Source organism: Bos taurus, chromosome 8 (genome assembly GCF_002263795.3).
Source record: "Bos taurus isolate L1 Dominette 01449 registration number 42190680 breed Hereford chromosome 8, ARS-UCD2.0, whole genome shotgun sequence".
In the NCBI taxonomy this organism is placed as follows: Eukaryota; Metazoa; Chordata; class Mammalia; order Artiodactyla; family Bovidae; genus Bos; species Bos taurus.
In genome coordinates, this window is record NC_037335.1 from 70,289,967 (window position 1) to 70,360,372 (window position 70,406).

Here is a 70,406-nt window from a genome sequence, read left to right on the forward strand (position 1 = left end):
GGAAACCTGAGAACAGGGAGGACCAACTGTATTCATTGAACTTCATCATTTTATATAAGAGACTTCAGCATCTGAGGGTTTTGCTCTTCCAGGGGGGGCTCCCAAAACTAATCTCTGGTGGATCCAAAGGAATGACTGTAATCAGAAATCAGGAAAATGGTCTCTCCAGGGCTATGGTGGGCGGGATGCAAGGGGAGGGGGAGGGGGAGGTGGCCTGTGTATGAAATCCTACCAAGGGCTAGGAGCTGGGGCCTGGGACAGGGTTCAAAGTGGGCCGCTGACAACTCCTTGGTTGCTGGCGAGGGGACCCAGCCTCAGGGAATGGCTTTGTTTTCCAGGATTCTGGCGTTGGCAGGCTGGGTAAAGATGAAGCTAACGTGGTAGCCAGATCCTTGGTCTGGGAACCAACATCTTGAGGCTGTCTTGAGTAGCTGGAAGGTGTGAACTGAGGGCCAGGGTTGGGTGGGAAGATCTGGCATTGACCACAGTTAAGGCAGAGGCTGAAGGCCGGGACTTGGTAGTGACCTACCTCTCAGGCTGAGAATCTTCAACTGCCCTGATGAGGAGAAGCTGGGATCTGGTGCCTATTTCTCCAAAAAGGGAAAGGGCATTGGTTCTATAGCTGCAGGTCCTGTAGCACCTTGACTTTGAGTAGAGATCAGTTCTATTTTCCTGCTCTGTGCTGCATTGGGGCTGTCCCTGCTGCCGGGACGTGTGAAACGTGAAGCCAACAGGCTGGTGCTCTGAAATGGGTGCTCTGAAAGGGACTAGGGTGTCAGATACTCTGCTTCCCACCCCCCACATGGCACCCATACAGAGATCCCATGCTGTGCTCTTTTGTGATGCAGTGACCTCTGACACAGCACCCTCGATCATCCTTAATCTCTAATCCAGCTCTAAGTGAAAGTTGCTCAGTCGTGTCTGACTCTTTGCGACCCCATGGACTATACAGTCCATGAAATTCTCCAGGCAAGAATACTGGAGTGGGTAGCCTTTCCCCTCTCCAGGAGATCTTCCCAACCCAGGGATTGAACCCAGGTCTCCCGCATTGCAGGTGGATTCTTTACCAGATGAGCCACAAAGGTAATCCAGCTCTAGGTAGATTCAGAGGAGGAGTAGATTAACGCACTTACTGAACATGGACCAGGCCAGAAAGCAGGAACGTCTTGGTGGGCACCTTCTCATTATAAGCAGTCATGGATGGGAAGCATGCATCAGGCAATAAAAAATTAATTTTTTCTTTGCCTTTATTTTTTGGCAATTATATGTTGCAGAAACTATTATTAAAGCATATTTGCATTTTCAGAGGATAAGTTGGAGATGTGATGGAGTGGGATTAAGTGGGAGACACGTCAGTCTGGGCTTTTAAAAAATTGTCCAGAGGTAATCCACAAGATGGATAAAACCAGATTGAGTTGACTACTGTAATTACTCGCAGTCAAGATCCTCATAATTAAGGATGAAGATCCTTGAATACGGCAAACTTCCTTTGAGGACCACTCATATTACAGATGTCATCCCTTGTAATCTGTTATTCTCCAGAATTTTGAGAGGAGGGCCCAAAGTTGCCATAGATAATGTCACCACGGCTAGTGTCTTGGTGGCATTTCTTTAAGAGGGCAGAAGGTACAGGTGAACGCCAGGTGGCAATAGATTGAATATGGGATAGAAGAGGAGCCTGCTGGACAAAAGGGAGAGGGGAGAAGGCCTACATGGTAAACAGGTGCAGGTGATACAGGGACCCACTCTGAAACTCATTAAGGGCCACGGAAATTGGAGACATAGTCTGTAGCTGCAGGGGCGGTGATGGAGGGAGGAAGGCCCCCAAACACCAGAAAAAACGTCCCTTTTGGCAGAGCTGTCTTCCTCTTCCCCTGGGCAAACGGTGGAGGCCCGGGGCTAAGGGACAAGGCACAAATGTCGAAATCCCCTTCCCTAACTCGCATCCCGTCCAGGGCTGACTAGGATGTTGTGGGAGTTCTTTCTCAGCCTCCCGGAGAAAGGGGCGGGGGGTAACTCTGAGTGAGTTTAGTGAAGTTTGGAGCTTCGCCAGGTAGAGGGACGCAACCCCGGCCCCCGTAGGCGAGCCTAGAGCCTACTCCGCGTCCCTCCGGGTGACCGCGAGGTAAGCAAAAGTGGAGAGGAAGCAAGCGACGTCGGGAGGCGGGGCCTCCGGGACGCCCAATCCCCTTCTTTCCCCGCCCCTTCCCCGCCCCCTCAACTGATTTCGACCAACGGAACGCCGCGAAGGGCGGTACCTGTCACGGCTGGCGTTCTGGGTGAGATTTTGCCCCCACCTTTTTCCCCTCCCTCCCTTCTTTTTTTTTTAATCCCCTTTCTCTTTTTTTGTGAATGAAAAAAGGAGGTCGCAAGCGGTCCCTGGGACTGCAGCGCTAGGCGTCTTGGTGGCCGCGCCTTCGGAGCGGGCCCAGGCGCGTAGCAGCGGCGGCCTCGCCCCTCTCGCCCACTTCTGCTTGCCGCCTCCGGCCTCGGCAGCCAGAGAGGGCCGTTGGCGGCGGCGCGGCCCAGCCGCGGAGGTCTGAGCGGCCTCCCGCTGCCCGGCTCCGGCGCGCCTCCGTGACACTGGGCGCCGGGAGATGCTGATCCGGAAGAGGCAGTGGCCGCAGTGCCGCGCGCGCGGCCGCTCCCGGCCCGCCGTCCGGCCTGGGCTGCTCTGTCAGAGTTTCTGATGTAGCGCGACCCGAGCCCGGAGCCTCAGCGGCAGCAGCAGCAGCAGCAGCAGCAGCAGCGCGGCGGCACCGGTATCTTCCTAACTTGCACCCGCGGAGTGACCCCAGCCATTTCACTAAAATGAGCGTGCTTAGCAGGAAGAGATGTGTTCCTTACACTAGAAATCACCCCGTCACATGTAGCGGTGTAAGTAAATGATTAATTTCTATTATGGCCGGGTTGCGAGCAGCCTCTGGAAACGCGCCGCTTCCCCGTTCTGCGTCCTCCCAGGGGCCCTGTCTGCGCCCGTCCTGATTTCCCTCGGGCGTCCTCTCGTCCCTGGACTAGAGCTTCGGCTGCTGGGGTCTTAGCGGGCGGGGGACTAACCTTTTCTGGGTGTATCTAGGGAAAGGAAAATAACTTGATTGCCGTGGCATGCTGTGGCCTTCACCTTCCCCCATTTAAATAAAAAAAATTATTTTGTATGTGTGTGCAGAACAGCATGTCAAGAGAAAAGGTCCAGAGTAGTGGAAATGTTTCCGTTAAAAATATTTAATGGAATGTGGGGTTTTTGTTTGGTTTTGCCATTCTGGATATGTTACTTTCAACCCGTTCCATTGCAGTCTGTGCATCTGAGTTCTGGCAAACTAAGGGAAGAAATCCTTAGGGTTGTTTGTTGATGTTTGAAGAGGCTTATTCTGTATTTAGGCTTGCATTTTTGTTTAACATGACTATTCGGCATCTGTTTGGGCCTTGATGCCCATCGGATCTGTGGGGGGATTCATCTCTCCGCTCCCCCCCACCACCCCAGTATTACAGTGTCAGTGACCCGGTGGGAGCTTCCTTTAATTGGAAGGCCACCCTCGCTGGTCTTCTCTTCCTCATCCTGTCCATCCTCCTTGATCTTTACCTTCATTTTCAAGATATTCTTCCCTTTTGTATTTTGTAAGATGCAGGATGTGGGATATAGGTTGCTAGGAGACAAAGCAGGCTCCCAGGGAGATTCTGTTGTTTCCTTGACAACCAGACTAGGGCAGCTACAGATGAACAAGCCTCCTATCGGCTGTGGGAGGGAAATGGGGGGCTTTTCTGGGCTTTGCAAAGAGTGTGTGTAGGGGTGTGGAGGTGGGACTAGGAGCCTGTAAGGGTTGTAGCTAATTTGAGCACACGCCTTTTGTTCTGACCTGGCCTGAGTACAAAGAGCTGGGATGTTGGTGGGCAGGAGGCTGTCTTTGGAGAAGGGAACAGGGATTGTGGGATGGGGTGTGAAGGGAGCATCTCTGTGACTCTGGAATCATTGAGGAAGAGGAGGGGCCTCAGGGTCATGATAGCCAGTGCAAGGTGGCAAGGAAACCATAGTGTATGGAAGTTAATCAGGAGGCTCAGAAGGAATGGGGATGAGGCAATTGTGTGGAAAAGTCTAGAGTCATTGAAGGTGAGAGTGCCAGAAGGAAAGGGGAAGTTGAGAGGCTTATTGAGGGGGTTGTGCCATTGTATACCAGCACCGTTACTGTAAAGTAGCAATATTCTAGAGCAAAAATTACATTACTGTTGACAATGGCATCATATCTCCAGGACAGGATCCTTCTAAAGACAGGCCTGAATAGACTAAGTGTTCTGCTCGCTTAATTGGGCCAGTGTGTATCTTAAAAGAGAGGTATAATTACACATAGAGATATGTAATCTGGCATTATATAATACCACATTACATAAGGCACATACCTCCTTTTGGCTCAGGCTGTCTTGGCACAGATTCATCAAAATTCAAGACTGGCTTCTGATGCCCTCATACCCATTTTCCAGAAGGGTAGACCATGGCACAGAGAAGTGAAGTGATTTGCCCTTTCCCAGATCAGACAATGAATGAAGTTTGCCAGGTAGGCAGTTGGGATGGGGGTGGAGTGGGTGAGAATGATCAAAATTGGGAGGAAGTCAAAAGACAAGTAAGAGAAGGCTGCAGGGGTGGTGGGAAAATGGATGGGGAGGGGCTGCTCAGCCAGAGGAACACCCAACAGGTCTGCTGTCTAAACTCCCAGCACAGTGTCGCTCTTCTGCTTGCTGGTTGGCTGTCCCCTGCTTAACCCTAGAGGAGCATAGGGTGTGCATCGAGTGTTTGAACTGTAGACTCACCAATCTTGGACCAGCACTGAACCACTCTGCTGGTGTTCTGACATCCTCCTCACCATCCAGCTGCTCCTGGGTGTGAGAGCTGATAGGTCGCCTTGATTTCTCATCCCCTCTTCTGTCTACACACCTCCGTGCTGCTAGAACCTCAATTTAAGAAAGAAGCTCTGTTGGCTAGTAGGTTTCTCTCTTTCTCCTACATCTGTGTATATTTGTATTGGGGAATCTATCTGTTTTGTTCTTCAACTAATTAAACAGAAATCACAACCCAGATGCCTCCCAGCGCCAGCACATCCTTCCCGCTGTCTGCCTTGAGACGAGGAACTATCAAAGTGGGGTTCCCACTCTTCATCAGGAGAATGAAGTTGGGGAGAGGCAAGATGGTGGGCAGAATAATGGTTGCTTGCTGGAGAGGCTGAGAAGGGGTGGAGGAAGGAGAAGGAATGAGGCAGACAATTGCGCTGGAGACTAGGGAGGGACCTGCCCAGAGACCCCTGGTTGTTTAGATCCTGTAAAATTCCAAGAAAGAGGAGGCGTGTGTCTCATTGGAAAGTCCTTGCCGTACTTTTTGCTAAGGTGGCTGAGATGCATCCACTTGAGCAAAATCCCAGTTACCATCGTTGGATATTTCAGGTCTGCATTCCCGCATGCTGGCATCTAGTTACAGTCCTGCAGGAGCCGAGCTCCTCTGTTGCTGCTGGTGGCTTGGCTCTTGGGCTGGATGGCTCAGCAGTGAGAGCTCCTGGGAAGCCTCCAGGACTCCTCTGGGCTCAGCCTTCCTTGGCCTAGGAAGGAGTCCTTCAAATTGCTCCAACCCCCAGCTGACTTCAGGTACTCAGGAAATGTGAGCAGGGGCAGGTCAGTGACCCTGGTGAAACCAAGCTTGCTAATAATGCCTGCACTACCCCTACCTTCTCTCTTCAAGCCTTCCAGGGGAGAGTGGATGCCAACTGTGAGGCTGTCAGCAAAAACCCCTAAAAGCCCAGGGCCCCCTCCTGGAGATAGCTTTTTAAACACTGACATGACATTTTGACTACAGAAGGACCTTCTGTTTGTTCATTTGAGCCATCCCTCTCTGTGGGTGGATGAGCCGCTTCCTCTCTACCTAACACAGGAGGAAAGTAAGGCAAACATTTGTTCAGAAATTCAGGCCCGAGTTTCTGACTCTCTGCTTTCCCATTACCTGTCCAGCCAATTTAATGAGCATCCTTCCAGGAGTGCTGGTGTCCAGGGGCTTCCAGCCTGAGACTCCTCCTCCCCAGGAAGGAGAAATGTGGAAGGGAATGTATCTCATTTTCCCTGAAACTGGATGCAGGATACTTGGAAGGCAGGCCTGGGTAGGGGATGGGAAGGCTTACTGGCCCATTAGCCATGGGGTGTATTGTCCCAGATTTCCCAGGTGGCTCAGTGGTAAAGAATCCACTCGTCAGTGCAGGAGACATGGGGTGGATCCCTGGCTCGGGAAGATCCCCTGCAACCCACTCCAGTATTCTTGCCTGGAGATGGACTACAGTCCATGGGGTTGCAAAGAATCGGACACGACTGAGTGACTGAGTGTGTGCACACACACGTATTGTCCCAGGCCACTGCTTACCCCCACTACCACCATCTCAATACTGAGTGAGCCCCTTAGGTAATGGGACAATCTCACAAGAGGAGAGGAGAGGCCTGTGGACTGCTCAGGTGCAAGCACCCAGAAGCCGTCTCAGCTTGGAGAATCTGGGACAAAAAACTTCAGCATCTCTGTAATGGGGCTGGGGTTGAAGGGTAGCCACAGGCAGGCTGCAGTTTGGAAATTGACAGCGAGAGGAGAGAGGCAAAGGTCGCAGCCAGGAGGGCCGCTGCCCGGTCCGACAAGTCCATTAAATGTTAATTTAATTTTTTCATTTAAATTTTTAAGTTTTAATTTAATTTCATCTTAATTTTCTCAGCAGCCCTGCCCTCAGGCATGCTGGGAAGAAGGGGTGGGGACCTGGCCCTGACTCCCCTCCTCTCATCTTTGTTTTTCTGCTGTCACAGCCCTGCGGGCTGGAGGACGAGAGCAGATGATAAGTGAGCTTCCTAGGCAGACACCTCTCTTCCCAGGAGAGTGGGGACCAGCCCCCGAGCAGACTCCGCCTTGGGATCTCTCTCTGGCATTCCCCAACCAGAAGCCCTGCTGCTGGAGGATGGAGACAACAGGAGGAAGACCAGAGATTCACCCAGTGGAGCTGTGCCTCTCAGCCTGAAGGGACTCCTGTCTCCTCGGGCCCCTGTGGAGCCTGGGCCCGGGAAGCTACCCACTCCCTTGTCCTCCTCTCTGCTCAAATGCTCAGAGAGGGGGCAGGCCCCGGCAGAGAAGAGCTGCTGGCTCTGGCCCTCAGGGGCTGGTGTGCGAAGTTGTCTTGACTGCTTCTCTTCTCTCCCTCAGGTCCCAATTAATGGATTCTGACATGGATTATGAAAGGCCAAATGTAGAGACCATCAAGTGCGTGGTGGTGGGGGACAACGCTGTGGGCAAGACCAGGCTTATCTGTGCCCGGGCCTGCAATGCCACCCTCACCCAGTACCAGCTGCTTGCCACCCACGTGCCCACGGTTTGGGCCATTGACCAGTATCGGGTATGCCAAGAGGTAAGGTTGCAAGTCTATGGCCTCACTCATCTGGGCTTCTTCCCCAGGGATTTCTCCAGAGGGGCCCTATGCTAAGCTCACGGAAGCCCTTTAAAGGTTGAGTAGAGGCAGCTGAAGAGCACAGATTCCTGGGAGAGGCCTGAGGGGAGCCCACCCCAGGGGAGGGGTCCCCAAACCTTTGTGTTTGTCTGAACAGAAGCCTGGGGCATCTTGTGTAACATAGCCCCCAGTAATGGGAAGCCCTGGAGCTGGGAAAGGGGTGGTGCTTTGGAGAGATGAGAGCTGCCGGGAGAAAAGAAACTGCTGGCTAATGATACCAGAAGACCCAAGGCTGGGAAACATCTGACTGGCAGGTACAGCTGGGAACAAGGATGGGCTCCTTGGGAGATCGCATCACTCCCGTGACTGTCTGCCCTCTGGAGTCTCTTCTGTCCTGGCCAGCTCTTGTTAGGGGACTCAGGTGTTCTAGGACACAGAGAGGGAGACACTAGTTGTCCCCCAGCCCCCATGCTGTGGGACCCAGGAGTGAGCTGACCCCACCCCAAGTCAGCATGCAGGGCCCCCAGGAACCATTGCCTTCGCTTCCCTCCCCTCTCCCTGTCCCACCCCCTTCCCCCACCCCTTCCAGGTGCTGGAACGTTCCCGAGACGTGGTGGACGATGTGAGCGTGTCTCTCCGCCTCTGGGACACCTTCGGAGACCACCACAAAGACCGGCGCTTTGCTTATGGGAGGTAGGGAAGGCCCCCGCTGCCTGCAGGGAGCCAAGTGGATGGGGTTTTTCCCCGAGGTATGAGGACACTCTGTGAAACTGAGTGGAAGGAGTTTCACTCTGTGAAACTGGGAGGAAGGAGTAGAGAAAACAGCCCTGGGAGACCTTTCACGGGAAGGCAGCCTGGCTGGGCAGGGAGCCGGCTTTGCAGTCGGGCGGCCTGGTTTCAGTTCTCTCCTGTTAACCAGTAACGCTGGGACTTTGAGCAATTAGGAAGGCTGTTCTGAGATGAGTTTTCTCAGATGAGATGGTAAAAGTGGTCATGTCTAAATCTCAAGAGAGCTGTGAGGTCAACCCAAGAATCTTTGAAAGCTCTCAAGTGCTAACTTGGGGGTACAGAAATAGGAAGTGCTATGATTAAATGTTTTGGGGGAGATCACGTGAGCCGATCCATATGACAGTTGTGGGACTGCAGTGTAGGGGTGCCGTTGGGTATGTGTTCTCCCTTGTTCCAGCAGCAGGGAACCTATCACTAGCTTTTTCTGCCTATAACCTCACTCTCTCCCACCCCAGATCTGATGTGGTGGTTCTGTGCTTCTCCATTGCCAACCCCAACTCCCTCCACCATGTCAAGACCATGTGGTACCCAGAAATCAAGCACTTCTGCCCCCGAGCACCTGTCATCTTGGTGGGCTGCCAGCTGGACCTGCGTTATGCTGACCTGGACGCTGTCAATAGGGCCAGGAGACCCTTGGCTAGGTAGGGAGTCCTGGTGCCTAGGGAGGGAAAGGTGGCAGATGGGGAAGGGGAAGAGGGGGTGGGGGGAAGTTGTGTGTCTCTCAACTCCCTGCTCAGCCCTGAGAGAATGCACAGAGCCTCACTTCTCTCCCTCCATTTGAAGCAGACTCACATAGGGGGCCAGTAAGAATGGTCATTCTTTCATCCATCCATCCATCCATCCATTACACACTGAGTGGGCAATACTGGGCTAAGCATCATGAGGAGAGAAGGAGAAGGAGAGGTAATCTTTGTATGAAAGGAGCTTATAGTCTTGCTGGGAGACGAACTGGATAGGTGAATATGTTAAAAACCAGCATGCTAATTGCCAGAGAGGTAGTCAGCCCTCCCACTACTCTGAGCCAGGGAGATCACCAGGCCTACCATAGATAATGGAGGGCTTCCTGGAAGAAGAAGGGATTACAAGTGAGCTTTGAAAGAATGGTAGGATCTGGCCAAACAGAGGAGAAAGGGAGTGGAAATGAGCAGGGCAGGAATGGGGCTTAGACCCAGATCCTCAGCAGGGACGCCCCCAGTCAGGTGACAAACACACAGGATTGGGGAATGCATCTCCCTGCCCCCCACCCTCCACCACCGACATGAATTTGGCTTCCCTTCTTGAACGTGCCAGGCCCATCAAGCCCAATGAGATCCTTCCCCCGGAGAAGGGCCGAGAGGTGGCCAAGGAGCTGGGTATCCCCTACTACGAGACGAGTGTGGTGGCGCAGTTCGGTATCAAGGATGTGTTCGACAACGCCATCCGGGCAGCGCTTATCTCCCGCCGGCACCTGCAGTTCTGGAAGTCCCACCTCCGCAATGTGCAGCGGCCCCTGCTGCAGGCGCCTTTCCTGCCCCCCAAGCCGCCGCCCCCGCTCATTGTGGTGCCCGACCCCCCTCCAGCAGCGAGGAGTGCCCTGCCCACCTCCTGGAGGACCCGCTGTGTGCAGACGTCATCCTTGTGCTTCAGGAGCGGTGCGCATCTTCGCCCACAAGATCTACCTCTCCACAATCCTCCTCCAAGTTCTACGACCTGTTCCTCATGGACTCTGAGTGAGGGGAGCTGGGGGGACCCTCGGGGTCAGGGGTCCCGCTCAGAGGACCACCGGGGTCACCTGATCAACACCAACCATCACCACACCACCACACCATGGCCGGGACTTCCTGCTCCGGGCAGCCAGTTTTTGACGTGTGTGAGAGTGTGGAGGAGGGCGGGGGCTCTGGGCCTGGGCACTTCAGCCAGTCAGAGATACAGGCACAGAAACGGAAACTTAGAAAACAACGTGGGGTCTTCGCTGGTGGGACAGTGGGTAAGAGTCCGCCTGCCAATGCAGGGACATGAGTCTGATCCCTGGTCTGGGAAGATCCTAAGTGCCTCTAAGCAACTAAACCCGTGTGCCATAACTGCTTAGCCTACACTCTAGAGCCCAGGAGCCGCAACTACTGAAGCCCACGCCCCTAGAGCCTGTGCCCTGCAACAGAGAAGCCACCTAACCGCAGTGAGAAGCTCACGCACTGCAACGCAGAGTAGCCCCCACTTGCTATAATGACAGCAAACCCCCCACCCGTCCAGCAACAGAGATCTAGTGCAGCCAATAATAATAAAGTAAATGAAAGCAAACAATCTGGCATATTAAACGATAGGAACACAAGCTTACAGAAGGATAAGGAGCGACACCTAATCCAGCCTAGAGCAGGAAGGAAGGAAGAGGAAAGAAAGAGATTGGGAACGTCTCCCATAACACAGCAGTGCCTGAACAGAATATTAACAAGCCTGGCTTTGCCCTCTGTAAACCTCACGGTTCAGTTCAGTTCAGTTCGGTTCAGTCGCTCGGTTGTGTCTGACTCTTTGTGACCCCATGAACTTCAGCACGCTAGGCCTCCCTGTCCATCACCAACTCCCGGAGTCCACCCAAACCCATGTTCATTGAGTCGGTGATGCCATCCAACCATCTCATCCTCTGTTGTCCCCTTCTCCTCCTGCCCTCAATCTTTCCAAGCATCAGGGTCTTTTCAGATGAGTCAGTTCTTCGCATGAGGTGGCCAAAGTATTGGAGTTTCAGCTTCAACATCAGTCCTTCCAATGAACACCCAGGATTGATCTCCTTTAGGATGGACTGGTTGGATCCCCTTACAGTCCATGGGACTTTCAAGAGTCTTCTCCAACACCACAGTTCAAAGCATCAATTCTTCGGCGCTCAGCTTTCTTTATAGTCCAACTCTCACATCCATACATGACCACTGGAATAACCATAGCCTTGACTAGACGGACCTTTGTTGGCAAAGTAATGTCTCTGCTTTTTAAAACACTGTCTAGGTTGGTCATAACTTTCCTTCCAAGGAGTAAGCATCTTTTAGTAAACCTCACAAGCTAAGAATAATGTATTTTCTTTTCATTCCTTTTTCGCCAAGTCCTAATGGCTGTAAATCATAGGGATGAGAACTAGAAATAAATGGGGAATACAACAGGATATGCATATTTATACAACAATGATGAGGCATTGCCAATAAGCAGGCGAAATGACATGGGCATTGTGCATCATAGAGGCATTGCAGTGTTTGAAATATCTGCAATGTTTGTACTTCATGGCTGAAGTTAGGCTGCTTCAGTATCTGGCCAAAAACATATTGGGGCATCAGTATAGGAATCTCACAGCCAGGACACACGGATGTTTAGGTGACACTCTGTTCTTCAGACTCCCCAGAACCAGAGGATTTCTGCAATCACACATTTACAGGAGATACTACATTTAAAATCAGGAAGCAGGAGCTAGGGAAAAAACTCAAGATCATAATGTAGAAACCTATAACTCACAGAGGCGGCATCTGAGAGGAAACCTGCCTCTCTGAGTGCATGTAGCTCTTTACTAATAGAGATGAAACCAGAATGCAGGTCTAGGTGATTTCTTTCTTTCTTTTTTAATTGAACAATATCTAAGTGTTGAGCTATGTGCTGGGTACAAAATATGAAATTTATACTCACTGATACTTCTCTACTGTCCTCCACCCAACCTCCTGCCACAATATCATACAATCTCACTCATAAATATTTTTTCCACAGAAGAAACACTACGTGTTTTAGGGATACAGAATTTTTCTAAGTTGTAAAATACATCACCATATACTGTGGGGAAGGGGTGTAGCTATGAGCTGGAGTGGGACCTGAAGAGGAAATAAAATTAAGACAAAGCTGGAGGAGGAGAGCAGATGATAAATGAGCTTCCTAGGCAGACACCTCTCTTCCCAGGAGAGTGGGGACCAGCCCCCGAGCAGACTCCGCCTTGGGATCTCTCTCTGGCATTCCCCAACCAGAAGCCCTGCTGCTGGAGGATGGAGACAACAGGAGGAAGACCAGAGATTCACCCAGTGGAGCTGTGCCTCTCAGCCTGAAGGGACTCCTGTCTCCTCGGGCCCCTGTGGAGCCTGGGCCCGGGAAGCTACCCACTCCCTTGTCCTCCTCTCTGCTCAAATGCTCAGAGAGGGGGCAGCCCCGGCAGAGAAGAGCTGCTGGCTCTGGCCCTCAGGGGCTGGTGTGCGAAGTTGTCTTGACTGCTTCTCTTCTCTCCCTCAGGTCCCAATTAATGGATTCTGACATGGATTATGAAAGGCCAAATGTAGAGACCATCAAGTGCGTGGTGGTGGGGGACAACGCTGTGGGCAAGACCAGGCTTATCTGTGCCCGGGCCTGCAATGCCACCCTCACCCAGTACCAGCTGCTTGCCACCCACGTGCCCACGGTTTGGGCCATTGACCAGTATCGGGTATGCCAAGAGGTAAGGTTGCAAGTCTATGGCCTCACTCATCTGGGCTTCTTCCCCAGGGATTTCTCCAGAGGGGCCCTATGCTAAGCTCACGGAAGCCCTTTAAAGGTTGAGTAGAGGCAGCTGAAGAGCACAGATTCCTGGGAGAGGCCTGAGGGGAGCCCACCCCAGGGGAGGGGTCCCCAAACCTTTGTGTTTGTCTGAACAGAAGCCTGGGGCATCTTGTGTAACATAGCCCCCAGTAATGGGAAGCCCTGGAGCTGGGAAAGGGGTGGTGCTTTGGAGAGATGAGAGCTGCCGGGAGAAAAGAAACTGCTGGCTAATGATACCAGAAGACCCAAGGCTGGGAAACATCTGACTGGCAGGTACAGCTGGGAACAAGGATGGGCTCCTTGGGAGATCGCATCACTCCCGTGACTGTCTGCCCTCTGGAGTCTCTTCTGTCCTGGCCAGCTCTTGTTAGGGGACTCAGGTGTTCTAGGACACAGAGAGGGAGACACTAGTTGTCCCCCAGCCCCCATGCTGTGGGACCCAGGAGTGAGCTGACCCCACCCCAAGTCAGCATGCAGGGCCCCCAGGAACCATTGCCTTCGCTTCCCTCCCCTCTCCCTGTCCCACCCCCTTCCCCCACCCCTTCCAGGTGCTGGAACGTTCCCGAGACGTGGTGGACGATGTGAGCGTGTCTCTCCGCCTCTGGGACACCTTCGGAGACCACCACAAAGACCGGCGCTTTGCTTATGGGAGGTAGGGAAGGCCCCCGCTGCCTGCAGGGAGCCAAGTGGATGGGGTTTTTCCCCGAGGTATGAGGACACTCTGTGAAACTGAGTGGAAGGAGTTTCACTCTGTGAAACTGGGAGGAAGGAGTAGAGAAAACAGCCCTGGGAGACCTTTCACGGGAAGGCAGCCTGGCTGGGCAGGGAGCCGGCTTTGCAGTCGGGCGGCCTGGTTTCAGTTCTCTCCTGTTAACCAGTAACGCTGGGACTTTGAGCAATTAGGAAGGCTGTTCTGAGATGAGTTTTCTCAGATGAGATGGTAAAAGTGGTCATGTCTAAATCTCAAGAGAGCTGTGAGGTCAACCCAAGAATCTTTGAAAGCTCTCAAGTGCTAACTTGGGGGTACAGAAATAGGAAGTGCTATGATTAAATGTTTTGGGGGAGATCACGTGAGCCGATCCATATGACAGTTGTGGGACTGCAGTGTAGGGGTGCCGTTGGGTATGTGTTCTCCCTTGTTCCAGCAGCAGGGAACCTATCACTAGCTTTTTCTGCCTATAACCTCACTCTCTCCCACCCCAGATCTGATGTGGTGGTTCTGTGCTTCTCCATTGCCAACCCCAACTCCCTCCACCATGTCAAGACCATGTGGTACCCAGAAATCAAGCACTTCTGCCCCCGAGCACCTGTCATCTTGGTGGGCTGCCAGCTGGACCTGCGTTATGCTGACCTGGACGCTGTCAATAGGGCCAGGAGACCCTTGGCTAGGTAGGGAGTCCTGGTGCCTAGGGAGGGAAAGGTGGCAGATGGGGAAGGGGAAGAGGGGGTGGGGGGAAGTTGTGTGTCTCTCAACTCCCTGCTCAGCCCTGAGAGAATGCACAGAGCCTCACTTCTCTCCCTCCATTTGAAGCAGACTCACATAGGGGGCCAGTAAGAATGGTCATTCTTTCATCCATCCATCCATCCATCCATTACACACTGAGTGGGCAATACTGGGCTAAGCATCATGAGGAGAGAAGGAGAAGGAGAGGTAATCTTTGTATGAAAGGAGCTTATAGTCTTGCTGGGAGACGAACTGGATAGGTGAATATGTTAAAAACCAGCATGCTAATTGCCAGAGAGGTAGTCAGCCCTCCCACTACTCTGAGCCAGGGAGATCACCCAGGCCTACCATAGATAATGGAGGGCTTCCTGGAAGAAGAAGGGATTACAAGTGAGCTTTGAAAGAATGGTAGGATCTGGCCAAACAGAGGAGAAAGGGAGTGGAAATGAGCAGGGCAGGAATGGGGCTTAGACCCAGATCCTCAGCAGGGACGCCCCCAGTCAGGTGACAAACACACAGGATTGGGGAATGCATCTCCCTGCCCCCCACCCCTCCACCACCGACATGAATTTGGCTTCCCTTCTTGAACGTGCCAGGCCCATCAAGCCCAATGAGATCCTTCCCCCGGAGAAGGGCCGAGAGGTGGCCAAGGAGCTGGGTATCCCCTACTACGAGACGAGTGTGGTGGCGCAGTTCGGTATCAAGGATGTGTTCGACAACGCCATCCGGGCAGCGCTTATCTCCCGCCGGCACCTGCAGTTCTGGAAGTCCCACCTCCGCAATGTGCAGCGGCCCCTGCTGCAGGCGCCTTTCCTGCCCCCCAAGCCGCCGCCCCCGCTCATTGTGGTGCCCGACCCCCCCTCCAGCAGCGAGGAGTGCCCTGCCCACCTCCTGGAGGACCCGCTGTGTGCAGACGTCATCCTTGTGCTTCAGGAGCGGGTGCGCATCTTCGCCCACAAGATCTACCTCTCCACATCCTCCTCCAAGTTCTACGACCTGTTCCTCATGGACCTGAGTGAGGGGGAGCTGGGGGGACCCTCGGGGTCAGGGGGTCCCCGCTCAGAGGACCACCGGGGTCACCCTGATCAACACCACCACCATCACCACCACCACCACCACCATGGCCGGGACTTCCTGCTCCGGGCAGCCAGTTTTGACGTGTGTGAGAGTGTGGAGGAGGGCGGGGGCTCTGGGCCTGTTGGGCTCCGGGCATCCACCAGCGACGGGATCTTACGGGGCAATGGGACAGGGTACCTTCCTGGGCGGGGTCGAGTGCTGTCTTCCTGGAGCCGAGCTTTTGTGAGCATCCAGGAAGAGATGACAGAAGACCCACTGACTTATAAATCCCGGCTGATGGTGGTGGTGAAAATGGACAACTCCATCCAGCCAGGGCCGTTCCGGGCTGTTCTCAAGTACCTGTACACGGGGGAGCTGGACGAGAACGAGCGAGACCTCATGCACATCGCCCACATCGCTGAGCTGCTTGAGGTCTTTGATCTGCGCATGATGGTGGCCAACATCCTCAACAACGAGGCCTTCATGAACCAGGAGATCACCAAGGCCTTCCATGTCCGCCGAACAAACCGGGTTAAGGAGTGCTTGGCCAAAGGCACCTTCTCAGGTATGAAACAGGCTTTAGGAGCTGGTGTCCCAAAGGCAGGGGACTTCCCTCCAGGAGCCTTCTGCAGAATCTGGGTTGGTCCAAGTAGCATTCTGAGTCATCTCAGCCACTGATGTCCTGGAGATACCACAACTCTGCTCCTGAAACCTAGAGCCCCCAGCTTGAGATTGGGTCATGTGGTGCTCACAGACTGTGGCTTCAGGAGGAAGCAGTCATCTGGGAGCAGTGTCGACCTGAGGGGTTGGTTGTCCCATATACTTTCACCCCATCCTCACGTGATGCATCTTCTCTCACCCAACAGATGTGACCTTCATCCTGGATGATGGCACCATCAGCGCCCACAAGCCCCTGTTGATTTCTAGCTGTGACTGGATGGCTGCCATGTTTGGGGGGCCATTTGTGGAGAGTTCCACCAGGGAGGTAAGGCTAGGATGGAAACAGCTGGGAGGGAGAGAGGCTTACTCCCTTTCCATCTGAGGCATCTGTCACTTCACAGTACTTCCTTCAGCCTTGACTCTGTACAAACCACCAAGTGATGGGCCCAAGAGAAGTTTATGAGATGGCTCCTATAGCCAAGGACTTTGCAATATACCAAGATGGGCAATTATGGTCACATCCTAGCTCTATAGTTGAGAAAAAACTTTTTCCTTAAAGCAGTAAGAACAGATTTTTTATTCAGAAACTATTGCAATAGGGGAAAAGAGACCTCAGTATAGAACTGGTTTTTATTCTTAATTGAGCATGATCAAGTGGAGTTTATAGTCAAGGTGTAGGGTGGGAGTCAGTGGGTAGAAAATTAGTTAGAGGAAACATCAGGAGTCAGTGGGAGTTCTAGCCAAATCAAGACTGGGGTTCAAGTCTGACCTCCTTTCTACCCTTCTCTGAACTGTGACACTGACTGTCCATCCCTCAGCCTTGGAGTTAACAGTGTCCTCCTTTGTGAATCTACTTAAAGTTCCAAGGGTCCACACCAAGTGTCTCCAGCTGATCTGAGGTTTCCCTTGAGTATGCGGATGAGGTCTTTTATTTCTGCTGAGTACCCTTCTCAGCTCTGGTCCCTTAGTCAGTGCTCAGCAAGCACTGAAAAGCTGAACAAAGAATGTTAGAGTATAGCATCCTATAACCCAGAGAAGGCATTTCCTAAGGTTTCTGAGTCAGGAAGATCCTTTGGAGGAGGGAAGGGCACCCCTTTCCAGTATTCTTACCTGGAGAATCCCAAGGACAGAGGAGCCTGGCGGGCTACAGTCCATAGGGTCGCACAGAGTCGGACATGACTTAAGCGACTTAGCACACACTGGAAAGGGAGTCCTTCTGGGAGGTGAAGCGGAGAGTTCGAGATTTGAGTTGTCTCTGCTCCCTGAAGCATGAGTGGGTTGAGATGTGCAACGTGTGAGATGGGAACTCTCCAGAGTCACAGAAGCAGCTGTAAAGTTCCAGCCAATTCCAGTGCAGCCTGGAGAGGCTGGCGGCTGATGAGAAAGCAGTTTTTGTGTTGGTCTCGCTCTGGGGAGATCCCAGAGGCCCAGAGCTGTAGCTTCGAGCAGCCCAGAGAGACCAGCTGGTGTTCGCTCCGTTCATCCACATCCCACTTGCACTGCTCCCCGAAGGATAGAGTGGGGCCAGGTGCAGGTGACCGGAAGGATTCCTTTATGCTTCCTCCAAACCAGAAAGATGCTAACGCGAGTCCAGGTCCTTTTAAAAGCTGTTGGAGCCCTGCTCACAGGTGCTCAGCAGATGGGTTCATTGCAGGCTGTTGGTGTGGGAGATTAGCCTTTGGGGAAGGAGGGGTTCTGAGCAGGTCCAGGGACCTCAGAGGGGTGGCAACCTGTCTATGGGAGACCAACTGTCCAGGCCAGGGCCTTCTGAGTTCTTCAGAACTGCTGCTCTTTCCCTAAAGCTGGACCTTGCTGCAGCCTGCCCCATTCCTTCCCACCCGCAGGTGGTATTTCCTTACACAAGCAAGAGCTGCATGCGGGCCGTGCTGGAGTACCTGTACACTGGCATGTTCACCTCCAGCCCCGACCTGGACGACATGAAACTCATCATCCTGGCCAACCGCCTCTGCCTGCCACACTTGGTCGCCCTCACAGGTAGCTAAGCCCAGGGGAGGGGCCTCCAGGGAGGAGGAGGAGTCAGGGGACCCCCTGGGAGTCGTGATTTCTTCTCTCACCTGTCTCCTCCTAGGGGACAGGCCGCCAGCACCAAGGGGATACGTTTACATAGCGTGAGATACGTCGGTGCGTATTGGGGTTGTGGTGAGGACGTGGATGTAAGGAAATGTGTGAGAGGGATGCTTGGTGGGGTCACCTTATAGGTCTCTCTAGAGGTTATTGCGGTGCAGCAAGTGGGCACCAGTAGATGCCAGGGCTCGAGGTTCTCAGCTTGGCCACACTTAGGCAAGCTTAAGAAGCCAAAAAGAACAGAACACCATTCCTCATTCCTACCCTTGCATCTCCTCCTCCTTCCTTTCGTTTTTCTTCCCCTTTCTCATTTCCTTCTTCTCTTCCACCTTCCCTTTCTCTTTCTTCTAGAAACACAGTAAACATTGACCTAATTGTTGGTCACTCCTAATTCTTTGATTCCTGGAAGATCCTGTGAGCTAGAGCTCAGGTTTCAGCATGGACCAACCCCAGAGGCTTGGGTGGAGCAGGGGCTGGGGCAGGAGGGAGACCAAGGAGCAGCACTTGGGGTGCCAGGGCAGGAGGAGAGATGGTGCAGTGCAGATGAGAAGTCATGTGGAGCCTGTGGTGCCCGCCGACAGGTGGTGCTCCTGAGCTGGAGTCAGCATGTGCGTTCCATTGATGTTGGTGTTGGTACCTGTACTGGCATTGATGTCCAGGTTAATGTCCTTGGGTGGGTCGGCAGCAGAGAGCAAGGCCTCAGATACTGAGTTGAGGTTCAGGGAAGGACCTGGTGTCAGAGCTGCTGTGGCCCTCGGCAGATGATCAAGATTGGGACTTGGCTATGAGGGAAGCAGCGATCCTATGATGAGAAATGAATTGAAAGGTGGCGCTTGGTCCCTGGAAGAGGTGGAAATGATTGACCAGAATCAAATGTTAAGAGCTGAGCCTGCAGAGGCAGGCCAGGGGACACTGAGGGCTTTAGGGCAGGGAGTAAGAGGCTTCTAAAGATTTCAACTGCAGAATTCCCTGGTGGTCTGGTGGTTAAGGCTGCACTTCCACTGCAGGGGGCACGGGTTTGATCCCTGGTCAGGGAACTAAGATCCTGCATGCTGAGTGGTTCAACCAATAAATAAATAAAAAATAAATAAGATCACAGCTACAACAATTTGAAAAAGTGGTGCAGCATTCCCAGAACACAGAAAATAGTCCAAAACTCTTAGACTAAATAACTTTTGAAAGATTTGCTACACAGAAATGGCCCAAATGAAAAAAAAATGTATTCAGGTGTTTCTTTAAGTTTGTTTCATCATAGCAAGCAATCAGAGACAAGTCAAACAGGCACACTGGTTAAGCACACGTGGATGGCTTTTGCAAGGTAACCATTAATAATGTTACCTCTCACTGCTGCATGGAAAGGCTTATAGAAAATAACATTGAATGGCCTTTCCTGGGAAATGCTTCATAATCGCTAAAAAACATATTTAAAAAATATGTTTCTATGTACCGTGTAAAGGAACAGTGGAAAATGCCAAGTGTTGTATAATAAGTGACATGTTTTGTGATATAAGCTTACTATGAAGTTATTAATTTAAGCTTAATTTTTAAAATGTTAAATATTGCACAAAAACATGAAATATGTGTTCATCTTGATAAATTATTACAAACCGAGTGGCCCTTGCTCGCCACACCAGAGCCCCCAGTCTGTCCCTCTCAACCATAGGCCCTCCCCACCCCGAAGTAACCGTTCTGCCTATTGCTCTAAGATTTTATGATTGCTCTTCCTTACTCTTCTTCATAGTTATATCATCCAAGTGTGCATCCTGAAACACTATAGCATGATTTTATTTTTTATATATCTTTTAAGGTTTTTTTAATCTGTAAGTTCCTTGTCTGTTAAAAACAAAAACAGAACTTTCCCTTGGGATATGTTGGAAAAACCCTCTGATCCAGGGAACCTAGATTTTTTTACTGATCGCCTTTCTGTAGTCCACCATGTTTCCGTCTTATCAACTGGCCTTCAGGTCTAGAGGCTAGATTAGATCGAGTCTTCTTTTGGTGAGACTACATTTTGTAGGCTGTTTCTGCTTTTCATCAAGAAACATAGATCATCTGCTTTTCTCGCTTTTTGTGGTGTTAGCAGCCTTTGAATTTTATTGCCTGGATCCATTCATTTATTAAGTGTTGTGAAATGGTAATATTCCAGTTCGGTCTTTTTTTTTTTTTTTTAATCTGGTAGAATACTTTCAAAAGGAGGGAAACTTTCCCTCACCTATGGTTTGATTTCCCAGTAGAATAGTTCATGTAGGAAAGGCAGGTGAATATGTGGTATTTTAATTTACCAGTTGTTTTTCTTTTCTCTTATATTTATGTACTTATTTGGCTGCAGTGGAGTCTTAGTGCTGGCATGAAGGATCTTTAGTTGCAGCATGTGGGATCTAGCTCCCTTTCCAGGGGTTGAACCTGGTCCCCTGCATTGGAAGTGTAGAGTTTTGGCCACTGGACCATCAGGGAAGTCCCTGTTTACCAGTTTTCAAGACACACATTTGTTTGCTATCATCTTTTGAGAGTGACCAGTTGATTTTTTGTTATTAATATTACATGTGATTATGAATTTTTGGACTTGAACATACTCTATTGGTTTTTAGTTCAGGTCAGTTGCTCAGTCGTGTTCAACTCTTTGTGACCCTATGGACTGCAGCATGCCAGGCATCCCTGTCCATCACCAACTTCTGAAGCCTACTCAAACTCATGTCCATCACGTCAGTGATGTCATCCACCCATCTTGTCCTCTGTCGTCCCCTTCTCCTGCCTTCAATCTTTCCCAGCATCAGGATCTTTTCAAATGAGTTGGTTCTTCACATCAGGTGGCCAAAGTATTGGAGTCTCAGATTCAGCATCTGTCCTTCCAATGAATATTCAGGACTGATTTCCTTTAAGATTGACTGGTTGGATCTCCTTGCAGTCCAGGGGACTCTCAAGAGTCTTCTCCAACACCACAATTGAAAAGCATCAATTCTTTAGCACTCAGCCTTCTTTATAGTCCAACTCTCACATCCGTACATGACTACTGGAAAAACCATAGCTTTGACTAGATGGACTTTTGTTGGTAGAGTAATGTCTCTGCTTTTTAATATGCTGTCTAGGTTGGTCATAGCTTTTCTTTCAAGGAGCAAACATCTTTTAATTTCACGGCATCAGTCACCATCTGCAGTGATTTTGGAGCCCCCCAAAATGAAGTCTCTCAGTATTTCCATTGTTTCCCCATCTATTTGCCATGAAGTGATGGGACCGGATGCCATGATCTTAGTTTTCTGAATGTTGAGTTTTAAGCCAACTTTTTCACTTTCCTCTTTCACTTTCATCAAGAGGTTCTTTAGTTCTTCGCTTTCTGCCATAAAGATGGTGCCCTCTGCATATCTGAGGTTACTGATGTTTCTCCCGGCAATCTTGATTCCAGCTATCGGTTTTAAATAATTGCAATTAGCTTTATGGAAACTCAGATACTCTGCTGTTCCTTTAACCTGTAGAAGTCTTCTCAAGTTGGCTGCAGAGTCTCTAGAAGAGCTTTCGATGCTCTGGAATGACAAGATGTGCCAGGTTCATTGTGTACATTTCCTGCCCCATACCCGTATCAGCCATTTCTCTAAGAAGTCTTGGCTTCCTGTAGTTGGAAATGGGATTTCAAGGCTACAGTATTTGCATTAGCAATGCTTTTGCTATTGGGATGGCTGTTGTTTCTAGGTCTTTTCCCATGGACTCAGCTGAGACATATTACTTTTAAAGATAAAATACTTTATCAGTTTATACTGACACAGTTAAAATTCAGAACTCAAAGTGTTTACTTCTTCCCTAGAAAGGTCTTAACATGAAATGCAAGGTTAGTACACAATTTGTTACAAAATTTAAATTAAAATGAACAACTTGATTTAATCCTTAGTTCTAATCTATAGTTCTCAGCAAATTTGAGATTTAATACCCTCTCCCATCAGTATCAATGGCTGATTCTCAGGGGTGGGGGCTTTCACCCCACCTGTATAACTCCTTGCTGCAACATATGTAGCTTAAAAAGCTTCATAGGTTATTCTAGTCTCCGCCTTCACTTCCCACCTCATCTCCAGTGGGAAAGTCTTGCTCCAATCCTGGTTTCCTCACTGGTAGGAGCCGACTTAAATCTCCTGTGGCCTTTCCTGGCCTGTTGGGACTTGCCCCGGACCTCTCTTTGCCCTGCTGTGGGCCCCTGCTGGGGTCGGGGAGGGGATAAACAAGTGCCTGTCCACTCCTGTGGTTCTTCAGCCCGTTCCTGGCTGTGTGTGTGTCACAGAGCAGTACACAGTGACTGGGCTGATGGAAGCAACCCAGATGATGGTGGACATCGACGGGGACGTCCTTGTGTTCCTGGAACTGGCTCAGGTAGGATGACAGGGAAGGAATCTCTGCAACATTCTCAGCTCTGGGCTCTGCCTGTTGGCAGCAAATGGGGAGGGTTTGGGAGGTGGTGGGTAGGAAGGAAACCCATTGACAGACTTGGTTCCCCCAGTGGGCAGACCCATCTTATCCTGCAGGCCAGAGGATTCACCCCAACATGCCAAGAGAAGAGGCTGGCTGTGGCAGGAAGGGACAGAGACTTCAGGCAACCGTTGGGCCGGGGAGGGAAACCAGAGCCCTGTATAGACGTGGTTGCTGCCGGCTGGGGTCATTTAAGGCACACTGGGGACTCTCCATCTAAGATGAACTTCCTCCTCCATTTTCCCAAGTGACAGTGTCAGTTGCTCAGTCATGTCTGGCTCTCTGCGACCCCGTGCACTTTAGCCTGCCAGGCTCCTCTGTCTCTGGGATTCTCCAGGCAAGAATACTGAAGTGGGTTGCCATTTCCTCCTCAAGGGGATCCTGCTGACCCAGGGACTGAACCCAGGTGTCCTGCATTGCGGGCAGATTCTTTACTGTCTGAGCCACCCAGAACAGGCAAGCAAAATCTCCCCTACGAGCCCTCAGGGTGTCAAACATTCTAAAGATTAGTTTATGAAGTTAAAACATGGCAGATATGCCTGGGAGGTCAGCTCTCTAAGCCCGGTTGTCAGCACCTTAGTGCAGGCTGCTCTGGTGCAGCATGGAGGACGAGGGGTCAGATCTGAGGAGGGCAGACCCAGTAGGAGGCCACCTCATAGGACTGTGGGTTTCTGGGGCTGCTGGGGGCAGGTCACGGGTGAGGTGGTGGTGATGGGGCCAAGGAGCAAACCCATGTCATTCCGTCATGGTTTTGTGTGGCCTTGCCACTCGAGGTGGGTTCTTTGTGACTCAGGGCCTTTGCCCACCTGCGCCAAAGCTCTGGCTCTGAAGGCAAAAGTAGACATCTGTGTGCAGACCTTGGCCCAGGGGTCCCAGCACAGACATGCTCCTGTCTGTTCCCAGTTCCACTGTGCGTACCAGTTGGCTGACTGGTGTCTTCACCACATCTGCACCAACTACAACAATGTGTGTCGCAAGTTCCCCCGAGACATGAAGGCCATGTCCCCAGGTGAGCATCCCCAGCGGCATTTGTCGCCTCCCTCTCCTTGGGTCCAAGCCTCTGACCTGACCCCAGGGCGCCCAGAGGCTGCCAAAGACCCCTGTGGGTGGGGAGTAGCCTGCAAACATGCACCCAGCCCAGCGGAGGGGGTCCTGGAAAAAGCGCTGGTGTGGAGGGCGGCCCCCCTGCCCTGGCCCACCAGAGACCTTGGGCAATTCACTCTGCCCCTCTGAGCTTCTGCTTTTCACAGGTACAGTCAGACTAGAGGTGGTGTTTTTTAGATGTTTGTGGACCAAACTCCACAATAAGAAATACATTTTTGTTTGTTAATTTTTACAATGTTGGTTGGTTTCTGCCAAACAACAATGCAAATCAGCCATGATTATACATATATCCCCTGCCTCTTGAGCCTCCCTCCCATCCCCATATCCCACCCCTCTAGCCTATCAAGAATTACGTTTTATCTTGTGACCTAGTACACATATTGAAAATTTTATCAGTTGTTTTTAATACTGTTCACGACTCATGACATTAATTTCATAACCTAGGAATGGGCACAAGTCACAGCTTGGACAACACAGATCTGGGCATCCTCTGGGATCCCTGCAGCTTGGTCTCTGCTTAATTGATGTCTCAGGTCCTGGGGCCTGACAGGAATCCAGGGGTCCAGGATTCATGGGATGCAGGGAGAGGTGTGGCTGGCCTCCCCCAGTTGGTCTTCACTGGGCACAGTCTGCTTTGCTGTGACCCTCCTCCCTAGTACTCTACCAGTTCTCCCACTCCTGCTCTCTCCTCGTCACCCTTCTAGCATTTTCTTTCTAAAGCGCAGCTCCAACTGCCTCACTTCCCTGGTCCCAAACTGCCGTGGAGCCCCCACACCTTCTAGAAGAAGTCCAAACCCCTCAGCCTAGCCTTCCCTCCCATCTGAGCTCCTGCATACCCCAACCCCCCGCACCTCCCGTCTCAGAACCTCAGCTCTGCCAGCTGCACCTGCTGTCAGCCAGCCAGGCCGAGCATCTTCTTGACCACAGCTCTTCTCACCATTTCTCCCTCATCCCTTGTCGCAGCCTGCTTTATTCTCCAAGCCTTGATAGGATCTTCCCTCTGCCTTTGAAGAAAGACGCAAGTGGAAATGCCTTTCCCCAGCGTGGACCGTCGGCTCCACTCCCTGGGCAGCTGACTCTCTTTGGGGGCTCAGTGAAGGCAGGGCTTCCACTTCTGGTCCCCAGGGGTTGGCATGTGGGCCTAGGAGGACCAGAGGCATGTTCCATGGCAGCGGGGCAGGGGTGGGAGTCCCTCTGCCCCTCCTCCTGCGTCTTCCTCACCCAGCCCTACTGCCGTTCTGCCCCAGAAAACCAGCAGTATCTCGAGAAACACCGGTGGCCACCCGTCTGGTACCTGAAGGAGGAAGACCACTACCAGCGGGCCCGGAAGGAGCGCGAGAAGGAGGACTATCTGCACCTGAAGCAGCAGCCCAAGCGGCGCTGGTTGTTCTGGAATAGTCCGTCCTCGGCGTCCTCTTCGGCCGCCTCCTCGGCGTCCCCATCCTCCTCCTCGGCTGTGGTCTGAGATGCTGCCACCCTCTTCTGACCCTGCTGCTGTTGTCCCCACTTGTCTTTGCCCCTCTGCTCCTCCGTATCGCCCCCTCCACCTCCCAGGGACAGAGGACTCGCATAACCAGGACCCTTTGGGTGGAGCTGCTCTCACCAGCCAACATAGCTCAGCACAGAGAGGAGGGAGCCTGGCCTCGTGGACCAGAGCAGTGGCCCTGTGCAGAGGTCCTGATTCCATGGCTGGCTGGGAGACAACTCTTGGAGGCGGGCATCGGGGAGAGAGCTGAGGACTGTGGCATCTTGTCTGTGGGTCGGAGAACCCTAGCATCAAAGGGGAAACTCTCCTGCTGGGAAGCTGTGTGTCCTGGTCTGCACAGGCAGCCCCCTCCCAGGGAGCAGCAGTGGGCAGGCAGGGTCCTACCTCTGTTGGCCCCACGTCTCCATTTATGGAACTGAAGGGTTATAGTGGCTTTGTGGGCCTTTCCACGTGGAGCCTACTCAAATCCTCACTGGAAAAGTCAGGGTAGAACTTAAGCCTTCAGAGCCCAACTCCAGGCTTCCACCTCTGTGGTGCAGCTGCCAGAAGCCGCAAGTAGAAGGCTTGCCCTCTGCCAGCATTGCTTCCGGGGTGTGGGCAACCAGGCCTGAGAAGGTGGCAGAGGTTTTTCAGAGCTTCAGCCCTGGAAGCAGTGCTTCTTGGTGCAATGAGAAACTTCTCTTTCCCCCCATCCTTTACCGCTCAGGTTTGGAGATGGAAACAAAAGGAAACACTGGAACAGGGGGAGAGAAAGTAGAGGGTGATGGGACCTGAGTACAGCAATCCCGTGCTCCTTTGGGCTCCTCCCCCCCGCTGCTGGCCAGCACAGCTTCTAATGGGGAGAGGGTAAATTTTGCAAAAATACGCAGACAATGAACAAAATCACCACCGACAAAAGCATTGTGGCCTCTGTCCCCTCAAAAGAAGAAAAGCAGAAAAAGACCCTGGATGGCTCTCATTCTTATAAAGCCAAGCAGGGGACCCCATGTGGATGAGGCAATGGTCGAGGTGGTAAAATTGACTCCGATGCTTTTCAGGAAAGCAGTGTAACCAGCTGTGACCGAGGATGTCCTGGCCCCACTGACTGACTCTGGAGGGCATGGTGCATGCCTTCAGCATGCTGGGGATGAGATTGCAGGGGCGGGGAGGGTGGGCTCGGGAATCACCATGATGTTGGACCCATCATGAGAATCAATCTGTTGTCAACTTCAGCAGGTAACTCCATAGGATATGACCGTGTTGAAGGGGTGGGATGCGGTAGGAGTCAAAGGTCAGGGGAAAGGGCACTGACATGGAGAATAGGAGTCTTTGTAAAGAAGGATCGTAATGAAGTACGTGACCTTACTCAGTGCTGGTTGGTGATAACAGGGAAGAATGGGGGAACTGAACAGGAGCAAAACCAAGGTCAGTCTAGAGAAGAGGAGGGAGGAGACTGGAGGATGGTGGAGGATTAAGACAGTATCTTGCAGCCCATGGGGGAAAGCTGGGCCACAACTGACCCTCTCCCCCTTTTCTGATTCTGATTTGTATCTCACTCCACACACCCTTGTTAGATTCAGAACACAGGGTCCCTCTGATGAAGGTGGAGCCAGAGAGACTGAGCTCCTGTCCTCAGCACTCAGGACTCATCTCATCTAAGAAAGATGCTTTAAGGAGAGGAACTGGGTTTTGGTCCCAGGGCCCGGTGTGGGGGGCTCTACCTCCAATTATCTGGCATAGAGCAACCGCCCGCCCCCCCACCCCAAAAAATGGAACCTCTGCATCAATTTTTTGGTGCCAAGACCTAGAGATTTGAGGTCAAGGCCTTGTCAAGAGAAGGAGCAGGAGGTGGCAGGTCAAGTGCGTCTTCAATGGCTGTGACCCTTGGTGTCCGAGAGCCCTAGACTTCAAGGCCATGGCTGCCTCCCCTCCAAGTCCTCCAGGTGGCAGGCTTGGAAACCAGACATGTGCTGCCCTCTACTGGCTGGTCAGCTCACTTCTGCTGAGCTCAGGGTGAGGCTGAGGTGAAGGGGACAGAAGGGGAACCTCCTAGGTGGGGTGTGCTGCTCTGCACCAGCCCCTTCACTCTGGGAAGGGTGTAGGAGGGGCCATGGGGGCCTCCCAAGAACTCTAGGGGGGTGGGAGAGCCAGGACCTGAAGTCCAACAGCAGGGGAATTAGGTCTCCATGAGCTTACAGGCCTGAGGCGTCTGGCCCAAAGATGAGGATGCAGAAAGGCCAGCAGGGACAGAAAGGGAAGGCGGCTCAGGAGTGGCAGGAGGCTCACAAGTGAGAGGCCACAGCAGGATCCCAGCAGGCAGGGTCTCGGCACCCCTTCCAATAGCTCCGTCAGAACCAGTCCATACCTCCAGGAGCCCAGCAAGCCCAGGTGGGACTCAGAGATACCAGCTGGGGAGGCTGTGGGGGACCTGGGCCAGCCCAGTCAGGGGAAGGGCAGGGAGGAGAGGGATGGAGGAGGGGCTGAATTCCAGTCCCCCAGGAACCTGGTGCCCAGAAATCTTGAGTCAGAGCAGGAGACACATTCACACAGGGCAAGCTTGAGCCTGAGGCATAAAAGCGAGAAGGAAGGAGTGGGTCACACAGCAAGAACACACACTCCTGCACCCACGTCACTCAGAACTCTAGAGGAGAACGGGAGGATGGGGGAGAAAAACACACACATGCCTCTTTTTATATAAAATTGCATATTTAATTTGGTCATGGATTCATAAACACATGAGTATTTTGTACCTAATGGCCTTTCTTGTACTGTTTGATATTTCCAACAAACTCTTCTAAGGTGAGAACTTCCAACGGAGAGAAGAGTGAAAAGATAAACAACCACTAGTGAAACAATTGAGTGCCTGTCGTGGGTCAGGGGCTCTTTGGACTGGATATAAAACAAGGCAACTTCAGGCTCTCCTCAAGCTTACCTTAAATAAACATGATGAACACTGACAAGGCTAATACTTTAGGTGGGCACTAAGGACGTCCTCCGAGAAAGGGATAAGTGACCTGACACTTGATTGACAAGAGTTCATTTCTATCTTCCTCTGAAGATGAAGGCAGAGTGCCCTCCACAAAAGGAACAGCAAAAGCAAGAAACACGTGACTTCCGGGGAACAGAGGGGCAGTAGGGCAGGACCTCTGAAAGGGAAGAGCAAAGGGCTATTGCACCAAGGCCACTGAGGTAGGACCCCTACCAAACTCCACTGGGGCACCATACCCTGAGGGTCCCTAAATACTCGGCCAATTCTAGTTTGGGTCCAGCCATGCCAGTCTTGGGCACACGAAGTTTTGAGATGGAAAAGATAAACTGAGGAGTAGTAGTTTCATAACATCACCCTGCCATGACTGGAATACTGTAGAGATAGGTGTGGTGGAAGGAGGGCTGAAGTGCTTACAAAGTATTTTTTAAAGTAAGAGGAAGTGATGTGCCCTCCCTGGACTGAGGGTGCTGCAGTGCATCTTCCACACTAAGAGTACTCAAGCAAGGAAACCTCCCACTAAGAACTGGGAAAGGTAAACGGAGGAGGAGGCAGAGAAGGGGAGGAGACACCAGGAGGGGCCCCCTTGCATGTCTTTATTCTGAAAACAAGATCACAATACAGATGGGGCAAGATGGAAGAGCAGAAAGACCCTGAGCTTGGGTCCTCTCACGGGCAGCCCAAATTACAACTATTTGCAGAGCAAGCACTGATAAAAAAGACAGGAACCTACCAGCATAGATCTTCTACAACTAAAGACATAAAGCAGGAACCACACTGAGATGGTTGGAGTGGGCAGACTCACAATATCATCAAGTACCATACTCCTGGTTGGACAACCCACAAAGTAGGGAATTATATTGCAGGGTTTTTCCACAGGAGAGTTCTGAGCCCCAGTTGGGCTCTCCAGCCCAGGGATCCTGCATCAGCAAGATGAACCCCCAGAGCCTTAGGCTTTGAAGGCAAGCAGGGTCCTAATTCTGCGTGTCCCACAGGACTGGAGGAAACAGAGACTTCAGTCTTAAAGAGCACACACATGCACTGGGACCTAGGGCAAAAGTGGTCACTTGATGGGAAGCTGGGTTAGAGCTGCCTGCTGGTCTTAAAGAGTGTCCCAGAGAGGCAGTGGGTGGGTGCGGCTCAGGCTGTGGGTATAGACACTGGTAACAGCTATACTTTTTACACTGTCCATGGGATTCTCATGGCAAGAATACTGGAGTGGGTTGCCACTTCCTTTTCCAGTGAACCATGTTTTGTCAGAACTCTTCACCATGACCCACCCATCTTGGGTGGCACGGCATAGCATAGCTCATAGCTTCACTGAATTAAGCAAGCCCCTTTGCCATGACAAGACTGTGATCCATAAAGGGGATTGACTGAGGAGCCTGGCAGGCTAGTCTACGGGGTCACGAAGAGTTGGACAGAACTTAGCGACTGAACAGTAACAGCCATACTTGGAAGCTTCTTCTATTGGTGGACACGGGTGCTCATAGGCACTATGGTGGGATCTTCCCACTAGCTCATTAGCCCCAGTAGCTAATGAGTTGGGTGAGGTTGGTCAGCCCCACCCAACAGCCTGTAGGCACCACTGCTGGGATGTTGTTATTGTTGTTCAGTTGCTAAGTCATGTCTAACGCTTGCTGCTACTGCTAAGTCACTTCAGTCGTGTCCGACTCTGTGCGACCCCATAGACGGCAGCCCACCAGGCTCCCCCGTCTCTGGGATTCTCCAGGCAAGAACACTGGAGTGGGTTGCCATTTCTTTCTCCAATGCATGAAAGTGAAAAGTGAAAGTGAAGTCGCTCAGTCGTGTCCGACTCTTCGTGACCCCATGGACTTCAGCACACCAGGCTCCTCCGTCCATGGGATTTTCCAGGCAAGAGTACTGGAGTGGGGTGCCGTGTCTAACGCTTTGCAGCATGCAAACGGACTGTAGCATACCAGGCTTCCCTGTCCTTCACTATCTCCCAGAATTTGTTCAAATTCATGTCCACTGAGTCAATGATGCCATGCAACCGTTTCACTCTCTGTTGCCCCCTTCTTTTCCTGCACTCAATCGTTCCTAGCATTAGGGTCTTTTCCAATAAGTCAGGTCTTGCATCGGGTGGCCAAAGTATTGGAGCTTCAGCTTCAGCATCAGTCCTTCCAATGAATATTCAGGGTTGATTTCCTTTAGGATTGACTGGTTTGATCTCCTTGCTGTCCAAGGGACTCTCAAGAGTCTTCTCCAGCACCACAGTTCAAAAGCCTCAATTCTCAGCCTTCTTTTTGGTTCAACTCTCACATCTGTTCATGACTACTGGAAAAATTATAGCTTTGGCTATACAGACCTTTGTCGGAAAGTAATGTCTCTGCTTTTTAACACACTGTCTAGGTTTGTCACAGCTTTTCTTCCAAAAAGCAAGTGTCTTTTAATTTCATGATTGCAGTCACTGTCCACAGTGCTGGGATGCTTCAAGCCAAACAACTAACAGCCCCACCCATCATCAGACAGCTGAGTAAAGACGTCCTGAGCCCACCGCCACCTCTAGGCATGCCTCTAGACATGGCACTGCCCACCAGTGGGCCAAGACCCAGCTTCCCCCACCAGTGGGCAGGTAAGGGCCCTGCCGTCCAGGAAACCTTCACTAGCCTCTGGACAGCCTCACCCTGTCCAGGGGGCAGAATGCAAGAAAACCACAGTCCTGCAGACTGTGGACGCAACCTGTACACAGCAGGTGACACCCTGTCCTAGGACCAAATGGGCCCCAACCCTGCCTATTAGCAGGCCAATACAAGCTTCAGGACACGCCGGATTCGATCCCCAACTGTGTCAGGAACTACCCCCTACCCCCACCCTGCACCAGTGATCTAACCCTAACTCGGGATACCTGGGCCCTGTAGCCAGACTCCAGGGCATGGCTCTGCCTGCCAGTCATCTGGCACTAACCCCAGGACCTGGCTTCACCCACCAGTGGGTGGGCAACAGCCCTGGAGTTTTCTGGAGCCTGGCCATGCCCACCAGTGAGCCAGCACTAGCTCCAGGTCCCATGGGGCTCTGCAGCCAGCTTCCTTGTGACCAGGTACCACTAATGAACAGCTGGCAGCCTCCACAAAGGTAGGCCCTAGCAACCAGGCCTATGACACCGCCTACATAGTCCACCCCCAACAACAGAGGGAACACCCCCTAGAGCAGGGGTCCCCAACCTCCAGGATCTAATGCCTGATGATCTGAGGTGGAGCTGATGTAATAATAGCCAAAATAAAGTGCATAGAATTGCCAATAAGATATTGAATAGAAGTAGTAAAACAGGGCATCCTGGTCTTATTCTCAATCTTACAGGGAAAGCTTTTTGTCTCACTACTGGATAAACTCTTTGAAAAAGCCCTTTGATTTTTTTTTTTTTTTTGATGATTACTTTGTCCTTCTAAAACCCAGGAACAATATTAAGCAAAATGAAGAGGCCAAGCCTCAGAGAAACGTGGCTCGGTATTTTAAGAAGTATGAATATACAGTTGGTCCCTCAGAGGACTTACAGAACAAAGGAGTTTGACCACAGCTTAGTTTGCCATTTCAAGCAGAGCTGTATTGGAGAAGCCCAGAAGTTTTAAAAGCAGATAAGTTTTCTGGACTCTTGGAATATCTTACCAAAACTTCGAGATCAGCTTCGAGAAGTCTTACAATAAGTAGGAATGACTTGTCAATATACAAAACTTATTTCCTAGCTTCCCTTTTATTCTGGTGAGAAAACCAATAGCCAGGTCAAGATTCTAAAGCAATGGAAAAGTATGTTTAGTCACTGGAAAATTCTTTCAGGGGCAATATAAGCATATGTATTGTACAAAGCAACCAATTGTCTATTTCTTTCTTGGGGAAGGTAATAATATGAACAGACTTGTTCACAAAGGAAAAATCGATCAACGTTTTAAAAAGACTGCTGCTGCTAAGTCGCTTCAGTAGTGTCCGACTCTGTGCAACCCCATAGATGGCAGCCCACCAGGCTCCTCCGTCCATGTGATTCTCTAGGCAAGAATACTGGAGTGGGTTGCCATTTCCTTCTCCAATGCATGAAAGTGAAAAGTGAAAGTGAAGTTGCTCAGTCGTGTCTGACTCTTAGCGACCTCATGTACTGCAGCCTACCAGGCTCCTCCGTCCATGGGATTTTCCAGGCAAGAGTACTGGAGTGGGGTGCCATTTAAAAAGACAGCTGATATTAATTCCTTGTGGCAGAGTGGAGATGCACAGGAGGGAAAAGCCCAAGAGCTTTTGCTTCGGTTAAAGGGATGAGTTGAAAATAATTGTTTGTGCAAGGATGTATATCAGTGAAAAAAATTACAATACCTATCACATCTGCTTTTTTGGATCAACTTAGAAGTGGTAGAAGCATAGAAAAAAAATCTTTTTATAATACCTGGGGTTTTCCACTGGAGACCCACAGGCTTTTGACAGGTTATGTGAAAGTCTAATCTTCTCCCTCCAGTTATGTGGACACAATAGCACTTAATTTTTTTTAGACCCAAGATCTATACTTTAATTTGACAGATTTATAGATACAGCCTCTGACTTCTTGGCCCTGTATGTGCAATATTTATATTTCTTCTTAAGCTGGCTGTGAATCCCATATGGACTGTGGTGAAGAAGGAATGAGAGATGTGGAAGCTATCAAATATCTCCCATGGTTTGGACGACACCACTGAAGGCAAACTAAGGGGGAATTATGGATGGAATTGAGCTTCCCTGGTGGCTCAGACGGTAAAGAATCTGCCTGCAGGGCAGGGGACCTGGGTTTGATCCCTGGGTCGGGAAGATCCCCTGGAGGAGGAAATGGCAACCCATTCCAGTATTCATGACTGGGAAATCCCATGGACAGAGGAACCTGGTGGGCTACAGTCCATGGGGTCACAAAGAGTTGGACATGAATTAGCGACTAAACAACGAGCTCTTCCCTCTTCATATCCAGACTCCTTGAGAAGCCCACATTGTACATGAAAAGGCACAAGAACCTTTCCTGTGATGTGAATGGAAATTAAACCACAATACTGTGGTGCCCCATTTTTACTAGTTCAATGTGGCGAGGGTGTAGGGAAACAGGGAAACTTGTTTACTCTTCAGTTCAATTCAGTTGCTCACTCGTGTCGGACTCTTTGCGACCCCATGGACTGCAGCATGCCAGGCTTCTCTGTCCATCACCAACTCCCAGAGTTTACTCAAACTCATGTCCATTGAGTCAGTGATGCCATCCAACCATCTCATCCTCTGTCATACCCTTCTCCTCCTGCCCCCAATCTTTCCCAGCATCAGGGTCTTTTCAAATGAGTTGGTTCTTCACATCAGGTGGCCAAAGTATGGAGTTTCAGCTTCATCATCAGTCCTTCTGATGAACACTCAGGACTGATCTCCTTTAGGTGGAGGTTGGACCTCCTTGCAGTCCAAGGGACTCTCAAGAGTCTTCTCCAACACCACAGTTTAAAAGCATCAATTCTTCTGTGCTCAGCTTTCTTTATAGTCTAATTCTCACATCCATACATGACTACTGGAAAAACCATAGCCTTAACTAGATGGACCTTTGTTGACAAAGTAATGTCTCTGCTTTTTAATATGCTGTCTAGTTTGGTCATAACTTTCCTTCCAAGGAGTAAGCGTCTTTTAATTTTCAGGGCTGTGAGTGATTTTGGAGTCCAAAAAAAATAGTCTTTCACTGTTTCTACTGTTTCCCCATCTATTTTCCGTGAAGTGATGGGACCGGATGCCGTGATCTTAGTTTTCTGAATGTTTACTCTTAGTGTGAGTTAAAATGATCCAGCCTTTTTATTTTGAGGGCTTTGTCATTATCTGAGCAAAGGTATAAAATTCTCTAACCCACTGACACAACAATTTCACTTCGAAGCATTTACCCAATAGACAATACACATACATGTATGACTCATACAAGTATATGCTACCCACTCCAGTATTCATGCCTAGGAAATCTCATGGACAGAGGAGCCTGGTGGGCTACAGTCCATGGGGTCACAAAGAGTTGTTCACGACTAATCGACTAAAACCACACACACAACAGCTATTATCTCTTCTACTCACTTGACACGAGCATGTATTGTTGTTGCTGTTGTTCAGTCGCTCAGCCGTGGGCAACTCTTTGTGACCCCGTGTACTGCAGCACACCAGGCTTCTCTGTCCTTCAGTATCTCTTGGAGTTTCCTCAGACTCATGCCCATTGAGTGGATGATGTCATCCAACTGTGCATTACCTTCTATTTTATTTTCGTTTTGTAGACTGCTTGTATTCTGACCAGACAATTCTGTCAATATACTAGCGTTCTCATTCTCCCTTCCCATTTTTCACTTCAGAAGTCTTTTTCTTTTCCATACTGTGTCTTACATATGTTGTCTAACACCGAGTTTGTTCAGTGGTCATAGATCTTGATTTTAAGGAGACATTTTTCATTTCCTGGGTCTATTTAAGCTTCCCATATGGCTATTATTGGACCTCTCGGGCTTAGTCAGCTGGGGCTGTGTCCGCCCTGCAGAGAGGACAGTAGACCGGAGCAGGTGTGCTGCGTCTGCAGTGGAGTGGGTGCGCGTTTCCCAGGCTGGGTAACTTGAGATGTCTGCCTTTACTCTGTACTGAGGTATCAGCTGGGGTCGGGTTCCTCTGTAATTTCACCCTGTCCCTCTTGTGCACGGATCGGACTCATCCCAGAATGACAGGACTTGTCACTCGCAAGCCAGTACCTGCTTGAGAGAGGGGCGCCCCCCACGACCAGAGTGTCATCCCTGCTTCCTGCAGTGCTCTGCCTGGTGCTGACTGTCTAATAAGAAATAGAGTCTCGTCAGCGTAGGACCAAGGCCAATCTGGGGGAGAAAGCTGTTTTGATCAGAAAGTTGGGAGAACCGCTAAGCTTTCACTCTGGCCACATTTTTGGAAGAGTTCTCTCTGACTTCTTAGTGATGAAGAGTCATGCTGGGGGATCCTTTGGGTGCTGCTGCCTCCATGTTCCCTTGTTGATGTTCTCTGGGTGTGACCCTGAAGCTGCAGATGGATGGTCTCTGCCACAGGTTTTTGGAGGCCGCTGTGCTCTGGATCGGCTGTTAGCTGTGGGCATTGGATCCAGCCTGGGAGGGAGAGGAAGTAACAGCTCCAGACTGGAAAGTAAAACCTGCTTTGCTCCCCGGCTGTGGAAGAACATGCGCCCTGAGCTGCCTGCAGAGTTGTCAGAGGTGGTGGTGACCCTGTGGGGGTTGGACCCTAAACGCTGCCACTGAAGTTCCAGATAAACAAGTGGGAGAGGAGTTGGTAGTGTGCCAGCAGGCCCCTCGCTTTATTTTAGGAGGGAGCCAAGGTGGGGGTGACTCCCTGAGTAGGAACTGGGCTTTGGACGAGCCGCCTCCTCGCCTGGCATTGGGTCATGCGTCAGTCATCTGTCCTGTGTCCTCAGTGTCCACAAAGAGGTCTGTGACCATTCTCCATTCTGGCGAGAGAGCCTGGTGCCTTCCTCTAAAGGTCGGGCCTGGGCGACTAGAGCAGCACGGGGCCGCTCAGAGTTCGGGGTATAAATATTTTTAGCTTCCTGGACACCACAGGGTCTCGGTTGGCTCTTAAACTAGCTGTAGTGTCTTGACACAAAGTTAGACATAGATTTTTTGTAAATGAACAGATGTTCAGAAACATCTGTATGTTCCAGAAAGCTTTATTTACAAAGACCCTCGGTACTGGATGTGAGCCATGACCATGGCTTGCTGACCACACAGTGGAAAGCTCGGGGTGTACTGCTCGGTCAGCATGTGGCCTTGGGAAGTCACCAGACCCGCTTCCCTGACTGGTGGTCATGAGGCGGTGGCAGGCCCCACTGCACACCTGGGCAGGCTGGATGTGTGGCAGGTGTTGACACTGAATGTATGGTGTGCCTGAAGCATGCCATCCGTGTTCCAGTTTGTGCCCTGATTCCTGGGTCATGTGCTTTGGCAGTGTCCCACCTGAAGAGGGTGATCACTGCCAGCAGTCTTCCTGGAAGTGGGCTTAGGAGTCATTGGCAGGCTCTTGGCTCTGTGGTTCTGGTTGGGGGCTGGCCTCCTGTTTCTTCACGCCCAGGCACCTCGGAAGGCCTCCTGTGGCTGGGGTTCTTGGGAGACTTCTGGGGAGCCTGGTGTGGAGAGGGTTCAGGAACACCTGACTAGGGGGCCTGGTGTTGCGATGCCCCCTGGAGTTACCTCCCTCTGGGCCGGCTTCCACGTTGAGTGATTTTGTTTGCATCACCCACACTGAGCAGAAGTGCAGGCTGCCTCAGGGTGGGGGGGGGGGCGGGTCCAGTGTGGCAATGCTGGTGGGCGTCTGATGCTTCACTTTGCCCCTGTTCCAGTCAGCTGTCGGCCATGAACACCAGTCAAAGCTTTCCAAGCACTGCTTGCAGGTTGACTCCATCTGGGGGTTTGGAGGCAAGTTTGGCGTCCAGGTGGACAGGTGAGTGAAATAGGTGAGTGAAGCGTTGTGAGCAGACAAGAATCGGGGTAGTGGTTTCCCCTTGGGGGTCAGAAAGGGGGCTCTTGGGTGCTGGCCGCATGCAAGTGCTTCATTACCAAAAAGGCATCCTGTGTGCCTGTCTCTGGCACGTGTGTGAAGCTCCCACGAGATGGTTTGAAGACATCAGGAGAGGGCAGTGCTGGAACCCACCCCTGCTTCAATCTACCTCGGCATTCTCACCAACCATGTAATCCCACCATGGAATTATCCATGACATGGCTTCTGTCTACACGGGGTATCCTGTGTTGAGCTTGCCGCCAAACCCTACACAAGGGTGAGAGTCCAACAGCAGGGTGGTTAGGACAGATGTCAGGCAGCTTCCGGGGTCTTCTCCTGCAGAGGTCCGTAGAAGAGCCTTGGTCAGAGACCTGCTTCTCAGGTACAACACCAGTCTCAGAAACCAAAACTCACTCTTTATCAAGCAAAGAGTTGGCATACGTTTTAAGTAGGGTATCCAGTAAACTAAGACGTCTGTGCCAGTGGGATCTTAGAGCAGAGAAAACTGTGCCAGAACCCTGAGTCCATGAAAGAGAACAAGTTGACATGGATGAACTCACCACCCAGAGCCACCATAAGAAGTATATTAGTTAGCTTGCACTGTGTAACAAACAACCTCAGAACCTAGTGGCTTAAAATAACGTGTATTTATTATCTCAGGTTCTTTCGGTGGGGTCAGAAATTCAGAAATGGCTTAGCTGTGCGATTCTGGCTTGGGAGTCCCTCGTGAGGTTATCGTCAAGATGTCATGTAGGGCTGCAGGTTTCTGAAGGTGGTTCTGGGGCTGGAAGATCAGCCTGCAAGATGGCACACTCACAGGGCTGTTGGCGGAGCCTCAGCTCCTCCCCACACGGACCTCTCCTCAGGCTGCTTAAGCGTCCTCACAACATGGCGGCTGGCTTCGCACACGGCAGGAAGTCCGAGAGAGAGTGAGGAAGAGTCTGAAATGTCTCTGACGGCCCTCTTTTCAGTAGTTACATGCTGTCATTTCTACCTTATTCTATTCATTAGAAGCGAGTCACTAAGCTTGGCCCATACTCAAGGGGAGGGAGATTGGGTTCCCTTCTGAACAAAGGAACACCCCAAAACTCGAGGACATAATTTAAAACCACCACAGCAAAACCCCAGGGACAGCAGTATTCTGGGAGCTTCTTTCGACTTAGACTTTGTGACAGACTACGGGATGGTACCAACTGTCGCTAGCCCCCCTCCCTCCTCCGCAGTCAGAAAGTGGCCTCAGCTGGCTGTGTCTATGGGTCCTAAGACCTCTGGGTGTCAGCCACTGTGTCCTCACTCTGGAGATCACACTCATTCTCCTCTAAGCATCGCACACCTGGAACCCAGCATGCTGGGCACCCCAGGGAGCACACCCCATCCTCTCCCACAAGTTGGCTCCAGCACCAGTTTTTAAATATTTACTCATTTGGCCACGCTGGGTCTTAGCACCAGTTTTTAAATAGTTACTTATTTGGCCACGCTGGGTCTTAGCTGCATTGTGCTGGATCTTTTAGTTGCAGCACGTGGGATCTTTAGTCGTGGCACGTGGAATCTAGTTCCCTGAGCAGGGATCAAACCCAGGCCCTTTGCATTGGGAGCATGGGGTGTTAGCCACTGGAGCATCAGGGAAATCCCAGTAGCATCATTTTTTGAAGCAATAAGACAAAATGAGCCTTCGATTTTATAAAGTCTCAGCCAATTCTGATAAGGAGTGCCTGGTCACATTTGCTGAGTTTTGGGCAACTCGGCAGCATGTCAAAAAATTGGGCCCGATCACACATACAGACTCATTCTCTGATTTCCAGGACACAACAGTAAACATCAGTTCATGTTCAACAGGCCAAAGGAGAACAGCCATTGTGTGGTTATCTACTGTTGCACAGTGAACCACCCAGAACTTAGTGGCTGCAAACAGCCACCCATTATCTCTCATCAGGCTGTGGGTCGGGGGGCTGATTGGGGCCTGATGTGTGGTTGATCTCCAGTGGGGACACTCCTGCATCCACAGTCAGCTGGTGGGTTAGCTGAGGTTGGCTGCTCAAGGGTAGCCATGGTTCATGATGGACAAGCTGGCTGTTGGCAGGGATAATGATGGGAGTCTTGTCCTCCAGCAGGCTGGCCTGGGCTAGTTCATAGGGAAGTGGCCAGAGAGCAATGCTCTAAATGCCCTGGAAGCTTATCACTTTGCCTCTTTCTGTTGGCCAAGCCAAGTCACAAGGCCAGCCCAGAAGCTGTAGAAATATGCCATGCCTCTTGACAGGAAATGTTGCAAAGTAATGTGGCAAAGGGGGCAGTTACAGGCCAGGGCAGGAGAATCATGGCCTCCTACAATCTACTCCACCTGTGGTCTTCTTGACTTGATGCTGAAGAAGAGATTGGATAGAACGCAACCTCTTCCCGCTGTTGTTATTGTTGTTCTGTTGCTAAGTCGTGTCTTACTCTTTGCAACCCCACGAACTGCAGCACCCCAGGCTTCCCTGTCCTTCACTATCTCCTGGAGTTTGCTCAAACTCATGTCCATTGAGTCTGTGATGCAACATGACCATCTCATCCTCTGTCTCCCACTTCACTGGATAGAACTGAACATCTTCCTGCTAAAAACTCTTTAAAAGCAAAAAGGACAGCTTTGAAACAGAGTTAGAAACATCTATTTCAAGCCACGGGCCAAAAATTGCACTGAATAGTGATGTGTTACAAGTGGTCTCATTAAAGTCAGGGACAAGTCAAGGATGTTGTGATCACCTCTGCTAATTATCAATGCTCTGAAAGTTCTAGAATGTGCTATCAGACAAGAAAAGTCAATAATAATTGTAGTTGCTGAAAGAGGGAAATAAAATAGCCACTGATTGAAGATGATATGATGGCCTACCTGAAAAACTCAAAAGTATCAGCTGAAATATGGTGATAATAGAACAGCTCTGTCAGGGAGTCAGATGCTAACAACTCTCCAGAGTTATTGTTGGCAAAAGAATCAGTGTACCTGCTGGAAACTGCAGCGGAGAAAGGATGCAGTCCAAAAAAGGAAGGTGCTGGGAGAAATAGAAATACCCTATGATTAAACTTAAGAGGAATAAAATACCAATATGCACAAAAACGTAAAGTTCTCCTGAGGAATGAAGGATGGGAGGAAGGGATCGGGGGAGGGAGGAAGGAAGTTTGTATAGATGGATGGATGGATAAATGAACAGATGGATGGATGGGTGGATGGATAAATGAACAGATGATTGGACGGATTAATGAGTGGATGGGTAGATGGATGGATGGGTGGTTGGATAGATGCATGGACAGATGGGTGGTTGGATAGATGGATGGATTGATAGACAGATGGAGGATGGATGGATGAGTGGATGTAAGGATTAGTGAGTAGACAGATGGATGGACAGATGACTGGCTGACTGGATGGACAGATGGATGGATGGATGGGTGGATGGATGGATGGATAAATTACTGAGTGGATGGATGGATGGATGAATTACTGAGTGGATGGATGGATGGATGAATTACTGAGTGGATGCATGGATGGATTAGTGAGTGGATGGATGGATGAACAGATGGCTGGCTGGCTGGCTGGCTGGAAGGGTGGATGAATGGAGGATGGAATGAATAAAGCAGATGTTTACACTTCAATTCTAGAAACATATTCTACACAATTGAGTAGGAGCTGGGCAATGATTGTTTTCTCCAAAACAGTGACAAGTGTTTGGAAAACGGCCTAAGTGCTCATCAGTGAGGGGTGAGGTACAATCTGTGGACATCCCACAAGGAACAGCCCTCACCCTCCTTCTTGCCTCCTTCCCCACCCCCAGGAGCTCATCAGGGGTTCTGCCCATGCCCCACCCCCAACCCCATCCTCACGGGGGGTGCTGCTTGAGTTCACCATCTGTTAAACTCAACTCATAAGAAGCTCCCTTTACTGAGATACTTTAATAAAACCTCCGGGGAGCCCTCAGCACCTTCATTTCTAAAAAGGTGGCTCTGGTGAACCCTCTGGGGCACAGAGAGCAGAGCAGGTACGCTGGGAACAAGCGCATCAGTGCAGGGTGAGTTGACCACCCTCACGCTCACACTTAGAAACAAGGAAGACAAATGGACGAGAAAGCCTTCACGCTTTTTGTGTAAAATAACTGTGAGCCTGAGTCAGGCTCCACCTGCTCCTCAGGGCAGGTACATCTGGGAGGTCACGTCTCCTCACCAGGGTTCCTCTCCAGAGTGGACACACCGAGCGTGGGGACTGAGCTGTGTCCTGAGTCTGCACTCGAGAAATGAGGAGCTGGCTGGCCCTGAGCTCCTGGCAACAATCCACGTTTCCACCAGATTCGTTTTAATTTTTCCAACTAGGAGGACCCTCTTACAGGACTTTCAAGGTCTTCCCACGTGGAGGAAACTTGGATGAGCACGATACGACTTGGTGTGACCTGGCGGATGTACAGACTCTTAAAACCCTGAAAGCCCAGGGTCTACAGCTCCCAAAAAGGAATCTGCCCAATAGGACAGGCCTGACAAGTCAAATGAGGGAAAAACAATGCAGCCTGGGGGCTAAGCCTTTTCTCTTTCACTTTCTTGACATTTATATTTACATTTCTTTTAATACATTTTCAAAAACTTCCTTTCTTTTTACACTTTTCACATTTTCAAAAGTACCTTTTTTATGTTTTCAAAAACTCCCATTTCTCTATTACACTGCCACTGCAGCCCAGCTGTTACAAAAATAATCTGTCTGAAGTATTCAATCATCTATCTTTTAACAGCACAACTGCCGCAAATGAAGAGCTGTCATGGTTTTGAATGCTAGAACTTTATTTAAGCTGGAACAGTGGACATCTGTATAGAAAACCCCGCAAGCGACACAAACGGGGAGGGGGGGTGGCGAACTCTCCCTACGGAAGGAGGGAGGTGCACCGTTCTGGACCTGGACGTGCGAGGGGCGGAGGGGCCGGTCAGGGACATGATCTCCTGGATTGCCAGGCGCAGCTTCAGCAGGTGCGGCGGGTTGCTGATGCCGATCTCACGCTGGATCTCCGTGTGACAGGGCAGACATGATGACACCGCTCTTCACGTTGGCTCGGCAAGCAGCCACCTACCAGGCCGGCATCCCGACCCAGAGCTGGGTACGGGAGACAGGAGGCAGGAGGTTATGCGTGGCTGTGGAGGGACTGACACACCCGGCCCAGGAAGGGGGTGCAGGTGCGGGCGCGGGTGGGGGTGGGGGTGGGGGGGTGCGCATACACACCTCCAGCCAGACCACAACAGTTGGCCCGTCCCACTGTGCGAAGGCACGCCTTGTCTCCCGGCTTCCTCCAGCAACTCATGCCTACAAGTAGCGAAACATTCAAAATCCAAGAATCATTACTACACACGGGTATAAAACAAGTTAACCTAAGTATTTATTCTCTTTATAAATTTGCAAAAGTGAAATAGTATGCATCTCATCATTTTCCTTTAATCTTCTAAACCATCTACTTAATGAGAGTTCAGACATATTACAAAGAACACCTGAGTCATGAAATGCTGAATGAGTCCCCACAATTCCTTATAGAATCACCTCCTTCCCTATGAAAGTGTTATTGCCAACCTTAAAGGATTCAGAAGTCGGCACATCCAAGGGAGGAGGGTAGTCAAGGAAAAACATCCACTCTTCCCTTTCTAAACAGTGAGGACAGATACGTAGAAGAGGAAACCACACCGGGGTCTAAGCAGAGGAACCTGTCCCTGAGAGAGCTTCAGGGATGCACAGCATTTCACAACAGACACACAAAGAGCAGCGCAGACTTTCAACACAGAACACTCTAACACAGCAAGCAAGGAGAGGGCTGGATGGGGCTGTTTCTATCCTGCACAGCTGTTCAGCTAATTAGCTATGTGCTAAATTAAGATACTGGTCATTCTTTTTTGACTAGGCCGCTGTGTGGCTTGCGGGACCCTAGTTCTCCAACCAGGGATCAAACCCCAGGCCCCATGCAGTGGAAGTGCAGAGTCCTAGCTATTGCACTGCTAGGAAATTCCCTAAAGATACACAGTGGCTTTTCAATACACTCAAATGGTGTTAGACTTTACTTAAGATTGTGAAGTCTATGTATGGTTAAAGCTCGAAATGTTTCACATCAAATTTCAAGTAACTGTTCCTTTAAGTCAACCTCAGGTTTCCTAGAATAGTAAGTATTCTATTTTCTAGGAATAATTATACCAGGAAACACAACAGGTATCTTAATAGTTCAAGAAGTGAAAGTGAAAGTGAATTCACTCAGTTGTGCCCAACTTTTTGCAACCCCATGGACTGTAGCCTAGCAGGCTCCTCCACCCATGGAATTTTCCAGGCAAGAGTACTAGAATAGGTTAGTTACCATTTCCTTCTCCAGGGGATCTTGGATCTCCCAGGGATCAAACCCAGGTTTGCCACATTGGTAAAGGCAGATGCTTTACCATCTGAGCTACCAGGGAAGCCCCTTAATAGCTCAGGGAGAGTTTTTAAAAAAGGCAAACTTTTTAAATTCCCATATCCCAGGGGAACAAGGCATGTATCACGTGCTTGGAGTTCACGTCCCAACCACAACCACCATCCAGAAGCAAATGGAAGACTCGCTTGGCTTCTGCTGGGGTTTATTTCCTTACTCGGCTATAAGATATTGCATCACTCTGCTGTCACTGGCTCACTCTCATCTGAAACCTAGCTTTACAGAGACAGCTTCAGAGACAAGCCTGGGGGGCTGCCTGCTCTGTGGAATGCTGTGATGACCCTGCTCGGGCTGCCCTGCGGGGCTACTTAGCTCAGACCTCCTCTGCTCCCTCGAGGGTCAAATTCGAGACCCCAAGTACAATTCGTTAAAACACTTGCTTAGCAGTAAACTGACGTGGCATGCTTCCTTGCCTTAAAATTAGAGTCACAGGAGAAAGACATTCGGAAATACAGTGAATTCTATGGGGAACAGACATGCCCGAGAGAGGGCCACACCATCTGTGGATGACAACGGGCACTTTAAAGCAGGACATGAGCACCACGGTCAAGCTGTCTTTCCTAACAAGATGGCTGTGTGAGCTTCTTCCCATCAAATGCTACACACGTGGCACCACCCAGACAACAGGTGTGGCCTTGTTTTCCGAGACTGACCGTCCACACAGCCCAGCACCTCCTACGAGGGTTCGCTGGGCTCCCCTTCACCAACACCATGCCCCACTCCTGTAGCGCTGCTCAGCTCAGAGCCTGGAGCTGGGGACGAGCCCCACGGGGAGGCTTCAGGACACACACAGCTCAGCACACCTGCTGACTCGGCTTCCCCTGCGAGCTGGCGCGTGACAGTGTCCACCAAGGGGAAGAGGAAAGACAGCATTTAGAGCAGGAGGTACGTGATGCCTGAGGGGAGTCCCCGCACACCCAGGACACTGCAATGACCAACAGGGATGCGGACGGTCCCGCGGCCTCGGCCTCCCCTCCTCACGGAGTGCGTCCAGCACCTGGTGACCCCGCAGTACTCTCCCTGGGAGTTTCCACGCAACGTGAAAATCTGAGATTCACCAACTCTCAAAAATGCTCTGAAAGTGGATGCATTGGTGCCGGTGCCAGCTGGCAAAGTCGATCAGGTCCCGAGAACGTGCACGGCGGGGCTAAGAAAGAAACTAAAGCAAGAGACTACAACAAAGATGGGGTCGAGAGGTTCAGACACGTCTCCACGAAGGGACGCAGTCTGACACCAACTTTATTCAGCATCTTATATTTATACGAAAAGCGTGAGAAAGACAAGACAGTTGACATTTTTTCTTGGTTGTCCTATACATCTTACAAAAAGTCACAAGAAATCTTGAGAGCATGGGAATGGCACCCTGTTATTATTTCTTACACCAGATAACATTTCCCTGTGCTGAGAAGTTTGCACCGAACTCCAGGTGTCTGCAGTAAATAAGCGCCTAATCTCTGGGGTGACGGGACAGAGAGCTATGTTTGCAAGCAAACCCTCAAGGACTGAGGCAGCTCCCAGAGCTGTGTCCTTCGAACAAAGGACCCCGTTCTCACGGGCAGCTCCCCGCACATTGGCTGCGTAAATTTAGCAATTAAAAGAATATCTTTGAGACAAATTGGGGCTTAATAGAAAGAAAACAGTTTTGAGAAACAAACTGATTCTCACATCTATAATGCCACAAATGTTAAACTATATTCAAGTGATTTTTTTCTGGAATACTAAAACATTTTTTCACGTTTTATAGATAAGGCATTTTCCCTGTATTCAATGTTGTCTCTGGTTGACTGACAGAACTAAGATTACCCTCTGTGGTCAGAAAATCTTCATACTTTGAATTGTTCTCTATGAAGCCACCAGAACATCCTAGAGTTTGGCACGCATAGCAACAGAGCAAAGAACAACCCACTTGTGCATGCACACACACACACACAGAGTTAGACATCCACCTTAACACCAGATCCAGAGAAACCTGCCTACCAGAAAACACACACATGCACACACACACCCCTAGACACAGGCACCGAATCCACTGGGATTCCTTTAAAATTATCCTTCCATCACTTTCAAGACAAGAGGCACAGGGCTCCTGAAACTGACGACGAGGCGCACAAGCTCCTTACTTGCGGGCGTCCCTCAGGTCCTCGTGGCTGGCCGTGCACAGCACCCCATCTGCAGCCGGTCCAGCCGAAGGGACCGCAGAGAGGTGGGGGTCGAGGTTTCACATTTGATGGTGGTCTTGTCATCTCGTACCTCTTCCTGTAAAGCTGGCAGCTGAGGGAATGAGGTAAGTGTAAAACTGGGTAACAATAGACTGTGTCGAATATGTGAATCTGGAGCTCTGTGAATCTGGAGGTCTGTGTTTGCACACTTCCTCCTGCGCTCATGGGACCATGCAGCGTGGCGGGAACGCAGAGGCTGGATTCTGCTACAGTCAGGACTTACTCCTGCTGAGCTTCGGGGTGAGTACAGGCCGGCCTGGTCCCGCAGGGGCATGGACACCACACCCTAGGAGTGGAGGGTCAGCGGGTCTCCGGAGGTCGGCCCGGGAGAGCCCTCAGCAGCAGAGAACATGACCTTGGCACCTGGCTGCCGCCGGAGTAGTCAGAGCACGGCCCGAGTCTCCCTCGCGTCCCTGCACACGGGTGTCCCTCCCACAGCGGCAGTGCTGCTGGCCACGCCCTGCGTGCACGTTCTCAGAGGGAACAGGGCCCAGAGCATCAGGGTTCACGAGGCTGCCCTGCCCTGGGCCTCTCCGTCCGGAGGCCAGTGTTTAACACTGAAGTACACCGGCATCTGGGGGTCGGCTGCCGCTGAGGGGCCACCTTCCCTTGCAGGTGCTGCTCTGGGTGGTCCTCTGGTGGGTCCGGCCCGGGAGCCCAGCCCTGCTCGAGCCGCTCTGAGAGCAGGAGGCTGTCTGCTCTGTCCTGTTCACGGCTCAGCTGGAAAGCTGGATTGGGTTTTAAGTTTTTTTACCAGCAGCTTTTAGCTATATGTCAGAATAAAGTCAGCCACAGAGTTCTCTCCTTGATCTGCTTGGTCCTTCGTGTTTCTCTGGATTCTCAAAGCAGCTGAAGCCCAGAGTGGGGTTGGGGTGTTTCTGAAGGGGCAGGGGCTCGGGCACCAGCTGCTGTCCCAGGACTGACTCGTCTGTTTGTTTCCAGTTTACCTGCACTAATTCTGCAGGTGATTATACAGCATCCAGAATACGACAAAGACTACATTTTGAACTCAATGCAATCTTTAATCTGTTCATACTTGTTATATGGACCCTAAGATATTTTATTACCGAGTTTTTAATTAGTGAAAAATTCATGAATACCATAGAGAAAATATTTTAAAATTTAATGTTTCTTTTATTTATGTAAACTTATGACTTCATTTATATATTTACTTTTTCTTGTATATCTGGGCTATGAATCTCCTTTCAGATCAGTTCATGTTCTGAAACCTGATTTTAGTCTTTCAAATGTATGTACTGTAATGCTTGTCTGTATAAATCCTATGAACAAATATAGGGCTTTTGTAAATGATGCATTTATTGTAATTATTCTTGTTTAATTTTTAAATGTTAAACCATGAGAGAAGGGGTTTTACTGCGATTGTAAAATCATCATGACACGGTGTGCATTATCCTTCCAGAATGTAACCAAGCTGTCCAACAATCACTCTGAAATGAGCGAACTTAATTTCAACCAATTGTTGTATTTTAATGACTGACCTAAACTGTACTTTTTTTCTAGGAGGAAATGCTTTTTGTCTGCAGCGTGAAGCGATTTAAAAGTACTGGGTGTTAAATGTGAGCTTCTAATGAAATTTGGGCTGAAAGGATGACTAGAAGACGACTATGAAAATCTCTCCGGTAACCTAGTCTCTGTGGACCTGGATCCCTCGCCTCTGGTGAGACTCTTCGAGGATCAACCTCGGTGCCCTGCACCCGCTGTGGAGCCATCGAGCTGAACACTGAGGGCACCACATCCAGGACAGACAGACAGCATAGTGCAGCTCTGACAAAGGCCTTATTTTTCTTATGTAAATCGTCTTTTTACATCTGTTTGTAAACATGTTTAAAGAATGGACCTAGGCGTACATTTTTAGATTTTGATGACATAGCCATTTTGGATAGTATAAGTAGCAAATGTAACTTTTACTTTTTCAGCAGCACATTAAAAAAGCTAGTAAGAGATGCGTTCAGATCATGGTGCCTTATGCAGCTGATATCTCTGTAGAGAGACAGCATGTCTCTCTACATGTGGGTTCTGCCTTTAATTTCCTTGTACAATTCATTGTTACCATTCTGTTTTTCTATTAATCTTTTGTGATCTTCCTGAATATGTGACAAAGTATGTACAGTCTACTTTTGAACTATTTTTATCACAGTATTATTTATTGCTTTCTTTCAATAAAGTCAGAGCTTCCCTGGTGGCTCAGAGGATAAAGCGTCTGCCTGCAATGCCGGAGACCCGTGTTCGATCCCTGGGTTGGGAAGATCCCCTGGAGAAGGAAATGGCAACCCACTCCAGCATTCTTGCCTGGAGAATCCCATGGACAGAGGAGCCTGGCAGGCTACAGTCCACGGGGTCGCAAAGAGTCGGACACGACTGAGCGACTTCACTGCACTCACTGCTTCAATAAAGTACTGGAGCAAAATTTCCCACTGCCAGTAAAGAGTGACGAGGGTAAGCTGTACTCTCAATGAGAACAGACCAGAGCTGGTAATGGGAGCCCGTGTCATCACACGGACATTCTGTTAAGAGAAACGGATGGATACAATGGAAAGGCTAGAAGGCAGAAGTATAGGTGTCCCCAAAGGACGACCGACTAGGTGTTCGTACCCTTGGCTCCGGAGACAAGAGGCTTCATCACTTCAGCATCTGCGGGGACAAGGCCCCTCTGCTGCTGAGGCGTGGGCAGCGGGCCCAGGGTGGGAACAAAGTGCAGGTGTCAAGGCTCACCGTGGATCCCAGGGCGGGGTGGCCGAGGGCAACCCTGACGCGGACCCGAATGATGCACTAGGGAGTGTGCGTGTGCATGCTTGTGTGTGGGAGCTTTTGATGTTATTTTAGTCAAGTCTTTATTATTCATATATCCATAGAGACAAGAATGTAGCAAAGGGAGGTGGGAGGGAGATTCAAGAGGGAGGGGACATTTGTACACCTATGGCTAATTCATGTTGATGTATGGCAGAAATCAAATCTATATTGCACAGAATTATGCTTCAGAAAAAAAGAACATAGCAAGGTGGTCAGGAAAGTATGAAAAAAAGATTTCTCATATTTATAATCACAACTCTTCGTACATCTGGGAGCAGGCTGCCCACCATCATCACACCTTCCCGCCAGCATCAGACGTTTATTTACCCCAAGCATCAGGCCATAGTCCAGCATCAGACCCTCCCCAAGCATCAGGCCCTCCCCAGCATCAGGCCCTCCTCCAGCATCAGGCCCTAGTCCAGGATCAGGACCTCCCCCAGCATCAGGCCTCAGTCCAGCATCAGGGCCTCCCCCAGAATCAGACCCTAGTCCAGCATCAGATGTTCCTGCCCCAGCATCAGGGCCCTCCTCCAGCATCAGGTCCTCCCCCAGCATCAGGCCCATAGTCCAGCATCAGGCCCTCCTCCAGCATCAGGCCCATAGTCCAGCATCAGGCCCTCCTCCAGCATCAGGGCCTCCCCCAGCATCAGGCACATAGTCCAGCATCAGGCCCTCCTCCAGCATCAGGTCCTCCCCCAGCCTCAGGGCCCTCCTCCAGCATCAGGTCCTCCCCCAGCATCAGGCCCATAGTCCAGCATCAGGCCCTCCTCCAGCATCAGGGCCTCCCCCAGCATCAGGCCCTCCTCTAGCATCAGGCCCATAGTCCAGCATCAGGGCCCTCCTCCAGCATCAGGCCCTCCTCCAGCATCAGGCCCTAGTCCAGCATCAGGCCCTCCCCCAGCGTCAGGCGTGGCAGCCCCACTTGTCTGACACTCCTGAGCACACTTAGGCAGCCCCAGAGCAGCAGGACAATAGCTCTTGCAGGAGGTGCATCTTTAGCAATCACCTGCGGAGCAGCAGTAGCAGCTGGGGTCTGTTTCAGGCCAAGGAGAGGCAAAGAAGAGGCACTTGTGCCGAGGCAGCGGTGGGTGTGGGCACGTTTCAAAGCTCTGCTTCCTCCCCGAGGGGGCTTTGCTCTCCAGCTCTCTCACGTGGTCACTCGAGGACCCCAGGGCTGTGTCCTTCCAGATTCACGGTCTCCTTAATATCTCAAGCCCAAGTCCTGAGTTGCATCCCAGTCCGGTGTGGCAGAGGGCTGGGAACACACAAGCTCAAGGGCTGAAAGGATCCCAGGGGAACAGTCGGGCCCCAGTGGGTGGCAGAGCAGGGGATGAGGGTGGCCGCCCACAGAGGGCCCCGCAGCAGCACTGGAAGGAGAGCAGGGGTGCCTTAGCTCACTCGGGGACGTTGCCCGGCCTCAGCGCCCAGATGTTACTGCCAGCAGCTCTGGGGATGCAGAAAGCCCGGTGAGTGACACCACTCCACTCGGGCCGTGTGAGTGGGCACTGCCTACCATGGACTAAGTTTTCATTCCGGTTCCAACTGTCCCTCCAAGGGCTCCTCTTCCGAATGGCACATTTTCTTGATGTGGGTGAACGCATCCCTGCTTGTTTCTGTCAGCACTGTTGTCGGTCATCGTGTGTTTTCCTCTTTACAATCTGTGCTTGCTGCTCTTCCAGTTTAACTTAGGAGCAGCCCTTATTTTCTGCATTTCCTAGTTGTCAGCGTTCACTGGGGCTTTCCAGGTGGTTCTAGCGGTAAAGATCTTGCCTGCCACTGCAAAAGATAACGAGAGATGTGGGTTTGATCCCCCTGGAGGAGGGCATGGCAACCCACTCCAGTCTTCTTGCCTGGAGAATCCCATGGACAGAGGAGCTAGTGGGCTACAGTCCCTGGGGTCACGGAGAATCAGACACGACTGAAGCAGTTCAGCACACACTCAGGTTTTAGTTCAGTCGCTCAGTTGTGTCCGACTCTTTGCGACTCCGCGGACTGCGGCACTCCAGGCTTTCCTGTAATTCACTATCTCCTGGAGTTTGCTCAAACTCATGTCCATCGAATCAGCGATGCCATAGAACCATCTCATTCTTGTTGCATCCACCAGAGAGGTGGCTGGGGCTCGGCAAAGTGCATGGTCCCACTGCATGGGTGTGAACCTGCCCTCACCACTCCCTAACCGCATGACCATCACTGTCTCCTCCTCTGTAAATCGGGAGGTGGCAGCACCTGTTTGGTAAGGGGCACACACAGCATCTGGTATATAATCAATGCACCATCCATCTCAGCGTTATATTCATTAATAATAAGGATAGCATTTAATAATCTGCTCCTTTTTCTCTCTTCTCACTTAACTGTACTCCAGACCATATCTGTTTTACTTACCCTTATAAATCCCACACCCAGCACAAACAAGACACTCAACAAATCTCTGGCTGAAGAGGCAGGAACATATCCTGTCCTTAAGGAGATGAAGCCGAGTGAGATGGGGGCCTGATGATAACACTGTGTGATGAGGAGACGCCAGGAGGACCTGCGTGGCTGTGGGATGGAGTAGGGGGCATGGGCAGAACCCGTGATGAGCTCCTGGGGATGGGGAAAGTGGCAGGAAGGAGAGGTGCTGTTCCTTGTGGGGTGTCCACAGATTTTACCTCACCCTTCACTGATGAGCACTTAGGCCATTTCCAAACACTTGTCACTGTTCTGGAGGAAACAATCATTGCCCAGCTCCTACTCATTCGTAGAGTATGTTTCTAGCACTGCAGTATAAACATCTGCAATATTCGTTCCATGCTCTGTTCATCCACCCATCTGGCCAGCCATCTGTTCATCCATCCATCCACTCACTAATCCATCCATCCTTTAACTCTTAATTCCTCCATCCATCCACACATCCGTTCATCAACTGATCCGATCATCTCGGACCCTAAAGAAGACAGATGCCTCCTCTGCTCCTCCCAGGAGGACACCCAGCGTGAGTGACAGGGGCCTCATGGGGACAGCGGGAGAGACACAGAAGGGACATGCATGCAGACCCTCCTCCCTCTGAACGGTGAAGCACCCACCTGGTCCTAGCACCTCCTTGCCGGGGTGTCCAGGCCGGCCCTTCTCCTTCTTGCCAAACAAACGGCCGATGGAGGACTTGATGCCCTTCTTCTTTGGGGCTTTCTGCAGCAAGTCCTGGCTGCTGCTGCTGCTGCTGCTGGGGTTGCCCCCGGGGCCGTCCTGAGAGCCTGTCGAGCTTTGGGGAGAGAAAACAACCTTTAACCGGCACCCTTGTGCAAACACACACCCCTCCACAAGACCTACTGATAGAACTGGCCACCCAGCAACAGCCTCGCCTCAACCTCGCAGCAGACAGTGGAGTCTCCTTCACCAACCACACTCCACACGAGCAATGCAGGCTTCCGGCCACAAACAATGGCCCCGGGAAGCTGAGATTCTCTGCCTGGAGCTCTCCCCTGAGGAGGGCTTCACTCCAGACGAGCTGGTGCAGAGGGCTCTCCAACCCTCCCTCAGGGTCGCTGCTCGGCAGGTGACGACCCTCCCAGAGAAGGCGAGCTCCCCTGCTCTGGGCAGTTCCCCCCGCTTCCCGCAGGGTGACCGTCCCCGGCCGTGGCAGGAGAGTGACGGTCACCGTGCAGGGCTGCTGGTCAGGTGACCACATGTGCCCTCCATCGAGTGCTGCCTGGCTCACAACGGGAGCTCAGCAGGTGGGGGTCTGAATGAGGACAGGGTCAGTCACAGGAGGTGACAGACAGTCTCCTGAGAGGAGACCCCTGAGAAAAAGGGAGGGACCCTCAAGAGCAAATCCAAGAGGCACGGAGCCGTAACCATCAGGAATGCACCCAGGCCGGGCAGAGCTCTAGCAAGAGCAGGAAGAAATCTCCCACAGGAGTCAATACGTAGAGATGGATGTTTTCTAAAATCACTGAGGTCACTGAGCTCCTCTACCCCAGCACCTGAAGTTCACCACTAAACACAGGCACCGAATCCAGTGGGATTCCTTTACAATCATCCCTGCAACTCTTTGAAGACAAGAGGCGCAGGGCTCCTGAGACTGACGACGAGGCCGCAGGCCCCTTACTTGTGGGCGTCCCTGATGTCCTCGTAGCTGGCTCTGTGCGGTGACCCCCTGTCCAGCCGGTCTAGCCGAAGGAACCGCAGCAAGGCGGGGGTCGAGGCTTCACATTTGATGGCGGTCTTGTCGTCTTGTACCTCTTCCGGTAAAGGCGGCAGCTGAGGGAGTGAGGTAAGTGTGAAACTGGCTAACGATAGACTGTGTCGAAAAAGGCAATCACACAGGCTTTACATTATAACCAGAAACTTATTGGAAAACATAGTAGCGATGCTATCCGCCAAGTACAAAAAAATGTGTTGTTCTAGCTTAATGCCATCTTAAAGGACTGTCTTGTTCAAGAGAAGCGGGGCCGTGGGGCAGCGAGAACACCCTACTGAGTGCACAGATCCTGGCCTGGAGCCTCCCTGCAGCCAGGCTCCACTCTCCCTTGAATCCAGCGACCAGATGGCCCTGCCAGGCAGGACAGCGGAGCCACGCCAGCACTGTGAACCCTGCATGGCATGAACTGCCCTGATGAAAGGACTGTGTTCATCGCCAGATGCTGCTCAGGAGCACCACTAGCAACAGTAAGAAACCTCTCAGCAAAGCCGTCCAGACCTTTCTATTTGAAGGAGAAAAGGAAACAGCTTGTACCACCACCCAAGATCATGTTTAGTGATGATGCAGGTTACTGAACCCATGACAACAAGTGAAGTATAGAAAAGGTACCTAACCCCTGCATGCGAACACCACGTGTCTGGCTTGTCTTTCTCAGAAACATACAGACTGGGGGCTACACACTGAAGTGCTTACACGCAGTTTGAGTGTAATTTGCTCACTGTGGTTTACATAAAGTAAACTGCTGCTGCTAAGTCACTTCAGTCGTGTCCGACTCTGTGTGACCCCATAGACGGCAGCCCAGCAGGCTCCCCCGTCCCTGGGATTCTCCAGGCAAGAACATTGGAGTGGGTTGCCATTTCCTTCTCCAATGCATGAAAGTGAAAAGTGAAAGTGAAGTCGCTCAGTCGTGTCCGGCTCGTAGCGACCCCATGGACTGCAGCCTACCAGGCTCCTCCGTCCTAGGTCTTCACTAAGAACTGATTTGTTTCAACCTAGAGGGGTGGGATGGGGAGGGAGACGGGAGGGAGGGTCAAAAGGGAAGGATGTATGTGTACCTATGGATGGTTCATGTTGAGGTTTGACAGAAAAGAACAAAGTTCTGTAAAGCAATTATCCTTCAATTAAAAAATAACTAATTAAAAAAAATGATCTCGCCTGGACTCCCAGCTTTTCGCTGTCCTGGGTCTGAAGACAGGAAACACAGTGGTGGCAACAGTGTGGGGAACAGATTAACCCCTTTGGGGTCCAGACAGGTCTCACTATACATTTGCTAGTGGGTGTGTGAGCCTGGGCATGGTGCCCGGCCTCTCTAAGCCTCAGTGTCCATGTCTGCTGAATGGGGATAACAGCAGCCTGGACCTCACCTGGGTGTCTGTGGGATTAGATGACAGACTCGAAAGCATTTGACACGGTGCCTGGCGCACAGAGTCTCCTGCACACTGCTACCCACCATCATTAAATTGGCTTCCTCCAAATCTAACATCTATGGCTCTGAGTCAGTCATTTGTTTTAAAAAAACTCTAAGCGGAGATTCCATGGTAGTCCAGACATTAGGACTTGGCACTTTCACTGCCGGGACACCGGTCTGATCCCTGGTTGGGGAACTAAGATCCCATAAGCTGTGCAGCATGGCCAAAAAAATAAGTAAAGAAAATTTTAAAAATAATAAATAATACTATGTCTACTATAAATAAGCATGAGATGATTAGAAGGCAAACAAGTGGGATATAGGCAAACTGTTAGTTCTAGAGGCCCAGGTGGTGCTGTTCAATAGAGTAATCACCAGGTCCTTATGGGAATGGAGCATTTAAAACAGCTTCTCTGAATCAAGATGTGTTGCAAGTGAAAAATACGTTCTGAATTTCAAAGACAATATTTAAGAAAAAAAAGTCCAGCAGTATTTTATATTGATTGTTGTTGTTTAGTCACTAAGTCATGTCCAACTGTTTGCGACCCCATGAACTGTAGCCTGCCAGGATCCTCTATCCATGGGATTCTCCAGGCAAGAATACTGGAGTGGGTAGCCACTGCCTTCTCCAGGGGATCAGGGGATCATTCCCTTCTCAGGGGATTTTCCCCACCCAGGGGTGAAACCTGGGTTTCCCATGTGGCAGACAGACTCTTTACCATCTGAGCCACCAGGGAAACTCCTGAGCTTCCCTGTACCCCATTTTCTCCCCTCTTCCTATAGAGCCCCAACCGCCCCCAGGCTTTCCCATGCTGGTGGGGTCTTCTGAGGCTGCAGAGCCCCTCCTCATCCGACTGTGTGGCCCCACACTGCCCCTTGCCCTGTCCATCCCCACACCTCTTCAACACATTTCCCCTTAGGCCAAGCTAGCTTCTCCACTGGGCACAGCAGGCTGCAGGTTAGGGCCCATGATCCCATCAGTGGCCCATGAAAAATTTTTCAGTATATATGTAGAATCTAGAGAAATGGTACAGATGAACCTATTGCAGGGCAGGAGGAGAGACACAGATATAAGGACACACATCTGGACACGGACGGGGGTGGAGGTGGGGGAGGGAGGGATGGGATGAACTGAGAGATTGGGATTGACATACACACACCGCCACGTGTAAAATAAATAACTAGTGGGAACCTGCTGTATAGCACAGGGAATTCAGCTTCATTCTCTGTGACGACCTGGAGGATTGAGGATGTCTAAGAGGGAGGGCTATGTGTATACATATAGCTGATTCATTTCATTGTACAGCAGAAAATAATACAATATTGTAAAGCAATTATCACTCCAATTTTTTAAAAAAATCTGAAATCATACAAAACTATTTGCATGAGATTCAGTCTCAGTTATATTCATCTTTATTTACCTATTGAGTCCAAAATATAATCTTTAATTATTTTTGTAAGCAAGAAGGGGCCTAGAAGCCCAAAGGGTGCTGACAGCAGACAGAGTCATAATGAGGCCATGAGGTGTGCTCCTTCACGGTTCCAATAAAACCCCTGAGCCAACTTGACTGGCCTCACACCCAGCCCTGTTTCCCCAGTAGCACCGAATCTTTCCTATTTGGGACTTGAAGGTCATAGTATAAATTCGCTGTCCTCCGACACTCCAGTGTTGGCTGAGGTTGGTAGGAAGAGTCAACAGGTGGAGGACGAGAGGGCCTCGTATTTTAAAGCTTGACTGAAGGATGAAGCTCAGCTTGTGCCCACACCCTTGTGACCCTTGACCTAGATGAGGCCTCCCCTCACAGGACTCCCCCTGCAGCCCAGGGAGGCCAGGGTGGGCCTTGCAGAGGCCCTGCAAGGACAGCTCTGAACACTCAGCAGGAGCCCGGGGGCTGCAGGGCACAAGCCTGGATCCTTTTCCCACCCAATGAGGGAGGACTGAGGGGATCCTGACCTGCAGACAGCAGAAGCCTGTCCCCTCTCCACTGTCTTGTCAGGAGACCTGGGACAGGAGCTTGCCCCTTCCTCCCTCCTCATCCAGCCAGCTGTCCCTGTTGGGTCCCCTACGTCATCCCTGTGTCTGTACCCAGGTGCCCTGAGAGGAAGCTCGTGGCCATGGCCTGTACCCCCTGGAGCAATGTCAAGTGTGTGGACCAAGAATCAGGTACCCTGGCCCATGAGGAGACTCCCTCTCCCTCCTCAAGCAGTTCACACACACATACACACACTCACACACACACTGTTACAAATAAGCATTATACATAGTGCAAACAAACAAAAAATCAGATTACAGATCAAACGTTAAGGAACTATCCTCAGGTTTTAAAAGACATTGATGTTTTGTGTATTAACTATAGGTTTTGTTTTGTGAAGCCCAAGAATACTGAACTCTTTGCCTGGAAAATCCATGGACGGAGGAGCCTGGTGGGCTGCAGTCCAGGGGGTCGCTAAGAGTTGGACACAACTGAGCGACTTTCACTTCCACTTTTCATTTTCATGCACTGGAGAAGGAAATGGCAACCCACTCCAGTGTTCTTGCCTGGAGAATCCCAGGGACGGGGGAGCCTGGTGCGCTGCCGTCTCTGGGGTCGCAGAGAGTCGGACACGACTGAAGTGACTTAGCAGCAGCAGCAGCAACAGCAGCAAGAATACTGAAGTAGGTAGCCTATCCATTCTCCAGGGGAACCTCCCAACCCAGGAATTGAATCAGACTCTCCTGCATTGCAGGGGAATCTCTACCAGCTGAGCTACCCAGGAAGCCCTACATACGGCAACTTATATCTATAACAGTCTATTTTAAGTTGATAACAAGTGTGATCCCATTCTAAAGCTCATCATTTTTAGTCTCCTACCCCCAGCATTGTACATTTTTGATGTCACTTTTCACATCTTTTCATCTTGAATATCCCTTTGTTAATTATTGTAATCATAGTTATTTTTACTGCTTTTGTCTTTAAGCTTCATATTAGCTTTATAGGTAATCAAACCAGTACTGTTACTAAATATTTACCTTCCAGTGAGATTTATTCTTTCTTATCTGTTCTTGTTATTATTTGATGGCTTTTATTTCAGCTTAAAAAAATTTTTTTTAACATCTGTTTTAAGGCCAGTTTAGTGATAAACTCCTTTAGCTTTTGTTTGTCTAACCATAACCATAATGTGCTCAGTCATGTCCGACTTTTTGGAGCCCACCAGGCTCCTCTGCCCATGGAATTTTCCAGGCGAGAATACTGGAGTGAGTTGCCATGTCCTCCTCCAGAGGATCTTCCCCACCCAGTAATGGAACCTGCATCTCCTGAGTCTCCTGAATTGGCAGGCGAGTTCTTTAGCACTAGCGCCACCTGTCTGGAAAACTGTTTTGTTTATGAATAATCACTTTGCCATAAAGAGTATTACTAGTTAGACATTTTTTTCCTTTTAGCATTTTGAATATATTGTGCCACTCCCTTCTGACTTGCAATTTTTGTGCTGAAAAGTCTGTTGATAGCCTTATGGGGGTTCCCTTGTATGTAACAAGTTGTTTTTCTCTTGCTGTTTTTAATATTCTCTCCATTATCTTTAACTTTTGACATTTTAATTATAATGTGTCTTAGTAAGGATCTCTTTAAGGCAGCAGCAGCAGCAGCAGCAGCAGTAAGGATCTCTTTAAGGTCCTTATTTGGAACTTTCTGAGCTTCCTGTATCTAGGTGTCTGATTCCTTCCCCACATTAGGTAAGTTTTCAGCCATTATTTAATCACATAAGTTTTCTGCCCCTTTCTAGTTCTCTTTTGGAGCCCTATAATGCAGTATTGCCTATAATGTCCTTAATGTTGTCCCATAAGGTCCTGAAGCTATCTTCACTGTATTTCATTCTTTTTCCTCTCTGATGTTCTGATTGGGTGAGTTCCACTGCCTTGTCTTTTTTAAAACATTTTTTAAATATATATTTGTCTATTTATTTGGTTGCATCAGGTCTTAGTTTTGTCACATGGGATCTTTTGTTGCAGTGCATGGACTCTCAAGTTGTGGTGTGTGAGGTCAGCAGTTGCAGCATGGGCTTAGTTGCACCGTGGCATATGGGACCTTAGTTCCCTGACTGGGGATCGAACCTACATCCTCTGCATTGCTTTCTGGTAGCTCAGCTGGTAAAGAATCCACTTGCAGTGCAGGGGACCGCAGTTCAATTCCTGGGTCGGGAAGATCTGCTAGAGAAGGGATAGGCTACCCACTCCAGTAATCTTGGGCTTTCCTGATGGCTCAGCTGGTAAAGGATCCACCTGCAATGTGGGAGACCTGGGTTTGATCCTTGGGTTAAGAGGATCCCCTGGAGAAGGGAACGGCTACCCATTCCAGCATTCTGGCCTGGAGAATTTCATGGACTGTATAGTCCAGTTCAGTTCAGTCACTCAGTCCTGTCCAACTCTTTGCGAACCCATGAACTGCAGCACGCCAGGCCTCCCTATCCATCACCAACTCCCGGAGTTCACTCAAACTCACGTCCATCCTGTCAGTGATGCCATTCAGACATCTCATCCTCTGTCGTCTCCTTCTCCTCCTGCCCCCCATCCCTCCCAGCATCAGAGTCTTTTCCATTGAGTCAACTCTTCGCATGAGGTGGCCAAAGTATTGGAGATTCAGCTTTAGCATCAGTCCTTCCAAAGAATACCCAGGACTGATCTCCTTTAGAATGGACTGGTTGGATCTCCTTGCAGCCCAAGGGACTTTCAAGAGTCTTCTCCAACACCACAGTTCAAAAGCATCAATTCTTCGGCGCTCAGCTTTCTTCACAGTCCAACTCTCACATCCATACATGACCACTGGAAAAACCATAGCCTTGACTAGACGGACCTTTGTTGGCAAAGTAATGTCTCTGCTTTTGAATATGCTATCTAGATTGGTCATAACTTTCCTTCCAAGGAGTAAGCATCTTTTAATTTCATGGCTGCAATCACCATCTGCAGTGATTTTGGAGCCCCCAAAATAAAGTCTGACACTGCTTCCCCATCTATTTCCCAAGAAGTGATGGGACCAGATGCCATGATATTATTTTTCTGAATGTTGAGCTTTAAGCCAACTTTTTCACTCTCCTCTTTCACTTTCATCAAGAGGCTTCTTAGCTCGTCTTCACTTTCTGCCATAAAGGTGGTGTCATCTGCATATCTGAGGTTATTGATATTTCTCCCGGCAATCTTGATTCCAGGTTGTGCTTCTTCCAGTCCAACGTTTCTCATGATGTATCTGCATAGAAGTTAAATAAGCAGGGTGACAATACACAGCCTTGACATACTCCTTTTCCTGTTTGGAACCAGTCTGTTTTTCCATGTCCAGTTCTAACTGTTGCTTCCGGACCTGCATACAGGTTTCTCAAGAGGCAGGTCAGGTGGTCTGGTATTCCCATCTCTTTCAGAGTTTTCCACAGTTTATTGTGATCCACACAGTCCATGGGGTCGCAAATAGTCCAACAGGACTGAGCGACTTTCACTTTCACTTTCCCCTGCATTGTAAGCTGGAGTCTTAACCACTGGACCACCAGGGAAGTTTCCACTGCTTTGTCTTTGAGATGACTGATCCTTTCTTTACTTTACCTAGTCTGCTGCTGAACCCTTCTATTGTTTGTCAGTTCAGTTATTGTATGTTTCAGCTCTGTGGGTTCTATTTGACAGTTTCTTATATTTTCCATCTCTTTGTTGAAGTTCTCACTGTGTTCATCCATTCTTCTCCCCAGTTCAGCAAGCTTCTTTATGACCATTACTTTGAATCCTTTATCAACTAAATTATTTATCTCCATTTCATTAAGGCTTCTTTCTAAGGCTTTATCTATTTAGTCACTTGGAACAGGTTTCTCTGTTTCTTCATTTTGCTTAACTCTCTGTGTTTGTTTCTATACAGTAGATGAAACAACCACCTCTCTCCCAGTCTTGAAGGATTGGCCTTGTGTAGGAAATGAATTTTTTATTCAGCCTTCTCTTAGTCATCTCTCAATCTCTTGGGATTGTTGAAGCAGCCTACTGTATTTTTTAAGAGTTCCCAGTAGTTGAGCATGTGCCAAGACCTGTCCTATTGCAAAGGAGCAGGACACTATGGTCCTTGCCCCTCCCCCCACTACATCCTCTGCCTGCCTCTTGTCTATGGAAAACTTCAGTCCAAAAATAAGTTTCATCAAAGAAGTGAGAAATGCAGAAACAAAGGAAAATAGTCAAAGGAGACCAAACAATAATAATGTAGTCATTAAGCTTAGTCAAGGATCTTTAGTTCTTTCTCAAGGGCTATAGATAATATTCTGAGCCATATCCTGTGAGCTGTCTTTTTTTAAAAATTAATTTAATTGGAGGCTAATTACAATATTGTAGTGGTCTTTGCCATACATTGACATGAATCAGCCATGGGTGTACATGTGTTCCTCATCCTGAACCCCCTCCCACCTCCTTCCCCATCCCATCTCTCAGGGTCATCCCCGTGCACCAGCCGTGAGCACCCTGTCTCATGCATCATACCTAGACTGGCGATCTAGTTAACTATGATAATATACATGTTTCAAGGCTATTCTCTCAAATCATCCCACCCTCATCTTCTCCCACAGAGTCCAAAAGTCTGTTCTTTATATCTGTGTCTCTTTTGCTGTCTCACATACAGGGTTATCATTACCATCTTTCTAAATTCCATATATATTTGTGTTAGTATACTGTATTGGTGTTTTTCTTTCTGACTTCCTTCACTCTGTATAATAGGCTCCAGTTTCATCCACCTCATTAGAAGTGATTCAAATGCACTCTTTTCAATAGCTGAGTAATATTCCATTGTGTATATGTACCACAGCTTTCTTATCCATTCATCTGCTGATGGACATCTAGGTTGCTTCCATGACCTAGCTATTGTAAACAGTGCTGCAATGAACATTCGAGTACACATGTCTCTTTCAATTCTGGTTTCCTTGGTGTGTATGCCCAGCGGTGGGATTGCTGGGTCGTATGGCAGTTCAATTTCCAGTTTTTAAAGGAATCTCCACCCTGTTCTCCATAGTGGCTGTACTAGTTTGCATTCCCACCAACAGTGTAAGAGGGTTCCCTTTTCTCCACACCCTCTCCAGCATTTATTGTTTGTGGACTTTTTGATAGCAGCCATTCTGACCGGTGTGAGATGGTACCTCATTGTGGTTTTGATTTGCATTTCTCTGATAATGAGTGATGTTGAGCATCTTCATGGTGAGCTGTCTTACAGATACCCTAAGTGGAGAAGTTAACTACATGATGACCAGACTGTACCCAGGATATGAGGTGCCACAATTCCAAGAACTGGCCTCAGAGAAATGGAAACAAATGGACCCTGGAACTGTACCTAAAACAATCAAGATGATGCTGGTCAGACCACCGATGACCAATTTGAAGATGACTATCAGAGCTGACTCTGCTGTTTCTATATGTGGCTCCCTCCTCACTTCTGTCTGTAAAAGCTCTTGCCCACAGGTTGCCAGTGGGGGCGGGGAGTCGGCCTTCGGATAGATGTTCACCACTCTCGACCCACAGTTGTCCGCATCTGAAATAAAGCAAACTTTCCTTACCACCAACCTGGCCTGCTTATTGGCTTTTGGGCAGAGAGCAGCCAGACCCACACACACACTTTCAGTAACACTATCCCAAAAGGGAAGGTCTCAGTGCCTAGATTCAGGTTGACTGGAAGTCAGCCACATACACACACAAAGAAATTTACAGGCCAATATTCTTGATGAACACAAATGCAAAAGTCATCAACAAAATTGTAGAAAGCTGAATTCAACAATACATTAAAAGGACCATACAACATAATCAGTGGGATTTATTCTAAGGATGCAAACTATGGTTCAAAATTTACAAATCAAAAAAAAAAAAAAATCACAGATCAGTCAATGTGATATACCACATTAATAAAATGAAGAACAAAAGTCATATGATCATCTCAATGGGTACAAAAAAAGCATTTGACAAATTCAATATTGATTTACGATACAACTCTCAACAAAGCAGACATAGAGGAAATACACCTCAACATATAAAACCCTGTGTGACAAGGCCACAGCAAACACCACATTCCATAGTGAAAAGCTGAAATTATCTCCTCTAAGATCAGGAACAAGATACAGACACTCACTTTTGTCATCTTTATTTAACATAGTATTGGAAGTCCCAGCCAGAGCGATTAGGTAAGAAAAAGAAATAAAAAGCATCCAACTCGGAAAGGAGGAAGTAAAAGTGTCCCATTTTGCAGGTGACATGATATTATGTATAGAAAATGCTAAACACTCCATTTAAAAAAAACCTCTTAAGACTAATAAATGAAGCCAGTATAGCTACAGGATATAAAAATCAATATGAAAACATATGGTGCATTTCTTTACATGAATAACAAACCAGCAGAAAGAGAAATAAGAAAACAATCTAATTTACAATGGCATCAAAAAAATAAAATTCCTACGAATAAGTTGAATAAATTTAGCCAAGGAGGTCAAAGACTTGTACATTGAAAACTGCACAAATAAATGGAAAAACAGTCCATGCTTATGGATTTGAATAATCAATATTTTTCAATGTCCATATACCCATAGAAATCTAGAGATTCAATGAAATTTTTATCAATATTTCAATGGCATTTTTCACAGAAATAGGACAAATAATTAAAATTTTTACAGAACCACAAAAGACTCCGAAGAGCCAAAGTAATTTTTTAAGAAAGATAAGAAAGGCTGGTGGCATCTTGCTTCCTGATTTCAAACTATGCAAGTGAAAGTGTTAGTCGCTCAGTTGTGACCAACTTTTCGACCCCATGGACTGTAGCCAGCCAGGCTCCTCTGTCCATGGAATTTTCCAGGCAAGAATAATGGAGTGGGTACCCATTCCCTTCTCCAAGGGATCTTCCCAACCCAGGGACCAAATCTGGGTCTCCCCCACTGCAGGCAGATTCTTTACCATCTGAGTCACCAGGGAAGCTCTGTATTGGAAAGGGAGAGTCTTAACCACTGGACCACCAGGGAAGTCCCTTAATGAAGGATTTTTGCATGTATATTTATAACAGATGTTGATCAGTATTTTTTTTTTTTTTTTGGTAATGTCATTGTAAGTTTTTGATACCAGGGTTGTGCTGGCTTTATAAAACCGTGAAGAACTGTTGCCTGTTCATATTTTCTGAAAGAATTTGTATAAGACTGATATTATTTTTTCTATGAATATTTATAGAATTCCTCAATGAAACTACATGGGCCTGCAGTTTTCATTGCTGTAAGATTTTAAGTGATGAATTCTAATCCATAAAAGATATAGGATTAATCAGATTTTCTTTTCATCTTGTGTCTGTTTTGCTAAGTGATATTTTCAAGGAATTTGTCCATTTTATTCAAGTTGTCAAATTTATCAGCATTAAATTATTCCTAAGTTCCCCTTATTGTCCTTTCTATGGCTGCAGAGTTTGTTATAATATCTTATCATTAATTGTTGATATTGGTATTTTTTGGTTTTGGGCCTTTTTTCTTTTAAAATTTGGTTTGTTAATGTTGTTAATCATTTCAGAGAATCAACACTTGGTTTGTCAATTCCTTTCATTATTTGTATTCTATTTCATTGATTTTTTTTTAAACTTTACAATATTGTATTAGTTTTGCCAAATATCGAAATGAATCCGCCACAGGTATACCTGTGTTCCCCATCCTGAACCCTCCTCCCTCCTCCCTCCCCATACCCTCCTTCTGGATCGTCCCAGTGCACCAGCCCCAAGCATCCAGTATCGTGCATCGAACCTGGACTGGCGACTCGTTTCATACATGACATTATACATGTTTCAATGCCATTCTCCCAAATCTCCCCACCCTCTCCCTCTCCCACAGAGTCCATAAGACTGATCTATACATCAGTGTCTCTTTTGCTGTCTCGTACACAGGGTTATTGTTACCATCTTTCTAAATTCCATATATATGCGTTAGTATACTGTATTGGTGTTTTTCTTTCTGGCTTACTTCACTCTGTATAATAGGTTCCAGTTTCATCCACCTCATTAGAACTGATTCAAATGTATTCTTTTTAATGGCTGAGTAATATCCATTGTGTATATGATTTCTACTCATATTATTATTTTTTCCCTATTCTTTTGAGTTCAATTTGCACTTATTTTATGGTGATTTAAAAATGTGAATCTTCAGGTCGCTTTTTTTCCTTTAATTTAAAAAAATTGTACTCCCCATTTCTCCCAAACCCCTATTCTTTTTAATAGAACATCTTTAATTGGAAGAGCTTCCCAGGTGGCACCAGTGGTAAAGAACCCACCTGCCAATGCAAGAGACTTAAAGAGATGTGGGTTCAATCTCTGGGTCGGGAAGATTCCTTGGGGGAGGGCACGACAACCCACTCCATTCTTGCCTGGAGAATCCCTTGGATAGAGGAGCATGCATGGCAAGCTACAGTCCATAGGGTTACAAAGGGAAGTGACTTAGCATGCACTCACACTTTAATTTGGAGAAAGTGATGGCACCCCACTCCAGTACTCCTGCCTGGAGAATCCCATGGACGGAGGAGCCTGGTAGGCTGCAGTCGATGGGGTCACTAAGACTGAGCGGCTTCACTTTCACTTTTCACTTTCATGCACTGGAGAAAGAAAAGGCAACCCACTCCAGTATTCTTGCCTGGAGAATCCCAGGGATGGGGGAGCCTGGTGGGCTGCCATCTATGGAGTCGCACATAGTCGGACACGACTGAAGTGACTTAGCAGCAGCAGCAGTAGCACATTTTAATTGAAAACTGCAGTTTAAGTACTGTGTTAGCAGCTTTTCACAAGTTTCCATTTAGTATACATTCATTACTATTTGTTTTGAAATTCAAAAAAATATTCTTTTGATTTCATCTAAGAACCATAATGATTTGAAGGATGTTGCTTAATATTCAAATTTTGGAGTCTTTTTCTAGAGATCATTCTTGACTAGCAATGTAATTTCATTAAAGTCAGAGAACAGAGTTTATATTTCATTGCTTTTAAACTTATTTAGACTTTTTAAATTGTCTAGAATGTGGTCTATCTTAGTGGAAGTACCACATTCATCAAAAAAGAATGAGACTTCATTAGATGTTGCAAGCATGCTCTCTGAATGTCAATTAAATCAAGATGGTTGATTTTTCTTCTTCTTCTTTTTTTTTTTTAATTTGGTCTCTCTGTGCAGCTTCGAGGATGTTAGTTCCTCAACCAGTGAACCTGTTGTGCCCTCCATAAGACAGCAGGGTCCTAACCACTGAACGGTCAGGGGAATTCCCATTATGGTTGATAGCGTTACTTCTGTTGTTGTTTAGTGGCTAAGTTGTGAGAGACTCTGCAACCCCATGGACTATAGCCTGCCAGGCTCCTCTATGGGATATTCCAGCAAGCATGCTGGAGTGGGTTGCCATTTCCTCCTCCAGGGGATCTTCCCCAGCCTAGGGATCTAACCTGTGTCTCCTGCATTGGCAGACAGATTCTTTACCACTGAAACACTGGGGAAGCCCGATAATGTTACTACCCTTTATCATTTTCATTAAAGGGTGATATGATAGTCCTTTGATTTCATCAATTTTTGCTTTATGTATTTTTAAAGCTCTTTTATTAGGCACAATATATTTATGGTTAAAATGTCTTCCTGATGAATTGACACTTTTAACACTACAAGTGTACATTTAAAAAATCTTTGGTAACATCAGATGAAAACTTGAAATAGTCTTCTATGGACCTGGGCAATCCTTCAGCATTGATATTCAGTTATCTCTGTTCTGTCCCCAGCTTGCCGGTCACATTTCCCACCACCCAGATCAATACCCCCATTCCCCTCAGAGCAGGACAAAATACTAACATTAGTGCAGGCATCTTAGAACCCACACCACCCACGCATTCAGGGGGAGTCCTGTCTGCAGCCTGCTGAGTAGCCCTGTGCAGGGGCTGTGGGGCACCAGGGACAAGGCGAGGTCCTTCCTTTCCTCAGGGCAGTTTGGCCACAGGAACCTGAGGCAGAGACAGCGATTCCTGTAAAGTCACCAAGGTGAAAAGAGCCTGGAAGGGCTGCAAGGCAGATGTGACAAGACTCCCAGTGGCAGGGAACAGGTGTGGACATGGAGGGAAAAGTCCCACAGTGCCAGGATCACAGACAAGGACGAAGTCAAAGTAAGGGGAGTCGGGGGTGGGGCTGGGATGGACGAGGAAGAGGCTTCCTGGTGTGTAATCTCCATTGCATGCTGTTTGAGAGACAAGCACTGGGGTGCACCGGGTGCGGTGGAGATGTGAGACTTTGCCACTCACAGACTTGTGGTGTGTGTGTGTGGAGGGTGAGTTGGGGCTGTTAGAGAGAGATAGAGACAGAGGAGGGAGACAGGAGGGCTGCGGTGGAGCAGCAGCATGGGACAAAAGAGAGAGGGAAACGAGGGAACTTCCCTGGGGGTCCAGTGGTTAGGATGCCGCACTTTCACTGAAGGGGTCAAGGTTGGATCCTAGGTTGGGAACCTTGATTCCTGCAGCCTTTGAGCCTTGGCCAATTTAAAGAAAGAAAGGAACTGAGAACGGAGGATGGGTTGTGGAAGTGTCTTCAGTTCGGCTAGCAATTTGTCCACCGCTACCAAGCTGGTGAAGTTCAAAGATGAGTCCGGACTGGGGATTTCCTTTCGTGCTTCTTAGCACTTACACCCCGAAAGTGATGCAATACTGTTAGCTGGGTTTGCAGAGTCTAGTTGGACCTTGCTGCGTGCCCATGTGACTTCCCGGAGCTGATGTAACTGTTTTAGGGTCTAGTTTGATTTTCACTCTCCCTTGATAGGTCACCCAAAACAACACTACTCTTTCCTCCCTGGGGACAAATGGGCCCTAAAAGCTGCACCGTTTCTTTTTTGTTTGTTTGTTTTTGTTTTTTTTAACAAAAGATCCTTTAAATTCTATAGTGCTTTACAATTTTCAAGCGATTCACACACAGGATTTCATATAATCTCACAATAACTCTTCTTTTCCCCTCATCCCTATCTTGCCCTCCCTGCTTCCCTTTTCTCACTGGTAACCACCAGGTTTTCTCTGTATCCCTGAGTCTGCTTCTTTTTTGTGTGTTACTCACTAGTTTGTTGTAATTTTTATATTGCACGTGTAAGTGTAAGTAACGTGTAAGTAACATCATACAGGGTTTCTCTTTTACTCTAAACCTCATCAGCTATGACAAAGCCATAGCCTCAGACTTGTTCTCAAGGTCTTCTTGTGCTCTGAGACCTGTTTCTTCTAAGATTTGTGTGGCTGTGGGTAGTTGTTTTTACAAGTAAAAAGACAGCTAGGTTAACAGTAGACCCTTCCGCCTGGAGTTCAGGGCAGCCATTAAATAGTTTTTTCAGGATGCATGCCACACCTGTTTCAGACTCAAAACAGAAATCAAAATAACATCTTCAGACCCTTTCCTCCTAAACTAGACAGAGCCCCTGAGGCTAGCCGCCTGATTACTGGGGATTTACCCTGTAACCCCTGTGGGTTGCTGCGGAAGAAAGTAGAAGGAATTTGCAAAATGACCTACAGCAGCCGAGAAGGGGTGCTGAATGCAAGGGAGGGTGGGAAAGCTACTTTTCTGTAAAAATCGAGGGGAAGAATAGATGCGATGAGCATATTCTAGAATCTCAACAAAAAAGGGGAGGGGAGAGGGAAAGGAAGAAGGGAGACGGGAGGGAGGAGCGGGGAAGGAAGGGGAGCAGAGAGGCTTGCAAAGGAGTTTTCCATTCTTTTTCCTTTGGAATTTACTTCTGGGACAGCCAGACAAGCCTAGGACCGGGACGGAGAACACGGGCTCTTCTCCCTCTGGGCCCGGGTCGGTCCTGCCAGGCCCTGAACCTGCTCCTTCCCCCCATTCAGCCCACGGTAGATCTCGCTCGGACTTGCCCCGGCCGCAGCTGACCCGGGCATGCACGCCGCCGGGTCTTTTCCCGCCGCCATTTACCGGCCACCCGGCGCGCCTTCCGGAGTGGTACCCGCGGTGGTACTCACCCACAACACGACACCCATGACGAAGACGAGGTACCCGAACCGAAGTTTGGGGCCACCGGCGATCGAGGAGGTCAGTGCCCTCCATCCCCGCTGCCGCTTGCGGTCGGGCAGCGTTCGCTGTCGAGGTCCCTGCAGGTTGATGGTAGGCACGGTCATGAGGAATCTTCACGGTCGTCAGTGGAACTTGGAAAGCCGGCCTCTGATGACCAGACCTCGGAGCTCTTCTGTATACCTCCGCTCCCGCGCACTGTACTCACGCTTTCAGAGAAAGCAAGCGGGGGTGGCCCCGCCTTGTCTTACTCAGGATATTGCTCAATCAGTGCCGGAAAAATAAGAATCTCCGTCTCTCTCTCTAGACTGCGAGTTGAACGCAGCCTGCGTGCGTGCTCAGTCGCTCAGTCGTGTTCCACTCTTTGCTGACCCCATGGACTGCGGCCCACCAGCCTTCTCTGTCCATGGGCTTTCCTAGACAAGAATAACTGGAGTAGGTTGCCATTTCCTTCTCCAGGGATCTTCCCCATCCAGGGATGGAACTCTCCTCTCCTGCATCTCTTGCACTGGCAGACGGATTCTTTACCAGGGAGCCACCTGGGAAAGCCGAAGCAGGCAGAGTTGGCAATAAAGGTTCTTCTTGAACCAGATTCCTTCTCAGGGGCAACGACCCTCCTGAGCTACCTCTGGTCCTCTGACTACCGTCTTCTACTGGCTCTCAGCTTCTGCTCCTCCCATGCTCATTGACAGTGTGGGTGCAGGGGAGGGGTATCACTGCCTCCAGAGTCACGTGGCAGCTCTGTGCCAGGGGAAAGTTGTTGAATCAGAGGTTTGCTCTTAGCATCTTAGTAGCCAGGTGCCTGACTGGAGCAGATACTCAGTGAATAGGTGGGTGGACAGAATGAAGGTCACAGAGACTGCCATCGGTGGGTCTGAATTCAGGTCACAAATAGGCTTCGGATCTCCTCCATCACTACCTGTGCCTTGCAGTAATGCCAGGGTCAACGTCTGACTTTCACACGCAGGACTTAATAACTCCTCTCGACCCTACTGCTGCTCTTGCAGTCAGGCAAGCTAGAGGAATCCACTCCATTCAGCCTTTCTTGGAGACTTTTCTTCCCTGTAGAGTCTTTAAAGCCTTTGGGAAACAGAACTGCTGGAGGCTAATTGGCATAGGAAACCAAACGGGCCAGGAGGAGGAGGTCCCCACGTGGGTCAGGCGCGTCCAGCTGTCCCTAAACATGCGCGCTCTGCTGGACTTAGGTTGTGGGGAGTCCAGTATTGGGTGAGCGGCTCAAGTGTAGGTCCTACAAGGCTAGGGCGACTGTGAGCTGGGGACTGGGCAGGGGAGACACGAACGGGAGCCTCCAGCTCCACCCTTTTGTATCAGTTTTGTGAGGCCGGTGTGGTAGGAATTAAAATTCCTTTTTCCTCCATATGTTTATCCAGCGGTTCCAATATCATTTATTGAAAACACTTTCTTTTTCCATTGAATAATATTACTGCCTTTGTTGAAATTCAATTGACCATCTATATGTTCCATTTCTGGACTCTATATTGTGTTCCATGGATCTATTCATTTTCTCTCCTGTGCCAATACCACGTTGCCTTGATTGTGTGCGTGTGTGCTCAGTCCTGTTCCACTCTTAGCGACCCCATGGACTGGAGTCCGCCAGACTCCTCTGGCTGTGGAATTTCCCAGGCAAGAAGAATACGGGAGTGGGTTGCCATTTCCTCCTCTAGCAGGTTTTCTGACACAGGGATGGAACCCCGTCTCCTGCTGCTCCTGCACTGGCAGGCAGATTCTTCACCAGCAAGCCGCCTGGGAAGCCTGTTGCCTTGATTACCATAGCTTTATAGTGAGGTAATCAGGTAGTTTAAGTCCTCCAATTGTTCTCTTTTTCCTCTGAAATTGTTTGCGTTTCAATATAAGTTTTATATAAAATATTTAATTTAAAAAGTCCTGCTGGGATTTTAATCGATATTGCATTGAAAGTGATGATTGACAAGAATTGACATTTTAACAATATTGAGTCTTGCAATCAATGAGATGGTTTTATATTAGACCTTTCTTACTTAATCTTGACAACATTTTGTAAGCTTTCTGTGTACAGATTGTATACATCTTTTGTAAATGCATTCCCAAATGTTTTTGATGTTACTTTCAGTGCAATGGTTGAGATTATTGGTTTTTCTTTTCAGTCCATGGGTCCCAAAGAGTGGGACGTGACTGACTGAGCATGTTGTAGACAGCTTATAATTTCAGCTTGCTTTTTTCCAGTTTGAGAATCTCAGCCTTATATATGACATGTTTATTCTAGTTACATTCATTGTTGTAGCTTTATTCAGAATATATGATTTGCCACAATTTCTTCATTTTGCCTTTGTTTTTTTAAAAATATTTTCACTGGGTATAAATGAGTAATGAGTCAACAGGTTTCTTTCACCACTTTAATTCTTAGCTCCATTGTTTAAGTCAGGTCATTCATTGGTCTTTTGAATGCAAAAAAAAAATTTTTTATGCACAAAATTTTCTCTTTGTTACTATGATGTGCCCAGGTGGTGTTTTCTTTATATTTATCTTTCTTTGGGACTTTCTAAGCTTTTCGAATTTGTAAATTGGTGTTTTGTACTACATTTGAGAAAATTACAGCCATTTTTTTTTCTCATTTGTTAGTTATTTCTTTTCAGTCTTCAATTCCAAACATATTCCATGGTGTTGTCCTAAAGGTCACCAAGATTCTGTTCCCTGTTTTCTTTCAGTTTTTTTTAACCTCTGCTCTTCAGATTGAATGCTCTTTAGATCTATCAAATCTCTCTTCAAGTTTACTCATTATGTCTTCTGCAGTGTTCAAAGTCTGTTAATAACATTCAAGTGAATTTTTAATTTCAGATAATGGGA

General features: G+C 49.2%; 2 protein-coding genes and 1 long non-coding RNA gene across 5 annotated transcripts; 2 read left to right on the plus strand and 1 right to left on the minus strand.

The window, feature by feature from the left end:
* The first annotated feature begins 2,253 nt into the window (after window positions 1-2,253).
* LOC112447756 (rho-related BTB domain-containing protein 2) lies at window positions 2,254-12,280 on the plus strand. Its single transcript, XM_024996025.2, has 6 exons — window positions 2,254-2,877; window positions 7,205-7,406; window positions 8,035-8,138; window positions 8,690-8,875; window positions 9,525-10,200; window positions 12,203-12,280. The coding sequence occupies exons 2-6, from the start codon at window positions 7,215-7,217 to the stop codon at window positions 12,278-12,280; spliced, it is 1,236 nt and encodes a 411-aa protein (XP_024851793.1). The 5' UTR covers window positions 2,254-2,877; window positions 7,205-7,214.
* Window positions 12,281-12,396: 116 nt separating this feature from the next.
* On the plus strand, window positions 12,397-27,755 carry RHOBTB2 (Rho-related BTB domain containing 2). 3 transcript variants are annotated; one of them, XM_059889292.1, is made up of 10 exons: window positions 12,397-12,663; window positions 13,292-13,395; window positions 13,947-14,132; window positions 14,784-15,126; window positions 15,574-15,808; window positions 16,110-16,228; window positions 17,748-17,898; window positions 22,253-22,341; window positions 23,341-23,446; window positions 24,789-27,755. In XM_059889292.1, the coding sequence occupies exons 1-10, from the start codon at window positions 12,472-12,474 to the stop codon at window positions 25,004-25,006; spliced, it is 1,743 nt and encodes a 580-aa protein (XP_059745275.1). In that variant the 5' UTR covers window positions 12,397-12,471; the 3' UTR covers window positions 25,007-27,755.
* Window positions 27,756-48,184: 20,429 nt separating this feature from the next.
* On the minus strand, window positions 48,185-52,293 carry LOC112447819 (uncharacterized). The gene is made up of 3 exons (XR_003036079.2): window positions 52,049-52,293; window positions 51,027-51,202; window positions 48,185-49,740 (listed from the first exon to the last, which is right to left on the minus strand). It is a non-coding gene; the product is annotated as an uncharacterized lncRNA (long non-coding RNA).
* Between the last annotated feature and the right edge of the window lie 18,113 nt (window positions 52,294-70,406).

Bases quoted from the DNA above. Each gene is read 5' to 3' on its own strand.
- LOC112447756 (XM_024996025.2), top strand. From the start codon at position 7,215: ATGGATTCTGACATGGATTATGAAAGGCCAAATGTAGAGACCATCAAG. The intron at 7,407-8,034 runs GTAAGGTTGCAA...CACCCCTTCCAG, and splicing joins AGTATCGGGTATGCCAAGAG to GTGCTGGAACGTTCCCGAGA. The intron at 10,201-12,202 runs GTAAGAGTCCGC...TTCCCCAACCAG, and splicing joins CTTCGCTGGTGGGACAGTGG to AAGCCCTGCTGCTGGAGGAT.
- RHOBTB2 (XM_059889291.1), top strand. From the start codon at position 12,472: ATGGATTCTGACATGGATTATGAAAGGCCAAATGTAGAGACCATCAAG. The intron at 14,133-14,783 runs GTAGGGAGTCCT...TGAACGTGCCAG, and splicing joins GCCAGGAGACCCTTGGCTAG to GCCCATCAAGCCCAATGAGA. The intron at 17,899-17,992 runs GTAGCTAAGCCC...GTCTCCTCCTAG, and splicing joins ACACTTGGTCGCCCTCACAG to GGGACAGGCCGCCAGCACCA.